Source organism: Callospermophilus lateralis, chromosome 3 (assembly GCF_048772815.1).
Source record: "Callospermophilus lateralis isolate mCalLat2 chromosome 3, mCalLat2.hap1, whole genome shotgun sequence".
Classification (NCBI taxonomy): Eukaryota; Metazoa; Chordata; class Mammalia; order Rodentia; family Sciuridae; genus Callospermophilus; species Callospermophilus lateralis.
The window spans coordinates 108,578,141-108,648,408 of record NC_135307.1 but is presented as its reverse complement, the minus strand read 5'-3'; the positions used below and the strand labels follow the sequence as shown (position 1 = coordinate 108,648,408).

Sequence of the window (70,268 nt, the reverse complement as noted above, 5' to 3'; positions counted from 1 at the left end):
TTGTAGATTTGGGAAGCAGGTAGGGAGGGAGCACAGCACACACTGACACGTGGGGAAGGCCAAGTAGCAGTGTAGGCAGAGAAGGTTCCAAGCTATTCTCACTTGGTGGCTATTGCATCTGGGCCTCCGTGTGAAAAGTGGCTTGACACGAGAGAAGATAGAAATACAGGCTAGCTATTTCATCCAAGGCAGCAGGCAAGTGGCTAGAAAATTGTACGTTGGAGGGCCATCTGATGACAGGGTAGCCAGTATTATCTACATCAGTGCCTTGTCCCAGGCCTGCAAACCTCTGGCCTATGTTCACTCCTCATTTCCAGCTTTCTCAGAAACACTTTGGGGTGGGATGTTGGTCAGCTCCTACTGGGGGAACAGACACAGAAAAGGCACTTACATGTGATCACAGCTAGCACCCCAATCCCATGCTCATTCTCCATATCTGGGGTCCAAGTCGAAAAAGGACAAACTGGCCAACCTGGGAGCCAGCATATCTGACCCTGGTACCCTTTTCCAGTCCTCAGACCTGACCTGTAGCCTGCTGCTCGGGCCATACTGCCCATGTTCCCCACCTCCTCTGGTGTAAGTGAGCTCTGCCTAATAGCCCAGCCCCCACAGGTGCTCTGATGAGGTGACCCGCCAGCTCAGGGCCACAGCTGCCCACAAGGTAGGGCGAGACGGAATTGTGGCCACAAGGCTCTGCACCCACCAGGATGACGTGGCCCTCACCAATGAGAAACGGCTGCAGGAGCTGCCAGGTAATTAGAGATCCAGGACTAGGTAAGACCAGCTGGGAGGGGTCATCAGGCAGGTGTGGCCCCCAGGCAGCCTGGGCTTTTAGGGTCATTTGGATATCCAGGGTCTCAACAACCTCTGTGACCATAAAGACCCTTACATTTGCAGATGTAACTGTGATCTTAAGAGGTTGGGCAAACTGATTCCAAAGCACCCACTAGGTCTGAGTGGCCTATCTCCCATACCATGGTCTAATATGTGGTTTTAGAAGCTGAGCCACTAGTCAATGATTCATAATCCTGTTTTTCCATCTCTCTTTTTCCAGGTGAGGTACATAGCTTTGAGGCTATGGATAGCAACCCTGAGTTAGCCAGGACCCTGGATGCCCAGTGTCCTGTTGGTCGGCTCCTTCAGCTAAAGCTGGGGGCCCAGGTAAGTAGGAAACTAGGTCTAGACCCTGGCAATCTGGACTGTCTTGTATGAGCCTCCCTAATCCCTCTGCCCAGGCCATTCTGTAGCCAGTGCACCAGCTGTGACCTCACAAAAACCTCCATCTGGTTTCCACCTACCTTTTTACCTTCAGTTTTCCACCGCCCTCCTTTTCTTACTCCTGGAGGTCCTCCAAGCAATGTCACTTTGGGCAAGTCCGTTCCCTTTGCTGAAGCTCAGTTGCCTTGTTTCTAAAATGGGGGTTGAAACACCTCCCTCCTGGCTGTCTTTAGTCATGTACCTTTTAGATGGCTGAGTCCTCATCCCTCCCATAACAGTGGGGTGAGCAGAATGGGAGACTTTCCTCTGGGCCCAGAGGGTACCCACAGGGAAAACAAAGGCACAGTGTGGCTGAGACCAGGGTGGCAGGACCCAAGGGCCATCCCTCAAGATTTGTGGCCCCATAAGAGATCTGATCATTTCTGTAGCCCAGTGATATAGGTGACCTTACAGGCTTTACCTCTTCCTCCTGAGGCAAACTGAGCAAATGTATTCCCCTTTGACACAGGGGAAACTGAGATCCTGGGAATTAAGGCTGACTGCCCCAGGGGTCAGAATTAGCTGGTGGCAGAGCTGAGGATTGGGACTGGGTACCCCTTGATGATAACCCCCTGCCCTTGGCCTCTGATAGTGACTGCTAGAGTTGATCCAGGTGTAAGGATGGGCCCTTTGCCACTTCTCTAGTCCTCCTCCCCCTCAGGTGATGCTGGTGAAGAATTTAGCTGTGTCCAGGGGCCTGGTGAACGGTGCCCGAGGTGTAGTAGTCGGGTTCGAGACTGAAGGGAGAGGTAAGTGATAGGGAAGGTCAGTTGTGCTGTGTGGGTTTGCAGTAGGGCCTGGGGAAAGTGTGGGAGGAAAAGGCCAGAGACCTCTCCTCTCAGCCATGAAGCAGGACTAAAAGGTGGGACTTCTCTGTGCCTTCCTCAGGGCTGCCCCGAGTGCGCTTCCTGTGTGGAGTCACTGAGGTCATCCATGCTGACCGTTGGACAGTTCAGGCCACTGGGGGCCAACTCCTCAGTCGCCAGCAGCTGCCCCTCCAGCTGGCCTGGGCAATATCCATCCACAAGAGCCAGGTGACCACTCAGCGAGGGAGTGGGGACAGAGCAGGGCAGAGAGTAGACAGCATATACCTGGGACATGTTAGGTTGTGTGCCTTGAAGGCCTTATAGCCTATGACCTAAATGGAAAGTTCCAGATCAAGAGTAAAATAAACCTTCTTCCTCGCTGTCCTCAGAATAGACCTTTCTTTAGTAGATTTCGCAGCCCTTCTCCAGGGAAGGATATAAGTCACTTCCTCTTTGCGTTTTCCATTTGCTGAGCCACTACCAGATACATTAATCCCTACAAAAACAGTAAGAAGCTGGGTGCTGTGGCTCATGCCTATAATCTCAGTGACTTGGGAGGCAGGAGGATCCCAGGTTCAAGGGCAGCCTCAGCAATTTAGCAAGGACCTAAGCAATTTAGCAAGACCCTATCTCAAAAAATAAAAAGGGCTGGGGATGGGACTCAGTGGTAAAGCACCCCTGGGTTAAAACCCTAGTACAAAAAAAAAAAAAAACTATATAAAGTACATGTAATTAATAATCATTCCCCTTTCTCAGAGAAGAACACTAAGGGACTAAGGAACTTGTCCAAGGTCACACAGCTAGGATTCAGTTTCACACCTGGGTGACCTAGAGCCTGAGCTCTTTCCTTTCACCGCCCCACTTCTTACCCTGAATCCATGCATGTCCCCCTGTATTCAGACCCCGTCTTCAGTTAGGCTTTCCCTCTGCTGGAGCCTCTCTGGACTGAGTGAGGAGATCTGGGGGCAGTCACTGGGCTGGTGAAGGATCAGCTCTTGGGTGCAGGGGACTCCAGACTAAACTGTCTCTCTCTGTCTCTCCATCCCCCAGGGCATGTCTCTAGATTGTGTGGAGATCTCTCTGGGACGCGTGTTTGCCAGCGGTCAAGCCTATGTGGCCCTTTCCCGGGCCCGCAGCCTACAGGGCCTGCGTGTACTAGACTTTGACCCCATGGTGGTTCACTGTGACCCCCGTGTGCTGCACTACTATGCCACCCTGCGGCAGGGCAGAGACCTCCATCTGGTAAGAGGGAATCAACCACAGGAGGCTGAGGCAGGAGAATGGCAAGTTTGAGGCCAGCCTGGACAACTTAGCCAGACCCTGTCTCAAATCTTTTTAAAAAGGGCTAGGGGTATATCTCAGGAGTGGAGCACTTGCCTAGCATGCCCTGGACCCTGGGTTCAATCCCCTACACTATTGGAAAAAAAAAAAAAAGAGTCACCTAGTGGTGGGCCTGTGACTTTGGCAGGCTGGGACAGAGGGAAGGCCCAATAGAACCCTGGGATGGCAGAGCCCTCTACTGGCTCTTTTGGGGATGGAGGTAGGAGGAAATAAATGCTGGCCCCCCAGGCTATGGCCTAGAGAACAGGAAAAGCTTGTGACTGGGCTTTTTGGCTCTGATTCAGGAATCTCCAAATGATGAAGATGCAGCCTTGGACCAGGAGAACATGGACCCAAACCTCTGAGCCTCTGCTGTAAAAAGAAGGCAAAGAATGATCTCCACAACTTGCAGCTCCCTAGTGGACCAAGGCCCCAAGGAATAACTGGTGGAAGAGACCAGTGTTCCTCTGTCCCTTCTTGGGGGTTCTCAGCCTCCTTGCAGGACTAAAGGAAGAGTCCTCCCACTCACTTACCAGCTGTGCCACAATTTCTCCTGTTTGTCCTGGGTAAGCTCCTTCCATGATCAGAAATAACCTTTTATGTGCCAGTTGGGAATGGGTCCAATGGTGTCAGAGGTCAAAGCTCTCAGCAAGGGATGGACATAGAGCCAAAGAGTCCTGAATGCTTCTCCCTCTAGGTAGCAGAAGAGAGAGGCAGGAAAGACAGAGGCTTAAGGGAGCAACATCAGGCCTCTCCAGCTGGGACTGCCTTAGTCCATTTTGTATTGTTATAACAAAATACCTAAGGGTGAGATACTTCATAAAGAAAAGAGGTTTGTTGGTGGACATGATAGTGCACACCTATAATCCCAGTGACTCTGGAAGCTGAAGTAAGAAGATTGCAAGTTCAAGGCCAGCCTCAGCAACTAAGCAAGACCCTAAGCAATTTAGCAAAACCCTGTCTCAAAATAAGAAAAATTTTAAAAGAGGGTAGGGATGTGGCTCAGTGGTTAAGCACCCCGGGTTCAATCTCTAGTAACAAAAAAAAAAAAAAAAAAAATGAAAGAAAGAAAGAAAGAAAGGAAGGAAGAAAAAGAGAGAGGGAGGTTTGTTTAACCCACAGTTCTGGGGGTTTAAGAGCATGTAGCCAGCATCCACTCAGCTCTGGTGTGTCCTCATGACAGATGGTATCAAATGGCAGAAGCACACATGATCATATGGCATGGGAAACAAGAAGCAAGAGATGGGCCAGGTGAGGTGGGCACCTATAATCTCAGCGACTCAGGAGGCTGACCTAGCACCCAGATTGTGTGGAGATCTCTCTGGGCCGTGTGTTTGCTAGTAGTCAAGCCTGTGTCACGTTTCCCAGGCCTACAGGATGATCGAAAATTCGAGGCCAGCTTCAGCAACTTAGCAACACCCTGTCTCAAAAGATTAAAAAAAAAAAGGACTGAAGGTATGGCTCAATGGTAAAGCACTCCTGGGTTCAACCCCAGTACCAAAAAATTAAAAAATGAAAAAAGAAGATGAAGCCAGAAATGGGGAAGGGTCTGGCTTGCTCTTTTCATAACAACTGCTCTGGACAGAACTAATCCCCTCCTTCCACACCTGATACTCCTGTAGGACAGTATTAATCTACTGTGTGAGGACAGCGCCCCCATGACTTAATTATCTTCTGTTGGACCTCACAACTTAAAGATTTAAAGGTTACATCACCTCAGTACCACCACACTGGAGACCAAACTTCCAGTATATAAATCTGGAGAGGACCTGGAGGAGACTCACACCAGGTCCAAGACCAAGAGAGAGAACAAACCTGAGTTATCCCACAGCTGGGGTCAGCCTAGCACAACCCAGAGCAAACAACCTTCTGAGCCTAACCTGAGAACATATGCTGCAAACGTGTACCCATGTTTTATATATTATATACATGGGCACACATGTTTATATGTATATATATGTGTATATACATATATTAATTTTAGTTATAGATGGATATTGTAGTTACAATTTTATTTATTTTTATTTTTATGTGGTGCTGAAAATTGAACCCAGTACCTCATGTGGTGAGCAAGCACTCTACCACTGAGCCACAACCCCAGCCTCCTGTGTGCCCATGTCTTAAGCTGCTTTTTTTTTGCAGGGGGGAAATAGTGTTCTGGGGCACTGAAATGATTGTTCCCAGGTTGTATTTATTTAGGACAAATAAACCTGTGATTGTGTAAGCTCTGCACCTCCTGTCTCATTTCCCACCACTGTGAACATGCACACAGAGGTGTTTGCTCACGTCACAAGGGCCATGATCACAGTATTTGTATGTGAGGTTTTGTTAATATCATTGGTCATTTTTTTTTTTAATTTTTTTTAATATTTATTTTTTAGTTATCGGCGGATACAACATCTTTGTTTTTGTATGTGGTGCTGAGGCTCGAACCCGGGCCGCATGCATGTCAAGCGAGCGCGCTACCACTTGAGCCACATCCTCAGCCCTCATTGGTCATTTTGGGAAGCTGAGTTATTTGAGGCTGGTGACTAACAATAAAATGACAAAATAAATCACCATCACCCAGTAGTCAGACAGGAACACACTACAGCATATCTGTTTGGGCCCTGCTAGAACTCTGGATTTATATCCTGATGGGGAAAAAGTCATCAGTGAACTCCTGCAGTTCATGAAGAAGCATGATGGAAGCTGCTCAGGGGTCCTCACAGGCTAGCTAGAACTGGTGCGGTTCTCTGCTTATGAAAGAAAAGTATCAATTCTGGGTGGAAAATATGGGCTATAATAGAAGCATGCATCAGCCACTAGAGGTGTCTTTCACTAATAAAAGAGAGAAATAGCTACTTAAATGTAAAATCATCACTAGGCATGGTGGTGCACACCTATAATCCCAGTGGCTCAGGAGGCTGAGGCAGATGGATCCAAGTTTAAAGCCAGCCTTAGCAACTTAGTGAGGTCCTATCTCTAAATAAAATATATAAAAGGGCTGGGAATGTGGCTCAGTGGTTAAGCGCCCCTGGGTTCAATCTCTGATACCAAAAAAAAGTAAATTTACCAATGATGGGAGAAGTAGAGAATAATAAAATCATGTTGGTTGCTGGAAGCCACAAAATCTAGGTGCTCAGAGGCTCTTATTGCTGTCTCCCAAAAGCCGGCAGGGGCCAGGTACAGTGGCACAACGCCTGTAATCCCAGCAGCTTCAGAGGCTAAGGCAGGAGGATAGAGAGTTCAAAGCCAGCCTCAGCAACTTAATGAGGCCCTAAGCAACTCAGTGAGACCCTGTCTCTAAATAAAATACAAAATGTGGCTGGGAATGTGGCTCAGTGATTAGATGCCCCTGAGTTTAATCCCTGGTACCAGCCCCCCACACACACACACAAAAGAGCCAGCAGAGGTCCTAGTACACAGAGGGTAGGTGCTGAGGAAGTGACTGGCTAAATGGTGGAGGCTACTGACATGGGGGCTCAGTGCTGTGGTGGTTCAGAGAGGTTATAGGGCTCCTACCTTACTGGAAGTTCTGTGGAAGGAGTAGGGCAAAGCCCATGGGAATGACCGATGGTTTTAGCTCAGGAGACAGACCTGGCTTTCCTTCCTGATTTTGCCAGTCACCAGCTACGTGAGTTTAGCTGCCTTTTTTTTTTTTTTTTTTTTGTACCAGGGATTGAATACAAAGTCATTATTAAACAATAAGCCACATCCCCAGCCCCTTTTTTATGTTTTATTTTGAGATAGGGTCTCACTAAATTCTGAATCTTCCCTAAATTGCTAAGGTTGGTCTCAAACTTGTAATCCTCCTGCCTCAGCCTCCCAAGTCCCTGGGATTACAGGCATGTACCACTACATCTGGCCCCAGGGGCACTTTATCATGGAGTTATGTCCCCAGTCCTTAATTATTAGTTTTTTTGCTACTGGGGATTGAACCTGGGAAAACTTCATCAATGAACTACATCTTCAGTCCTTTTCATTTATTTTGAGCCAGGGTCTCACTAAATTGCCAAGATTGGTCTCAAACTTTCAATCCTCCTGCCTCAGCCTTCCAAGTCCCTGGGATTACAGGCCTGCACCACCACATCTGGCTACATAGCCCCATTGGCAGAAAAGATATAGCACTCAGAAGAGTGCCAACCTGGCCATGGGAACCCATGGCCGTCTGGCTCTTGTCTCCAACCTTGAAGAGTTGAATGTTTTTCTGTGGCACGATCCCTTTTCTCTGCCCTGAGTGGAAGACACTGAAGAAATAGAAGCTACTGGGAACGGATGGTACACACCTGTAATCCTAGCCACCCAGGAGGCTGAGGCAGAAGGATTGAAAAATTGAGGACAGCCTCAGCAAATTAGTGAGGCTCTAAGCAACTTAGCAAGACCCTATCTCAGAATAAGAAATAAAAAGGGCTGGGGCTGGGACTGGGATTGTGGCTCAGTGGTAGAGTGCTCGCCTACCATGGGTGGGACCCGGGTTCAATCCTCAGCACCCCATAAAAAATTTTTAAAAAATGCATTGTGTTGTGTCCATCTACACCTAAATATTAAAAAAAAAAAAAAAAAAAAAGGCTGGGGATGTAGCTCATGGTTAAGCGCTCCTGAGTTCAATCCCCAGTACCTAAACAAATAAGTAAAAATAAAAGCTGGGTGTGGTGGCACACAATTGAAATCCCAGAAGCTAAGGAGGCTGAGGCAAGAGGATCACAAGTTCAAAGCCAGCAACTTAGTGAGGCCCTAAGAAACTTAGTGAGACCTGTCTCAAAAAATTTTTTTAAAAAGTTAGGGATGTGGCTTAGTAATTAATCACCCCTTGGTTCAATCCCTGGTACCAACAAATAAATAAATAAAGGCTGGCTGCTGGGGATGTAGCTCAGTGGTAAAGCATTCCTGAGTTCAATCCCCCATACCAAAAAAAAAAAAAAAAAAAAAAAGGAGCAGAAAAGCCAAGCTCATTAGGATGACCCCACCAACCACTGGGCAACCATAAGGGTAGATATTTATTTATTTGTTTATTTATTTATCTTTGCAGTTCTGGGGACTAAACCCATGGATGTTCTGCCACTGAGCTACATTACCAGCCCTTTTTACTTTTTATTTTGACAGGAGGCCTCCTAAATTGCTCAGACTGGCCTTGAACTTGTGATCCTCCTACCTGAACCTCCAGAGTAGCTGGAATTATAGGCATGTGCCATTTATGTGTCAGGATGTTCCTAATCTGCCCAAACAACATGGTGTTCCTTCTAGCTTGCTTTCTTCCTTTCTTTCTTTTCTTTAGAACTGGAGATTGACTCCAGGGGCACTTTGCCTCTGAACTACATCCCCAGTCCCTTTTATTCTTTGACATGGGATCTCACAAAGTTGCTGAGGGTGGCCTTGAACTTGTGATCCTCCTGCCTCCTTAGTTGCTGGGATTACAGGTGTGTTCCACCATGCCCAGCTCTGTCTCTTGTTTTTTTATCAGTTCTGTACCCGCTGGGGGTCATTGGATGGAAACAGGAGAAATTGACTCAAGATAACTGAAAGTAGAAAAGGAAGATAATAGAAGACTAGCTCACAGAACTGATAGGAAGCCCAGAAAATGAGGCTTGGAAACACACTGGAACCAGAAAGGCTAGAACCACTAGCAGGAATACAGCTGGGAGCACTCATGCCAGGAGGACCTCTGTGGCTGCCACTGGACACTAAGCACAGTCCAGGAAGGGAGTTCTGCATTCTGCCACCTCTTCCCCTCACTCAGTCCAGTGATAAGACTCCTAAGGGTCCTAACCTGGCATGTGGCTGGTTGACCTTGGTCCCCTGCACAAGTCCTACAGCTGCTAATAAGAGGCAGAATGTGCCATTGAGGTACAAGAGGGACCAGTGCTTCTGTTGCAGATGAATCTCCCATCATCTCCCAGAGCCAGGCTGTCCAAGGGACCTGGGAATGCAGTTATTTTTTTCAGCATGCTATCTGGGATTCCCCATTCTCAGACCCCACCCTCAACACAACCTGCTGAGGCAGCTCCACCCACTCAATCCTTTCCCCTTCCCTTGACTGAATTCAGCTTTCTCTGGTATCCTATGCACCTACCTGGCTCAAAGATGTCCTCCATTGGGTACTAAAAGGCCCTCTCTTAACAATTCCTTCTCTTTCCCCTCAGCATCATCCCTGAAGGAATTGGACACAGGAAGCCAATTTAGGAACAACTGTGTCCTCAGGAATCTCCTGGGTTTCAGGCAAAGAAATGCAAAGTCCTGATGACCCACTCAGAATAGGGGGGCAGAGGGGAGGGGTAAGTACTGATAGAACAAAGGCGAACATATCCCCAGTAATCTTAACACAAGGCAATAAAAAAGACTACCATGGGCTGGGGATATAGCTCAGTTGGTAGAGAGCTTGCAGCACACATGCACAAGTCCCTGGGTTCGATCCCTAGTACAAAAAAAAAAAAAAAAGATTACCAGTGGGCTGGGGGCTGGGGTTGTAGCTCAGTGGAAGAGTGCTTGCCTAACATGGGCAAAACTGCTTCAATCCCTAGCACCATGAAAAAAAGAAAGATAATCAGATCAACAGGCCTAAGAGATACTTCCAGTGAGCTGGGTATAATAAGTGAGCAAATAAAAAGATAATATCACTGGGCTGGGGATGTGGCTCAAGCAGTAGTGTGCTCGCCTGGCATGCATGCGGCCCGGGTTTGATCCTCAGCACCACATACAAACAAAGATGTTGTGTCCGCTGAAAACTAAAAAAAAATAAATAAATATTTTTTAAAAATTCTCTCTCTCTCTCTCTCTCTTTAAAAAAAAAAAAAAAAAGATAATATCACACTATGATGAAGACTATGTAATTAGAAGAAATGATAATAGAGCTTTTATTTTTTTATTAGTACTTTATGTTTATATATAGTAGTTGGGCTCATCCTGATAAACTCATATGTGCATGAAAATTAATTTCAGTTTAGGATTTCACTCTTTTCCCTCTCATCTTTCCCCATCTTTTTCTTTCTTTTTTTTTAAAAATTTTTTTAGTTGTTGATGGACCTTTATTCAATTAATTTATTTATATGTGGTACTGAGAATCAACCTGAGTGCCTCACACATGCTAGGCAAGTGCTCTTCCACTGAGCCACAACCCCAGCCCCTCCTTTTTCTTTCTTTTGTTGCTTTTTTTTTGGGGGGGGGGGTATCAGGGATTGAACCCAGGGGCGCTGAGCCACTGAGCCAGTCCCTAGCTCTTTTTCTTTCTTTCTTTCTTTAATTTTGAGACAGAGTCTTGCTGAGTTGCTGAGGCTGACTTGCACCTGCAATCCTCCTGCCTCAGCCTCCTAGCCACTGGGATCACAGGCATGTGCTCCCATGCTCATCAATAATAGAGCTTACTTACACTATGGTCAGAGAAAAGGACTCTGAGGGGACATTTGAACCAAGACCAGAAGGAGAAGCCAAACAAGTGCAGCAGATGGCAGGCCAGGAAGAGGAGCAAGTGCAGCATGCCTGGGTCCCTTCCCTCCTCCTACTTGGAATTTGCTACATGTTTTTAGTCTGAAATGTTCAGATTAGCCCTTCCAGACTCTGCTGAGACATCACTTTCTCTTTGTGCCCCAGGATCTAGCTCATCCCCTTTTTAGGCAGAATGGTCATTCCCTTTCTCTGAGTATATACATGGAGTTGTCCTTAGCTGTGGGTCTGTGTCCTTCACCAGAATAGGATCAAGGTCCCTGGCTCCCAGTAGCCCTAGTGCCAGCACCACATGTGGAACAGGGCAGGCACATGAATCAATCAATGAATGGAGGAAGGAGAGAGCTGGAGGTAGGGGCTCCTATCAGCCTGTCCTGTCTTGATGTAGGGAGGGGTCTGTGCTGCAGCTAGGGGGAGCCCCTGGACTTTGGCTGTCTTCCTTGTCACGGGATTCCCCACTCTCCTCCTGGCTGGCTCTCTTAACAGGCAGGATGGACAGTAGTTTGTCAAGTGGCTGAGTTGGAGAAAGGCATTGAGGTCAGAGCAACCCCTTGTAGGACAGAGCCAATGAGGGCCGCACCACCCCTTATGGAGCTTGTCAGCCATTTTAAAGCAAGAGATGGTGGGGGTTGGGGAGACAGGCCTGAACCTAGCCGGTGGACCCATGGTCAGGGCTCACCACAAGGAAGACCAGACCTCAGGAGGCAGGCAGGGGCCTGGGTAAGAGTAGGTGGGCACATAGTCTTAGAAAGATAATTCTGTGATCTGACTTGTCACAATCCTGCCACTTCTCAAAAATACTTCTCCCGGGCGAGAGTTCAACTCATCTGAGGGTAGTGAGCAATTTACAAGTCATCTCCTGCCCAGAATGAGATAGACTAGAGAGTCCCAAAAGACTTGGTTTGGATATCTTTGTGTCCCCACAGCACATGATAATGATTTTAGAAAGTAGAGCCAGGTGCTCGCCTGTAATCCCAGCAGCTTGGGAGGCTGAGGCAGGAGGATCGCAAGTTCAAAGCCAGCCTCAGCAATTTAGTGAGACCCTAGGTAACTCAGTGAGAATTTGTCTCAAAATAAATAAATAAATAAGGGCTGGAGATGTGTCTCAGTGATTAAACACCCCTACGTTCAGTCCTTGGTACCAAAAAAAAGAAGAAGAAGTAAAGAAAGTAGATGCTGTGGCCTGGGGTGTAACTCAGTGGTAGAGCACTTGCATAGCATGTGGGAAGCCCTGGATTCAACTTTCAGTACCAGGAAACAGATAGAGAGAAAGGCTTCATAAAACGTTTGATAAATGAAAGAAGGCACACTCTCACTGAGAACCAGGGAATGTGTAGTCTTGTTTTGTGGAAGACATGGCTGAGGTCTGGAGAGCTACTTATTCAGTGGCAGGGCTGGAACTAGAACTGTGGCCTCCTCCTGATCTTCAAAGAGCTGTCCCAGGGGAACAGGTATGGGGTGGGGTCCTTAAGAGGCTTGAGAGGCTGAGAGGCGGAGTGGGAAGGGTGCACCACTTCCCACTGCCTTCAGTACAATGGCCAACTAGGTACCACCACACCCTCTGATGTCAAGTGGTTGGAGTTGTAGTTCAGTGGCAGAGTACTTGCCTCACACGTGAGGGACTGGGTTTGATCCTCAACACCACATAAAAGTAAATAAATAAAATAAAGGTATTGGGTCCATCTACAGCTGAAAAAAAAAAAAAAAAATGGGAGGTGGGTGGGTACCGGGGATTTAACTCTGAGACACTCAATCACTGAGCCACATCCATAGTCCTTTTTTGTATTTTATTTAGAGACAGGGTCTCACTGAGTTGCTTAGTGCCTCGCTTTTGCTGAGGCTGGCTTTGAACTCATGATCCTTCTGCCTCAGCCTCCCGCTCAGGATTACAGGTGTAAACCACTGCATCAGGCTAAAATATATATAAATAGGACTGGGATAGAGTGTTTGCCTAGCACATGTGAAGCCCTGGGTTCGGTCTTCAGCACCACATAAAGATAAATAAATAAAATAAAGGTATTATATCCATCTACAACTAAAAAAAAATTTTGTTTTAATAAAAATAAAAAGGGCTGAAAATGTGGCTCAGTGGTAGAACATTCCTGGGTTCAATCCCTAGTATTTGGGTGGGAAGCAGCTTCCACTGGGTTTCTGTTGAGAACCACAGGGTTTGGGTTCATTAGCCCTCTCATTTCTTTTTCACAGAAAAAATGAGAGTAGAGTGGGACAGTTGTCCCTATTTTATGGACAGATTGAGTAACTTTGCTAAGGTCACATTAAAAGCTTGGTCTGGACCTGACTCCCAGATAGAATGTTCTGAAGCTTTGTAAAATTAGCCAAAGTCCTGAAGCCAGATTCCTGCATTTAAATACTAGCTCTGGGCTGGGGCTCAGGCTCAGTGGTGGAGCGCTCGCCCAGCACGCGTGAGGCCCTGGGTTCGATCCTCAGCACCACATTAAAAATAAACAAGTAAACAAATAAAATAAAGATATTGTGTCCAACTACAACTAAAAAAATAATTTTAAAGAAATTACTAGCTGCGTTGCTTCCCCAATATGCAACTTTGGAGGGTCTGCCTAAATTACTAGCTGCGTTGCTTCCCCAATATGCAACTTTGGAGGGTGGAGGTGGGCCAGGTGGGAGGAGAAGCCTCAAGGTTGGCTCTTATTGGTCTTTATCATAATCACCCGAAGGGGCTCCCCTCCCCCACCCATCATCCCCTCCTCTCTCCGGTGGCCTCTGGGGAATAACAAAAAGAATTAACAGCAGGCCTGCATAAAGGTTCCTCTCTGTTTTACAAAGCCTCCCTTCCCATCTGGCCTTATGGAGGACCAGGCCCTGCCCACCCACTCTGGGGAAAGGGACAATGAAGTGTTCCCGCTTTGCTTTCTAGCCCTGGTCAGTGTTCAGTCATAACCTCCCCTCCTCTTTCCTCTGCCCACCTTCCCATCAGATGGTCTTCAGCCACTCTGAGTGGGATCTTCCAATCCAGTTTATAGAGGAGGGGATGGAGGGCGGGTGGCCCAAGGTCCCGTGACTGTAAATGGCAGAGCCAGGCCAGGCACATGGTGCTATGCTTTATAGTGCTGGTGCTCAGGCCTTCACAAAAAAAAAAAAAAAAAAAAAAAAAAAAAAAAAAAAAACCCACCAACTGGCACCCTAGCTTTGTCCCTGAAGCCCCACACAGCAAGACTCCATTTCTTGGATTCCAAAAACATCACCTGCTGAGATTCAAATAGCCCCTTGAGTCCTGGGGGCTGGGCAGGTTGGCAACTCACAACAGGGGCTGAACCCCAGGTGGAGACAAGCCCTGAGCCGGAGGCGGCATCCTGAGACTCTTTCCCCTGGGCTCCAGCTTCCTGCTTCAGCCTTTCAGCCTTCAGGTGGATGACCGCCCCAGAGATGGCCCCTCACCTTTCCTCCCCCACTGGTGTTGGGTTCAGTAAGCAGAGCCCCAGCTCACCTGGGAAGGTGCCGAGTGAGAAGGGCGTCCTGTTACAAGCTGGGGCTGGGAGGACAGGTAGGGGCAACCCAAGGGCAGATCCAAAGTTCTGGGAACTGATGGTAGGGGCAGGTGGCAGGGGGAGGCCTCAAGACACCCCCACCTGGCAGGAGGGCCTGTTCTCTGGGTTCATGGCCTCCCTGAGCACCAGAGGTCAGACTAAGGCTGTGCCTGGTAAACTGTAAAGGACCGTGGCAGCCCTGGAGAGAGGTTGTTCTCTCAGCACCACTCCTTTCTCCTCCACTGGGAGCAGCCTCCTCCCCGCCCCTCTGCCTGGGCCCTGGCACAGCACTCCATGCCTATTTAAGGCAAATCTCCGGGTCTTCTTTTAAATAACATTGCTCTTTGCTGCAAAGGCAAGCTGGGCCTGAGCTGAGAAAAAGGGGAAAGGAGTCCCAAATACCCTCTCTGAGGGTGGGAGAGGAAGAGCAGTGTTGGTGGGGGAGCAGATGTAAACTTTCCTCTCCCAAAGTGAGCTTTGGAATGGTTCTTGCCTGCTCCCGTTTGGTCCCCTCACTCACTGACAGACCCTGGATTGGCTCAAGCCCCCCTGGTTGAGGCAGCACTCCCAGGATGCTACAGTGCAGTCCTTACAGAGATGGGAAGATGGGGAATAAGGTAACCCCGGCAGGAAGAAAGTGTGCTTAGGATCTAGAGTAAGACCTATACCTGACTTCATAGGATAGGGCATGCGAAGGATGAAACACAGCTGCTATTTGGTTGTAGAACTTGGAGACTCAGAGAAGCCAAGAGACCTGCCCAGGGCAACAGAGCTAGCGAATAGAAGGGTCTGATATACAGGGTGGCAGGCTCCAAATTTAATGCTTCCTCCCTTTCTCTGCCAAGTCAACTTTTCGTGGGGCAGGATGTGACATGACTCTTTTTGGGGGGTAGGGTTCTGGAGATTAAATCCAGGGGCGCTTAACCACCGAGCCACATCTCCAGCCTTTTTTACTTTTTGTTTTGAGACAGGGTCTTGCTAAGTTGCTTATGGCCTTGCTAAATTGCTGAGGCTGACTTTGAACTTGGATCCTCCTTCCTCACTGGGCTCACCCAACCTGATAGTGACTTTTATGTGGGTGGGCCAAGCCAGGCATCACTTAAGCCCCTGCATCTGGCCTTCCTGGGTCTGCATGGCTCTCAGCAGGGGACCCTGCCTCCCTCCCTTCTGCTTCCTTCCTCTTTCTGCAAGCCCACCAAGCCTGCCCCCACCTGCTTCCTTCCTTCTTTTCTCTTCCCAGCCTCCCCCCAGGTAGCCCCTCCCACCTCCCATCTTGGCATAGGCACCTCTAATCCCCACCCCCACCCCCGTGGTCCTCACATGACTGGGAAGCCCTCTCCAGGGTTCAAAAGGAGACCTCAGGGATCCTTTCCAGATCATGTTGCCTCCTCTGGCCAGCATTCCCTCCTCAGGCATGTGAGCCCCAGCAGGTTGACCCCATCCCTGGGTCAGGTTTGCACTGGGGCTGAGGGACAAAAGCCCTTCCTCTGTTCACTTAGAGCTGAAGGAGCTATAGAGGTCAATTGGTCCAATGGCTCATATCATCCCTGAGCAAACTGTGAGTCAAAGAATGAGAAGGCCCTGGGTTCCCACAGTGAGACAGAGGCTAAGCGGGTCTGAGGTCTGACTGGGAGCTGGAAAACCTCAGGCAGGCACTTGATCTCTGAGGGAGGAGAGTCCTTTATAGGAGGAAATCCAGCCATTCTGTGTTGGGTGTTTTTTGGTACCAGGGATTGGAAACGGGGTCAATTAACCACTGTGCCACATCCCCAACCCTTTTTATTTTTTAGTTTGAGACAGGGTCTCACTAAGTTGCTTAGGGCCTCTATTTTGTGGTCCTCCTGCCTCAGCCTCTGGAGTAGCTGGGATTACAGATGTGCACCACCACACCTAGAAAATGTGTTTAGTGTGGGTTTCTGCAAGCTTCTCAGGATCTTCCTTGCCCAGTTCTACCATTAACCTCTTGTGTGTCCTTGGGCAAGTCCCCTTCTGTTTTTAGGCCTGTTTCCTCATGTCAGATGGGTAGATTGGAGAGATAATCATTAAGATCCCACATCTCCCACCAGCCCAGACTCATCCTCCCAGACCTCTATTTCTATGCTCCTGCCCTGGCCAGGCCTGTCTCATAGTCCACTGAAATTCCTCCAATGTCTCCAGCTTCACTATCTTTTCCTCTTATAACTTGTACCCACATGTTGCCCAGGTAATCTCCAGAGGCCTGGGAAGCTTCCATGGTTCTCCATGGCCTCTCAGAAGGATCCACTTCATTACCTCATAGTTAGCACAACCTGCTTGCCCATCTGGACTCTGGGCTCAGTTTCCTCATCTGCCAAGTGGGGATAACAACTCTTTACAAGGAGGACTTCGGTATAGACACACAGTGAGACGCACTGGTCATCTTGGGAAATGCTGGACCAGTGCCTCCAGATTCTCTGCACAGTAAGCAAAGCCTGCCCATCCCCCCATCTCTCCTTCATATCAAGTGCCATCTCCTCCAAGGCTTGGTCCAAGTCCCAGCCCTTCTTGGAGACAGGCCAGTCACCCTCTATGGTCCTAAGAGAGATGACCTCCCAGAAGGCTTGCCTGCCTCTGCCTGAAGTTCCTGTCAAACTGTGGGAATGTCAAACTGAGGACTCCTGGGGAACCCACTGGCAGGACACTTGTGAGGGAATGCCTGGGTCTGTGGGTGCCTGCCCACTTCCCCTTCCTTCTCCCAGGGCTGTGGTTTTCACATGGGATTATCTTTGACCTCCAGTAACATCCTCACTGCCAACTCCAAAAAAGCTTAGAGTTGAGCCTCAAGGCCGACTCCTGTCTAGAAGTTTTAGACCCTGTCTTGCCTGGTTTCAGTGCCAGACCAAAGAACTCTCAGATATCTTCCCCAAGGGCAGAGGAAAGGAAATGTGTTATCAGAAGAAACTGCTAAAGGAAGAGAAGCCAGAACCTGAACATTTAAGAGACTTACCACTTTGGGGTCTGAACACTGCTTTTATCACTTACTAGTTATAGGACCCTCAGGAGGTTGCCTAATATCTTTGAGCCTCAGTTTTCTCATCAGTAAAATGGGAATAATGAAGCCCATTTCATCCTGTGGTGTGAAAACTAAATGATGTATGCAAAGTGCTTAGCTCAAAACCTGGCACTTCATAATTGCACACACATACATAATGGTAATGCCAGGCATAGTGGCACACGTCCGTAGTCCCAGCTACTTGGGAGGCTGAAGCAGGAGGATCACTTGACCTGAGGAGTACACGACTAGTCTAGGCAACATAGCAAGACTCCACCTGAAAACAACAAACAAAAAAGGTAGCTGAACTATGATTCGGGTTTTTTTGTGGTACTGGGGATCAAACCCAGGGAGAGTCTAGCACAGGCTAAGCATGCACTCTGCAAATGAATTATACCTCGACTCTTTTTATTTTTTATTTTTTTTAAGATAGTCTCACTAAATTGTTCAGGCTGACCTTGAATTTGTGATCCTCCAGGACTGCCTGGGCTTACAGGCCTGCATCACTGAGCCCATTTTGTAGGATGTCTTAAGTTTTCACTTTATAGAGTCAACCTCTGTTTAGTTGTGTCTTCAAGTAGTTATTGTGCTGGTGATCGAACCCAGGACCTTCCGTGTTCTAACAGCCATCAATGGTCATACAACCAAACTTGGGCTTAGAAATAAGAAAGAAGCTGTGTCTTTCCCCATAAGCCAGCGGTAGACAGCTCTGAGAGGGTTTGGCCTCAAGGCCCACCAAGTGGCTAGGAGCAGCATGTCCCTTAAGGCAAGGAAGTCAGGGAAACTTGGCTCTGGTTTCTGCTCAGCATTCGCTTCTGTTGGGCTGAATGGGGGCACGCGTCTGGAGCTCATCAACCCTGCCTGTCAGCCTAACCTGGCTGGCAGAGGCCTGTGGTTATCCCAAAGGAGAGTGGGGCTGAGGGTAAGCTGAATATAGTCTCAGTTCAGAGGCCTGATGTCCCATCCCTGCTGGGGACCTCAGACCTAAGCTTCCCATTTTCCTGCACTCTATTACATGACAAGCACTGGGAAGTACACAAAGACCTTGTTCTTTTAATCATTTATTTGTTCAATAAATATCTATCAAACACATATCCTGTGCCTGGCCCTGAGCTGCTTCCAGGGAACAAGACAAAAATTCCTGCCTGTATTCTAGTAAAAAAAAAAAAAAAAAAAAAAAAAAGCTGTAAGGAAAGCAGAACTAAAAAAGAGTGATTCTGTTTAAATACAATTGTCTGGGGCTGGGGATGTGGCTCAAGCAGTAGCGCGCTCGCTCGCCTGGCATGCGTGCGGCCTGGGTTCGAGCCTCAGCACCACATACAAACAAAGATGTTGTATCCGCCGATAACTAAAAAAAAAATAAAAAAAAAAATAAATAAATAAATAAATAAATACAATTGTCTGAAAAGGGTCTTTGAGTTGAGATAGGAAAAGCATGGCTGATGGAACATTCTAGACAGGAAAGAACTTGTGCAAAGATCCCGAAACAGAAAGATTTGAAATGTTTGCAGAGTTGCAAGGCTAGTATAAGGTAAGTACACAGCAAAGTCTCCTACAATAAATGCCAATTGAACAAATTAAAAAATGATCATAAACATTTTTTAAAATATTTATTTATTTATTTAGTTTTCAGGGACACAACATCTTTGTTTGTATGTGGTGCTGAGGATCGAACCTGGGCCGCACCATGCCAGGCGAGTGCGCCACCGCTTGAGCCACATCCCCAGCCCAATAAACATTTCTTTTTTTTCTTTTTTTTTTTTAATTTTTTAAGTTGTTAATGGACCTTTATTTTATTTATTTGTATGCGGTGCTGAGAATCGAACCCAGTGCCTCATGCATGTCAGGCAAGCGCTCTACCACTGAGCCACAACCCCAGCCCCGATAAACATTTCTAATATCTAGATTTTTTTTTTAAATGGGCTGGGGCTTGAACCCAGGTCCTTGCACATGCTAGACAAGTGTGCTACCACTGAGCTACAGCCCAAGTTCTTTCCTTTTTTAATTTTTTTTTTTTTTTTTTTTTTTTTTTTAATAGGGCTGGGACTGTGGCTCAGTGGTAGAGTGCTCACCTAATACGTGTGAGGTCCGGGGTTCGATCCTCAGCACCATATAAAAATAAATAAAATAAAGATATAGTATCCAACTACAACTAAAAGATAAATGTTTTTTGTTTTTTGTTTTTGTTTTTTTTCCTTAAAGAGAACTTTTTAATATTTTTTTTAGTTTTCGGCAGACACAACATCTTTGTTTCTTGTATGTGGTGCTGAGGATGGAACCTGGGGTGTATGCATGCCAGGCAAGTGCGCTACCGCTTGAGCCACATCCCCAGCCCCCAAAATAAATGTTTTTTAAAAATATTTTTTATAGTAGATGGATGTCAAGTTGGTGGTGGTGACTTAGGACAAAGCAGCCCTAGCGGGAAAGAAACATCAATCAGCCGCCCACGGAAACACCTGTCAATCAGCGGGATCTCCTGACTAACGCCTGTCAATCAGCAGGACCCCCTGGCCAATCCTGGAGTTCAGCCAAGTCCCCTGACCAACTCCAAGGGGGCAAGGGATCCTAGAGACACCTTTTCCTGTCCCAAGCTATTTCTGGCCAGTCAAGATGACTTAAATTCATGGTGGTAGATGCCTATAATCCCAGTGGCTCAGGATACTGAGTCAGGAGGATCTGGAGTTCAAAGCCAGAGTTAGCAATTTAGCAAGGCCCTAAGTAACTCAGAGAGGCCCTGAGCAACTCAGGCCTGGGGATGTGGCTCAGTGATAAAGCACCTCTGGGTTCAATCCCTGGTACCAAAAAGAAAAAAGAAAAAGGAGTGATTTAAATTCCCACCAAAACCAACTAAATATGCTCCTCCCTATACATGAAATGACAGTTCTCAATATACTGAAAGGCAGAAAACAAAAACTAGCAAACACAGAGAGTCAGAAAACAATAGAGAGGAACCCTATGAATGCCCACCTTGTTACCTAAATAGTTTTCAAACCAGAGCCCAGGAAGAAGCTTAAATGGAGTATAGCCATGTCCCTGCCTTAAAAAGAGGGAACTGGGACCCAGGAACACAAGATGGCTATAGTTTTCAGAGCAGAGAATTGAAAAGAAGAGAGCTACTCACAAAGAAGTCTAGAGCTCTATAGACAGTACCTCAGCAATTCAGATCCGTGAGTGAAGGGAGGAAACTGCCAGAAAGCAGGTAAGATAAAGAGAACAACCCTTATGTTGGGGTTGCCGCTCAGTAGCAGAGTGCCTGCCTCGTACATGTGAGGCACTGGGTTAAATAAATAAAATAAAGAGGGCTGGGGCTGGGGCTCAGTGGTAGAGTCTTGCCTAGCATGCTTGAGGCACTGAGTTCTATCCTCAGCATGACATAAGTGTAAAATAAAGATATTGTGTCCATGTATAACTTAAAACAACAAGAAAAAAAAAAAAAAAGGACCAAACCTCATAGCTCACACTGGCCTGGGAACAGTTGTTCCTATTAACTAGAATGAAAACCTTATAATTAATTAACACTGAGCACTCAGAAGGAGGCAAAAGTAGCCAGAAAAGCAAACTTGTAATCCCATTGGCTCTAGAGGCTGATGCAGGAGGATCACAAGTTTGAGGCCAGCCTGGACAACTTAGTGAGTCCCTAAGCAACATAGTGAGACCCTGTCTCAAAATTAAAAAAATTAAAAAGGCCTGGGGATGTGGCTCAGTGGTTAAGTACCCCTGGGCTCAATCCCCAGTACACACACACACACACACACACACACACACACACACGGCTGGGAATGAAGCATGTGTGGGTGCAGTTCCCAACATTGTAAAAAATTAAAAGATGAAAATTTGGCAAAGCATATGAACAGATATCTCTACAGAAGATATACAAATGGTCAATAAGTATATGAAAATATATTTGACAACATTAGTAAAATCTTTATGCCAAAAATTGTGACACTGTAGATGAAGTGAACATATTTTGCATAATTATTTGTTTTTCTGTGCTGGGGATGGAACCCAATGCCTTGAGCATGATAGGCAAGTGCTATACCATTGAGCTACACCCAGACCTAAAATGGACATATTAGTAAAAGTATGACGTTTTACCCAAGAAGAAATATCCACAAGTTCAAGGCCAACCTGAGCAACCTAGTGAGATCTTATTTCAAAAAAAAAAAAAGGAGAGGTCTGGGGCTGTAATCAGTAGCAGAGTGTTGCTGGGTTCAATCCCCAGGATTGGGGAAAAAGAAGAAGAAATAATCTAAATATCCATGTATCTAAAGTGAATTTATTTTAAAAAGGACAATTTTTTTCAACAAGTGATGGTGAAATAATTTAAACTTTACACACATAAAATATGAAGTTAGCTGGGGTTGTGGCTCAGTGGTAGAGTACTTGCCTAGCATGTGTGATGCACTGGGTATGATCCTCAGCACCACATTAAGATAAAAAAATATTGTGTCCATCTACAACTTGAAAAAATATTTAAAAAATTAAAAATTAAAAAAAAAAAAATTGGAGCTAGGTGTGGTGTGGGTGTGGTGGTGGTGGTGGTAAAACATGCCTGTAATCCCAGTGACTCAGGAAGCTGAGTCAGGAGGATGGCAAATTCAAGACCAGCAAGATCTAGGAATGTGGTTCAGTGATTAAGTTCCTCTGGGTTCAATTCCTTGTACCAAACTAAATAAATATAAAAAATAAATATAAAGAGTTGGGGATACAGCTCAGTGGCAGGGAATTTGCCTAGCATGTGTGAGGTCCTACATTCTATCCTTAGTACTTAAAGGGAAAAAAAAGTAACTTAGTGTCAGAAAAGCTTACCAGAGCAAGTCAGCAGCAAAGGTCACATGCATGTACTTCCTTTTATGTAGTACTAGGTTCAATTCTTAGTACTGCATAAATAAATAATAACAAAATACATGAATGTTCATAGCAGCCTTATTTGTAGTAGCCAAAACCTAATAACAATTCAATAGGCGAATACCCATGTAATTGATTATTACTCAGCAGCAACAACAAAAGAATGGTCTATTGGTGAGGTGGTGCACATCTGTAATCCCAGCAATTTGGGAGGCTGAGGCAGAAGGACCACAAATTTGACGCCAGCCTCAGCATTTTAGCAAAGGCCTACGCAATTTAGCAAGACCCTGTCTCAAAAAGTAAAAAGGGCTGGGGATATACCTCAGTGGTTAAGCACCCCTGATTTCAATCCATAGTACCATAAAAAATTATTGTTATTATTATTATTATTTTTTTTTTTTTTTGGCGAAGGGTACCAGGGATTGAACTCATGGGCACTCAACCACTGAGCCACATCCCGGGCCCTATTTTGTATTTTATTTAGATACAGGGTCTCACAGAGTTGCTTTAGCACCTCGCTGTTGCTGAGGCTGGCTTTAAACTTGCAATCCTCCTGCCTCAGCCTCCCGAGCTGCTGGGATCACAGGCGTGTGCCACCGCGCCCGATAAACACACACACACACACACACACATATATTTGTTAATTTTGAGACAGGGTCTAGGTTACCCAGCCTAGCCTGCAACTTGTGATCTTCCTGCCTCAGTCACCTGAACAGCTGGTATTACAGGTATGTGTCACAGTGCCCTGTAGTATTAGGTATGTGTGTTTGTGTGTGTGTGTGTGTGTGTGTGTGTGTGTGTATGAGTGTGTGCGGTATTTAAGCCAGGGATGCTCCACCACTTAGATTCAAACCTGACCCTTTTTATTTTTTATTTTGAGACAGGGTCTCTGTCATAAACATCCTATGTCATTAACATGGACCAAACACTTTTGTGTCTTTCCATAATGTCAGAATTTATAGAATAACCATAAATTCACAGCCTACACCACCTTCATCAGTGGCAGTCACTGAATACTTGTAGGTCATCTGGTAGTCATAAACTGGGCAATCACAGATTCTTTCATTCCAATCTTAATTGCTAATATTGAAGCACTCAAAACACACATCACACTTTATACAACTACACATATAGGTCACAGAATGGCTAAGGAAGGGTTAGGCAAGGCAGACACAGGGTTCAGAAGGCTGGACTGAGAGCAAAGGCAGGGAGCGTGGTGGATGCAAAGAGCCACTGTAGGTGGTCAGAGAAGATCACAACCTGGAACCAGCAGAACTTGTTCAGGGGCAAAGCTGTCAAAATGTAGGAACTGATTATAGGCCAAGGTCCTGACAGTGGCAGCTCCACAGTGTCAGCATGGAGTGTTGGTTTGGAGTAGGACTTGTGTCATTGACACAGGCAGGAGAAACCACCCTTTGCTAAAGCCCAAGGACAGAGATTTGGAGGTTTGTAGCCCTGGCGATTTTCCTGGGCAAGGCTCATAACAAGTGACCAGAGGATGAGGTCAAGAGGCCACCATGTCCAATTCTGAGGTGCTCTTCTTCTTATAGGTCTTAAGTGAGGTGGCTGCATCATTTGGTGGTCTGCTGTGTTCAATAAACTCATGAGCTTATTTTTTTCCATATCAGTTTGATATGCACATGTTGAGAGCCACAGCCGAGTCAGGATGGCGCCTGGCATTTTGCCAGAAGGAGTGGTTGAGAGGTGACGCCAGTGAGCCATTAAGTTTTCAGCAGACACAACATCTTTGTTTGTATGTGGTGCTGAGGATCGAACCTGGGGCCGCTCGCATGCCAGGAATGCGCTACCGCTTGAGCCACATCCCCAGCCCAGCCATTGAACCATTAAGATGATGATAATTGAGCTGGGGTTGTGGCTCAAGCGGTAGCGCGCTCACCTGGCATGTGTGCGGCCCGGGTTCGATCCTCAGCATCACATACAAACAAAGATGTTGTGTCCCCCGAAAACTAAAAAATAAATATTAAAAAAAAAAGATGATGATAATTAAGTTAAGCTGTGTATAATTGCTGTGACTGGATGATGCTGGATTGAAACAGGCTGTGTATTCAGTTGTATATAGACCCCTGCTTCTGGCAATAGGGTGGCTCCTGCTGCCTCCAGTGCCCGCTACTTTTGAGTTCTCCTGGAGCCCCGGTTGAGGGCTGGGAGAGTTCCTGGGGAGTGCGCGTGGAGTGCAGGTGAGAATTCGGGCAATAAAGTAGTTCCTGTTTGAACCTACAAGTGCCTCGTGGCAGCTTGGTTATTTGTGCCCAGTCAGACTGCAGCATGCACACATAACCATGTGCTTCTGATTAATTTGATAAGTTCATGGGTGGTCACATTTTTTTTTTCCAGTATTGGGGATTGAACCCAGGGGTGCTTAACCACTGAGCCATATCCCCAGCCCTTTTCATTTTTTACTTTGAGACAGGGTCTCACTAAGTTGCTTAGGGCCTTGCTGAGTTGCTGAGGCTGGCTTTGAATTTGCAACTCTCCTGCCTCAGCCTCCTAAGTAAGCTGCTGGGATTACAGGTGTGTACCACCATGCCCAACCATGGGTGATCATTCTTATTAGCATGATTAATTTTTTTATAAGTTTATGCATTATGGTTGTACCAGGCAGTTGGTGGTTGTTTGCTTGTACAAACAAGGGTGGAGTGACTCCAACTCAGTCCTTAAACTCAAAATGGAGTAGCCTATGACAACGACTGCTTTACAAAACCAAGGTTCAAGTACAGCCAGAAAACTGCTCTTCTATACATTGTGGAGTAATTTGGAAAGAACAGCTGCTCTCTACAGTCTCACTAAATTGCTGAGGCTGATCTTAAACTTAAAATCCTCATGCCTCAGCATCCCAAATTGCTGGGATTACAGGCATGCACCACAGCATTGGCTCCTATGTCATTTTTTACAAGGAATTTGAGCAGGTGAAGATTTTTATGTCCTTGGGGGTCCTGGAACCAACTCTTTTTTTTTAATGAATTGATTTATTTATTCTAATTAGGTATATATGACAGCAGAATGCATTTTGATTCATTGTACACAATTGCAGCGCAACTTTTCATTTCTCCGGTTGTACATGATGTAGCGTTGCACCATATGTGCAGTCATACATGTACCTAGGGTAATGGTGTCCACCTCATTCCACCATTTTTCCTGCCCCCATGTTCCCTCCCTACCTCTCCCTCCCCTTTTCCCAAAGTTCCTCCATTTTTCCCATGCCTGTACCCCCCATTATGGATCAGCATCCACTTATCAGAGAGAACATTTATTTAGCCTTTGATTTTTGGGGATTGGCTAACTTCACTTAGCATGACATTCTCCAACTCCATCCATTTACCTGCAAAAGCCATAATTTTGTTCACCTTTAATGGAATCAATTCTTCATGGATACCAAGGACAGATTGTTGTGTGGTCTTCACCCCCACTTCCTGGCATATAACTTCTAAAATCCTTGGAATCTCTAAAGTGGTCAAGGCCATTTTGTATGCTAATTTATGGCTAATTTCCCCAGGGTGGCCTCAGGACAAGAAGTAGTCCGGTGAAAGACCAAGGCTGGAATAGAGGGTTGAGACTTTCAGTTCATTCCCTCAACCTCCTGGAGGAAAAGGGGCAGGATGGTCAATGATTTATTTGGCCATTACAATTGGTTATGTAAAGAAATCTCCTTTAGGACTGGGGATATTGCTCAAGGTTGCTCCAGCATTTGTTTTTGGTTTTTAATATTTTTTTTAGTTGTTAATGGGCCTTTATTTTAATCATTTATTTATATGTGGTGCTAAGAATTCAACCCAGTGCTTCACACATGAGAGGCAAGCACTCCACCACTGAGCCACACGCCCTGCTCCAGGCATTTATAAGGTCCTGGGTTCAATCCCTAGCACAGAAAAAAAAAAAAAAAAATCCTCCATTAAAACCCAAAAGTTGGGGGCTAGGGGTGTTGTTCATGGTAGAGACATACAAGGCCCTGCGTTTAATCCCCAGTACCAAAACAACAACAACAACAATAAATCCAAAAGGACACTGTTCGGTAAACTTCCAGCTGGCAGTGTTTCCTGGAGCCACGTTAGATTCATCCAATAAATTTCCCTTTTGGCTTAAATTAGCACTGGTTAGTTCTATTACTTTTTCACCATTAGAGAAAAAAATAATTCACAGCCAGGCATGGTGGCACATGACTGTAAATCCCAGCAACTTGGAAAGTTGAGACAGGAGGATAACATCGGAGACCAGCCCCAATAACTTACCAAGACCCTATCTCAAAATAAAAATAAAAGAGAGCTGGGAATGTAGCTCAGATATAGGACACTTGCCTAGCATATGCATGGCCCTGGATTAAATCCCCAGTAGTAGGAAAGAACAAAATAAGATAGTGTGGTGGCACACGCCTGTAATCCCAGGAGCTCTGGAGGCTGAGACAGGAGGATCGTGAGTTCAAAACCAGCCTCAGCAAAAGTAAGGTGCTAAGCAACTCAGTGAGAACCTGTCTCTAAATAAAATACATACAAAATAGGGCTGGGGATGTGGCTCAGTGGTTGAGGGCTCCTGAGTTCTATCCCCAGTACCCCTCTCTAAAAAAAACAGAACAAGGTAACTATCTCAGAAAAGCTTGCCAACATGCCTGGGGTTGCATAATACAGTAACAGCAAAGACACAAACTACATATACCTCCCCCTTTGTGGGGGCAGGGGTGGGGGGGGGGCGGTACAAAAACTCTCTGCCACTGAGCTACTTCCCAGCCTTTTTAATTTTTTGAGACAGGTTTTTGCTAAATTTCCCAGGCTGGCCTTGAATTTGGGATCCTCTAGCCTCAGCCTCCCAAGTTGCTGGGATCACAGGTATGTGCCACCACATCCAGTGGCATATGCTTCCTTATGATGGAAGAAGGAATGGAAGCTCCAGGCCCCTTCCCCCCTTGCCCTGTGCATCTCTTCATTGGTAGCCTTTACAGTTGCCTTTAGAGTGAACTGATAAATGTTAAGTGAAGATCCATGGAGCACCGAAGCAAATTAATTGAGGCTGAAGAGGCTAGCTGGTGAGAAGCACTGGTAAAACAACAGGAGACTGTGACTGGCAAGGGAAATGGGGGCTGTCTTGTGACAACAAGCCTTCAACCTGTGGGATCTGACCCTATCTCCACGTAAAGGTAAAGGGTGTCAGAATTGAATTGAATTGGAAGACACCAGTTTGTGTCCAACTCAGAACTGACTCCTTGTTAGAGGGAGAAATCCTCACATATTTATTGGTGACCAGAAGTCAGAGGAGTCTTCTGTGTTGCTTGATGAGTGAAAGAGCAGAAAGAACACGTTAGCTTTTTCCTTTCTATCCTCAGAGCACTTCATTGTATGCCACTTACCCCTTAATAAATTTGCTTAAAACATGATATAAGGGAGTATATGATGGAATGTTTTGCTGCTAACCTGCCACGTGAACCCAGGTGAAATGCTAAGCCTTTCTGAGTCTGAGTTTCTTTCCTATAAAGGTCAGGAAATAATGGTACCAGGTTGTGGTGGCACACACCTGGAATCCCAGCAATTTGGGAGGCTGAGATAGAATGATTAGAAGTTCAAGGCCAGCCTGGGAAATTTAGGAAGACCCTGCCTCAGAATAAGAAAATAAAAAGGGGATGTAGCTCAGGGTACAGTGCCCAGGGTTCAATTACCAGAACCAAAATTAAAAAAAAAACAACAAAGTAATGGAAGCAGTAAGTGCTAATTTAAACCACAAGGGGGGAATTTAACAAGAAGCAAAGGCAGCAAGCTTTGTGAGGGAAGAAAGAAAATGCCTCAGAAAGTGATAAAGATTGTTTAATCCCCTTTCTTTGCTTTTTTTCCCCTCCATATATATGGCAGAAAAAAAAAAGTTATTACTTTTGAGCTTTGAGTGTTCCAGGCTTACTTACTCTGAATGATGCTGAAATGGCTTCCTGCCATCCTCAGGCTCAAGCATACATTCTCAGGGAAAGACCTCGTTGGTCCACTTGGATTAAGGATCCCACTGTACACCAAGGTATTGGAGTCAGGACCAGAGGTGCATTACTACTGAGCTACATCCTCAGCCCTTTATAATTTTTTATTTTCAGACAGGGTCTCACTAAGTTGCTGAGGCTGGCCTCAAATTTGCGATTCTCCTGCCTCAGCCTCCAGAGTAGCTGAAATTACAGATGGATACCAATGTGCTCAGCTTTTGTTCTTCTCTCTGAATATAATGTGAGCTCCAGGAAGATAGGGATTTATGTTTTATTTGTTGCTGAAACCCATTGACTAGCATGGTGTCTGGTGTACAGAGCATTCATAGCATCCTATAACCATTTATTGTTTTTTTTTTTTTTTTTTTTTTTGTGTGTGTGTGTGTGTGTGTGTGGTGCTGGGGATTGAACCCAGGGCCTCATGCACGAGAGGCAAGCATTTTACCAACTGAGCTATGTCTCCAGCCCCCAATAACCATTAATTAAATGAGTGAAATGACCCAGACAGGGTACCAGATGATGGGGCTTCCGTTTCTGGCTCTAAACCCTCTTGCTGAGCCACATTTTTCATCTCTGGGCCTCAATTGCCTTCTATGTAGAATGGAACGTGAGAGTCAGAAGTGAAACCCCTAACATTTTGGCTTTGCATCTTCTGTCTTGAAATCTCTTGCTGGGGACCTGCCATTGTTAGGTCTGATGGATAGAGGTTAGATTTGACTGTGAGCCTTACTCCCAGCCCAGGTTTTGGGGATGGGTGGCAATGGCTCTACTGAGAGATGAGAAAAGGAATGGGTGGGGAAGGAGGGAGATCCAGAAATCAGGCTGCAGGCCTGGGCAGGCAGGGCTGCCTCTGGGAGATGTGAGAGCTGCAGGCCAGTGGCCAGGGGGTATGTGCCCAGAGATGGGATCAAGGCTGGCACAGTGGTACACACCTGTGATCCCAGCAATGCACCTAGAGGATTGCAAGTTCGAGGCCAGCCTGGGCAACTTTGTGACACTCTGTTTCAAATTAAATAAAAAGTGTTGGAGGAAATAGCTCAGTGGTAAAGTACCTATGGGCTCAATCCCCAGTAGTGTGTGAAATGTACAACACAGCAGCCTTGTTTAAAATAGCGAAAAGACTGGAAATAAGCTATCTGTCAACAGAAACAGGCTAGATAAACTAGGACATATCCACCAAATGGAACAGTGCAGGATTGTTAAAAAGGGTCTAGCAAGTCTGTAAGATGCAGACTAATGTCCAAGTTCTAAGGAAAAGAAACAAGGTACAGAACAATGTACACAGGATGTTACTGTTTACTTTTTTGTGTGTATGATTCTAGGGATTGAACACAGGGCCTTGTGCATGCAAGGCAAGCACTCTACCAACTGAGCTATATCCCCAGCTCTGGGATGCTACCAGTTATAAAAACTATACACACAAATGTTTACAAATGCTTAGAACATCTCTGGGACTTGTACTGGTTTCTGGGGGACAGGGCTGGTTGTGGGGGATGATGTTCAATATTAATGTTCAATGTTCTTTTTTCCAAATTGAGGTGTAATTCAAATAACATGAAATTAACCATTTCATGTTAATTTCAAATAACATGAAATTAACCAAGTATATAATTTAGTACATTCATGGTGTTGTTTATTCATCATCTCTGCCTAGTTGCAGAATATTTTTATTTCCTCAAAAAGAAACTCCTATATCTATTAGCAGTTACTGTATATCTCCCCAGTCCCTAATGACCATTAATCTGCTTTCTGTCCATAGATTTGCCCATTTTGGATATTTTATATAAACAGAATCATACAACAAGTGAGCTTTTGAATTTGGCTTTTTAAAAACTTTGCAGGGTGTTTTGATGTTCATTCACGTTAATCCTTCTTTATTTTGGGGCAATGCTTGGGATTGAACTCAGGGCCTCAAGTGTGCTTCATAAATTCTACCATAGAGCTATAGAAAAAGGGAAAAAAATAAAGGTGTATATTTATGGAAATAAAATAATAAAGAGTACTAAAAACACAGAGGGTTGTTTTTAGTACTAGTGTTGTTAGATAATAAATTAGCAAATACTTATTCACACGATTCCTGGAAGTACATTTCACTTTTGACCCTAGACCTCATTTTTTTTTTTTTTTTTTTAACAATACTGGGGATTGAACCCAGGGGCACTCTACCACTGAGCTACATCCCCAGCCCTTTCTCTTCTTCTTTTTTTTAATGTTTTTCTAGTTGTGGATAGACCTTTATTTTATTTCTTTATATGTGGTGCTGAGAATCAAACCCAGTGCCTCACTTTTGCCAGGCAAGTGGGCTACCACTGAGCCATAGCTCCAGCCCCCGCCCTTCCCCCCTCTTCTTTTGAGACAGGGTCTTGCTAATTAGCCCAGGCTGGCCCTTTTTTTTTTTTTTTTTTTTTTTTTTTTTAAGTTATGGATGGACACAATGCCTTTATTTAATTTTTTTTTTTTTTTTAAATGTGGTGCTGAGGATAGAACCCAGTGCCTCATGAGTGCTAGTCAAGTGCTCTACCACTGAGCTACAACCCCAACCCTGGCCTCAGCCTCCCAAGTCACTGGGATTACAAGTATGTACCACCATATCCAGCTTCTAGACCTCAATTTAAACTCTTTCCTTCCATTATAGTTCCAAGAGTGGGGTACAGCAAACTGTAGGTTAAATCCCAGTTCTATCATTTATAGCTATGTGTCATCATGCAGATTACCAACCTCTGTATTTCAAATGTAAAATACAGGAAAACCATCTCATGATGTTGCTATAAAGGTTGAATGAGCTCAGAGAAGAGATATGCCTAGCTCTGTGCTGGCATACAGCTAGCGGCCTGTGTTGGTGGCCTTATATTAGCAGGCCAAAAGCCATTCTCTTTTCCCCTGGGATCCCTGTTTTCTACAGTTTTGTCTACAGAACTGCTCTGATTTCCCTCATATTCAAGGAACTCCAGCGGCCTGGCCCTACTGGGCATAAGCCCCTTCACAAATTATTTCACCACCTCTAGTGCCAAACAGTACAGAAGAGAGGGTTTATTTATTTATTGGTACCAGGAACTGAACCCAGAGGCACTCAACTATTGAGCCACATCCCCAGCCCTTTTTATTTATTTTTAATTTATTTTTAATGTTTATTTTTTAGTTTTTGGTGGACACAGCATCTTTGTTTGTATGTGGTGCTGAGGATCGAACCTGGGCCGCATGCATGCCAGGCGAGTACGCTACCGCTTGAGCCACATCCCCAGCCCCCAAAATAAATGTTTTTTTAAAAATATTTTTTATAGTAGATGGATGTCGAGTTGGTGGTGGTGACTTAGGACAAAGCAGTCCTAGCGGGAAAGAAACTTCAATCAGCCGCTTGGGCCACACCCCCAGCCGGAGCCTTTTTTATTTTTGATACAAGGTCTCAGTTGCTTAGGGTCTTGCTAGGTTGCTGAGGCTGACCTTGAACTTGGGATCCTCCTATCTCAGCCTCCTGAGCTGCTGGAATTACAGGTGTGTGCCATTGTACCTGGCAGAAGAGAGGGTTTGAGGCAACAGGAAATAGGGTCAGGTACTAGGAAAGGGGTCTGTCAAGAGCTGCCTAGTGACAGGGAACATGGGTTTGCTCTATGGAGCTGTGCAGCCCACAGACATCATGTATGGAGGAGTTAGAAAAAGGCACAGGGACAGATTTAAAAGACAACTTGCACTTCCTACAACATTACATCTTTTGATTCCACATAAACCTTGTAATACAGGCACTACCCAATTTTACAGATGAAAAAACTGAGGCTGAGTTCTTACTCCCTTGCCCAAAGACACAGAATAAATAGAAAGTGAAGCAAGGTTTGCCCCTAGGCCCTTTTCAGTCCAGAACTTGAAAGCTTAATTACTGTGTTAAGAGGTCAATCACCAAGTTCCCAAAAATGTTACTTAGCACTAATCACTATCTGTAATAATACTTACGTAATAAGAGCCATAGGCGTGACAGTAGAAAAATGGGTGGGAGCTACCAGTTACTTATCCCCAAGTTCAGGCAAAGGCTGGATTAGTGTTTGGTAGAGATTCAAGTGTTTGGTGCAAACAGTTGGATTCAGATCTCAGGGTTCCAGTTGCTGGGGTACAAGATTGCCAAGGTCTGTTCCCAGAGATTTGGATGTAGCTGCACTCAGATGGGCACCAGGAATCAGTCTTTTTCAAAAAGCAATTCTGGTCTGCAGCCAAGAGTGGAGTCTCTGGCTTGGATGACCTGTTGGGCTCCACTGAACACAGATTCTGTGATCATTAACGTCCTAACTCCACCACTGGTGAAGCATTTGAGTTAGGTTAATGCCCTCTCCCCCTTATTGCCTGGTTAAATCCCTAATATATTAGAGATAAGGAGTGTACCTGCTCCCTTCCTGTGTTGGAAGATAGGCTCTTCTGGAAGCCAAAGAACATGGTAAAGATAGAGGGCATAGGAGCTGAACTGCCACATTCAGCGCTGAGGGTAGAGCCAGCTTACCCTCTTCCTGTCCTCACTCCCTTCAGGCAGAGTCCCAGTTCCCAAGACTCACCTGTCCCATCAAATGCTGGTCAAGTACAACTATTCCTACTTTAAGCCCCTGGGTTTTTCTTGGAAAACGCTTACTAGTGATGGTCTCCCAGACATGCTGGGCAATTCTGCAGTTCATCTGGCCTAGAGAGTCCGCGCCCAGGTTCAGGGAGACCCGTCCGTGTCTCAGGTAGGGAAGCAGGAGGAAGAGGTGCTTTCAGTGACCTTTGGTTCACTGGGAAGGCTCAAATCCAGTAAAACTTTAGCAAGTACTATTTAATCGATGCCAGATGCCAGATTTTAAAACTGTTAAAACACACACACAAACACTCACTTACTGGAAGATAAAAAAGATTATTGAGGGTTCCATATGAAAAGATCTTTTTTTTTTTTTTTTTTTAATATTTTATTTACATTTTAGTTTTCGGCAGACACAACATCTTTGTATGTGGTGCTGAGGATCGAACCCAGGCCGCAACCAAGCTAGAAGAGCGCGCTACCGCTTGCGCCACATCCCCAGCCCCTGAAAAGATCTTTTTAAAATCTTTTTTATTAGTTGTTGATAAACCTTTATTTTATTTACTTATTTATATGTAGTGCTGAAAATCAGACCCGGTGCCTTACACGAGGGAGTAAAGTGGAGTAAAGCCCTCTGCTGCTGGGCTACAACTCCAGCCCCTGAAAAGATCTTTAATTAGTTTTTTCCTAGAAAGAAAATTGCTAAGGTATCTTTCTGTCCACTTTCTGATGCTGTAACAAAGTATCCGAGACCAGGTAATTCCCTCCCTCCCCCTTTTTGGTAGCAGGGATTGAACCTAGGGGCACTTAACCACTGACCCACATCCCCAGCCCTTTAAAAAAAAATTGTTTTTTAGTTATGCATGGGCACAGTATCTTTATTTTGTTTATTTATTTTTATGAGGTACTGAGGATCGAACCCAGGGTCTCACATGTGCAAGGCGAGCTCTCTACCGCTGAGCTGCAACCCCAGCCACTGCCTCCAGCCCTTTTTTTAATTTATTTTTTTCTTTTGAGATAGGGTCTTGCTAAGTTGCTGAGTCTGGCTTTGAACTTGTGATCCTCCTGCCTGTTTACCGAACTGCTGCAGGGATTACAGGCGTGTGCCACTGCATCCAGTGAGATCAGGCATTTATAGAGGTTTATGTTGGGTGTGCTGTTTCATGCCTATAATCCCAGAGACTCTGAGGTGGAGGCAGGAGGATCTCCAGTTCAAGGGTTCCCAACCTGGGCAATTTAGGGAGACCCTGTCTCAAAAAATAAAAAGGGTTGGGAATGTAGCTCAGTGGTAGAGTGCCCCTAGGTTCAACTCCTAGGAACTCCACCCCCCAAAAAAGATAATAGTTTATTTAGTTCATAATTCTGGATTCTGGGAAGTTCAAGAGAACGGCATTACGTCTGCCTTTTTGCTGAACCATCAACAAATACCATTAACATATTAATTTGGGGATAAAGATTCTAATACATGAAGTTTTGGGGGACATATTCAAAATGTAGCACTACCTGCTTTTTATTTATTTACTTATCTTTTGATATATGGTCTTGCTAAGTTGCTTGGGGCCTCCTTAAATTGCTTAGCCATTTTTTTTTTTTTTTTTTTAGTTGTAGATGGACACATTTACACATTTATTTATTTATTTTTATGTGGTGTTGAGGATGGAGCCCAGTGCCTCACACAGGCCAGACAAGTGTTCTACCACTGAGCAACAACTGCAGCCTCTGAGGCTAGTCTTGAATTCTCGATTCTCCTACCTCAGCCCCCCCTGAGTTGCTGGGATTACAGGAGTGTGCAACCACACCTGGCTAGTACCTGCTTTTTAAAATTAAACAGAAAGTATGAAAGGTACTCAGTACCTTGCTGTGTATACTCAGGTGAGCTTTTCAGCTACTAACTCTCAGTTTCCAAATCAGCAAAGGCTACTGGCCCTGTTGTGGTAGCAAAATGAAGGAGTGGGCTGCTGAGAGGAAGGTCCAAGTAGGGAGCTCAGACCAAAAATCTTTGGCCTGCTCATGCACCACATTTGGGCTTCTCTTTGTTGTTTCTTTTATTCTTTTTTTTTTTTTTTTTGTGATGCTAGGGATCAAACCCAGGGTCTTGACATGCAAGGCAAGCACTCTACCAACTGAGCTATATCCCCAACCCCTCTTTGTTGTTTCTTAATCCTCTATACTTTTCCCATGTAGGTTCCACTATTCCACTCTCCTGTCTTGGGAGAGGCGGGAAGCAGTTATTAACATGTGAGTATAAAAAATAATCTCACGGATTTTCCTATGGAAACCTTAGCCTTTCAAACACTTGTTATTCACTTTTTTTTTAATAGTTTTATTTATTTATATGTGGTGCTAAGGATCAAACCCAGTGCCTCCTACACTCATACATGCTAGGCAAGCGCTCTGCCACTGAGCCAAAACCCCAGCCCACTTTTTTTTTTTTTTTTTTTAAATCAGGATTGAACACAGTGGTGCTTAACCAGTGAGCCACATCCCCAGCTAAATTGTTTAGGGCCTTGCTAAATTGCTGAGGCTAGCTTTGAACTTGCAATCTTCCTGCCTCAATCTCCCGCAGGTGGGATTATAGGCTTGCACCACCTAGCCTGGTTTTGTTACTTCTGAAATTCTTTTGCCAGGACCTGGGATCTTCAGTGTCTACACTGAAGATTCAAATATGAAAAAGAGATACCTTCCCCTCTTCTCAGGCAGTACCCGACTAATTTTTAGCCATGTGATAGAGCAGGAATTTTTTTTTTTTTTTTTTTTTTAGAGAGAGAGAGAGAGAGAGAATTTTAATATTTATTTTTTAGTTTTCGGCGGACACAACATCTTTGTATGTGGTGCTGAGGATCGAACCCGGGCCGCACGCATGCCAGGCCAGCGCTACCGCATGAGCCACATCCCCAGCCCCAAGGCTGGATCTTAAGTGAAGTTTATATTCTATTCTTTTGTTGATGTCATAATCATCTCTTCTGTTGCCCTGGAGCTCTGTGGCCATCAAAGAACTTTCAAAGTTAGAGTCTCATCTAATATTCAGGAAAACCTGAGTGAGACTCATAAGAGCCTGAAAGGTATCTCTAGTACAAACTTTGAGAAAACAAAGCCTCAGGAAGATTTTAAACTACCTGCCTATAGTCACACAGGTTGCTATGGTCACCTGGATGCAGACTCAGATCTTTTGGCACAGATACCTGGATACAGTGTTTGTCTTGGATTGGAACCTGAGATTCAGGTTCAGAATGTGACCCAGAGTGGCAAGAAGAGATCTCAGGGACTTCGATCGAAATGACCCATTCTCTGACCTTCACCTATACACTAGGAGTAGGACCACGGGTAATAACCACAACCACTAAGACCTTATCATGAAGCTCTTGTCTGACAACACATCTATGCAGTTGTGCACTATTGTCCCATTTTACAGATGAACTGACCAGTATTTAGTTGGTAATTTGTCCAAGGTTACAGAATCAGAATCCTGTCGCAAAGCTGTCTCCTGCTTTCCCCACCACCCAAGCCATCCACTAGTGGCTAGGAGAATTCCTCTAATATTTCTGAACCTCAAATTTCTAAAAATAACTAAGGATTGCAGGAACAATGGGAGGGTTATGGGAGATGACACATTAATGGCATGGAACAGCATCTTGTCCCCTTCCCCTCCTGAGCTTCTTGTACTCAAGAGAGTGGAGACTAAACCTATAAGTATCAAGAAAATAAGCCTCAAAAATACCCACCCTTTGAGCTTCAAGGTTACCCTGCCTATCTGTCATCTTACTGCCCTGATGGCGGGGAAGCTGGAGTCAGAAGTGGGGGCCTGGGGCCTGGGGTTGTGGCTCTATGGTAGAGCACTTGCCTCGCACGTATGAGGCCCTGCGTTCGATTCTCAGCACTGCATATGAAAAAATGAATAAAATAAAGGTCCATCAACAACTAAAAAATTTTTAAAATAATTTTATATATATAGTGGGGACCTGACCTGAAGTAACAAAGCATACCTGGGGTGGCATTTCTTGGGAGTGAACCATCCAATTCTTCCCTACCCTGAGAATGAAATTCCAAAGAATAATGTAAGTATAGCAAATCAAAGAAAAAGGCCATAAACATTAGAATTCTGAGGCCTTAGTAACATCCCAGTATATAATTTCAACAAAGGTTGACTAGATACCATTTCTATGAGAGGAAATGGCCACCACTCATCAAGCTCTACTGTTCCGCAGGGTTTATGGAAAACCTTGGAGACAGAGTTTCCCATGTGGTATGTGAGACTCCAAGACAAGATGTGCCCGAGCTCAACAGGATACCAAAAAGAAACTGAGAACATGGGTGTTTGTGAGGGGGGGCTGCTGGCGAAGGTCAGGAAACTGGGGGTGGGGGGCCTCTAAGCAAAGGGGATAGAAATGTGAGAAGCTCAGAGGTGACATGTAGTTTAATGCTGGGGGCTGTTTGGGGGTACGGAAGATTGCTGGAGGCTGGACTACTTGAGGCTGTAACTGGGGGAAACAGAGATAAAAGTTTGTACCTTTTTTTTTTTGGGTACTGGGAATTGAACTCAGGGGCACTTGACCACTGAGCCACATCCCCAGCCCTAGCAGCTGGGATTACAGGCATGAGCATAACACCCCGCAAAAGTTTCTACCTTTCAAACAGTCAGAATTGAACACCCTGAACTCCCCTCTCAACTCCATCTACATCAACCCCACTGTCAGAAGGGAAGGTATAAGACAACTCAGGAAGCGTGGGCTGGTGAAAGCTTTGCATTTTCATGATCTTTATATCCTTGTGGGGTTGGAGATTCTCCCATTCAGGGTTGTGTGGGACCCAGGGTGGAATCAGACATTGATGCCTCCAAAATGCTTAAGGGCTGGTCACACAAAGGGGAATCTTTTGGAGGCATCAATAATTCTCATATAACGCCTATGAAGGCAAAAAGGAAAAAAAAATAGAAAAAATGTCAATGTCTAACAGAAGATAGGATAAATAATGAAGGCAATATACTGGGGAATAAACAATCATTACATTTGGGGGGATGGTTCTGGGATTGAACCCAGGGCCTTGTGCATGCAAGGTAAACATTCTACCACTGAGCTAAACTCTAGCCTCAATCATTAAAAACTGAGCAAATAATTAAAAAAAAAAATGCTCATGATAAGTAAATAAGTATACTGCTGGGTGCAGTGGTGCACACCCGTAATCCCAGTGACTCAGGGGGCTGAGACAGCAGGATTGCAAGTTCAAAGCCAGCCTTAGCAATTTAGAAGGCCCCAAGCAACTGTGTGAGACCCTGTCTCAAAATAAAAAGTAAAAAAGGCTGGGGAGGTGGCTCAGTGGTTAAGCACCCCTGAGTTCAATCCCGTGTGCCAAAAAACAAAACAAAATAAACCAAAGCTTCACTTCTAGTATTCAATAATGGGCATGTAATGCTATTATCAACATAAAATTAATAAAGATTTTTATTAAAAATTATCAACATCTTATCATGGAAATCAGTGATTGGGGCCCCATAGTGAGCCCTGTGTCATTGTCACCTCTTAGGGCCTCAGCTTGACCCTCTATAAAATGGAGACCAAAACCACAAGATGAAAGCCCCTTCAACTTTATTGGGGATGTAGCTCAGTGGTAGAGTGCTTGTCTAGCATGTGCAAAGTCTTGGGTTTAATTTCCAATACTACAAACAACAAAATTAAATAAAAAGGAAAAAATTTAAATTAACCATAAAGGGGCTACAGGAGCTTAGAAAACTGACCAGGTCAGGCTCCTATTCCTGGAAAAAGCAGGGCTACAGCAGGATCTCCAGGGAAGGGAGGATTTGGATTGGGGATTGGGAGAGAAAGGGAAACTTCTTTTAAATATTACTGTTTCATAATCATCTGAGACATGCCTGATGGGAAGATCTGTTCTAGGACAGAAGGCTGGTGACAAAGCCAGACTGGACGGAGGATCGAAAATTCTGTGTACCTCGAAAATTCTGTGTAAAAGGTGATAAGCACATCATGGATTGACAGTGCCTGATTCTTCTCAGGTGTTTCCCCTTTTGCCACAGCAAAGTGGTCCCCTGTCCCAAAGTAGGTGCTCAGTAATTTTTACCAAATAAATGAATGTCACTGGGAAACATATCACCCATCTTTAGTGTTCAATTTACTTACCTGTGAGGTGGTAGGTTGAGGTGATTTAAATTATCTGGGAGAATAAGTCACAGCACAACACTCCAGTATGGTGGTGCTGCCCCTATTTACCAAGCCGGTACACTGAGATTCTCAGGGGCCAAGTTACTCGTCCAAGGTCTGGGGTGCCTCCTGGTTGCGCCCGCAAACCTTTTAAGTCTACCGCCGCTGCGCGTCGCTCCCAGACCCGAACCCAAGATCTAGCTTGGCTAGTTCTAGTTTAGTCAGCACAGAGAGTAGGCGCGGGCCGTGGATCACACCCGATGACGCCTGACCCCTCCGCGTCCCCTCGCCTCTCCGCAGTGGCTATTCAAGGCCGGATGGTGCTGCAGACCCGGATCCCTCAGGACGCAACAGGAATTCTGGGGTGGGGACGCGGGAAGGGAGCCCAGCCCTCAGGTTGCTCCGCCGGACAATCGGGATTCGGGCGCTCCCAGCGGGACCCGAAGCGGGCGCGGGTTTTAACCAACTGGCGGCAGGGGCCAGCCCTGGTCTGCGCGGGTTTTCAAATTCTAGAGGCTCGAGACTCGTCGGGTGGGAGTCATCGCGACTCCACCCGAGCGGCCAGGTTGCTCTCCCCTCCCCCCGTGCTCGTCTTTGAATTGGAGGGGAAACGGCATGGACGGGGTACTTAGTTCAGGCGTGGAGTGAGAAGACCCAAAAGCCGGGTAGTGGTAGTGGGGAACCTTCTAGGTCATTCGAGGTATCCCCTCATAGGGTTAATAGCCTTTAGGGCCACGAGACGTATTTTCCAGCCTTGAGCGCCATTCAGAGATTGAGAGCGGAAAAGGAGTTTGCCTCCTAAGTCCCACCCTCTAGGATAGGAGCCTGATGCCAGAGAGGGGAAGTGATTTCCTCAAGGTCACTCAGCAAAACAACGCCCAAGGCAGACCAAAGCCCAGGTGTCTGCCATTCTCCCCCTCCCCCGCCTATCATCCTCAGAACCCGGACCCCGCAGCTCTGACGGTTCGAACTGCGACCCGGCGAGTAGATCTGGGGGCAAAGGCAACGCGTCGAACACCCCGTTTTCCTACACTAGGTTAAAGGGGAGACCACAATCCCGGGGCCTCGCGGAGGGCGCACCTCGCGTGGGGCCGACAGGGCGGGGATGCGGCGTGCCTGGCACTCGGCTCCACCTCCGGCGGCGCGCGGCTCCTTTAAGAAAGTTCGCTGGGCCAGTTCATCAAAGTTTAAAAACTTGTCGTGGAGAAGGGAATGGGGGAAGCAGAGAGGGAGAGGGTGACCAAGAGGAGAAGGGAAAGGCCGCGCCGAAGGCCGGCGCGTCGCTGCCGGGACCGGGGCGAGACCGCAGTGGGCGGCCGGGATTGGCTGTGCGTTCCCCCGGAGACGGCGGGAGGGCGGGGGAGGGGCTGGCCGGGCCCCAGCTGAGGCCGGTTCCGGCCCCCGCCCCCCGGCGCCCGCCCCCTCCCCCGGCGCCCGCCCCCCGCCGCCGCCGCCGCCGCCGCCGCGGGCGCACTCGCCGGTCGCAGTGAAAAGGCGGAGGCGGCGGCCGCTCGGGCTCGGCTCTGGTTCCCGGTGCCTCCCCCGCCGCACCCTCTCCCCACCTCCCGCACCCGCCAAACTTGATGTGACCCCGGCCTGAAGCGGCGGCTGCCCCTCTCACTGCCCCGCGGGCCCCCACCGCCACCCCGCCCCGCACCCCCGGAGCGCACCGCTCACCGCGCCCCTTCCCACATCCCGGCCGGGGCCGGGCGCCGCGCTCGCCCTCGGCGTTCCCTTCCCTCGCCACCCCTTCCCCCTTCACCATGAGCAACCTGAAGCCGGACGGCGAGCACAGCACCGGCACCGGCACCGGCACGGGCTCCGGCACAACCCTGGAGGAGGAGGTGGGTCTGTGGCCCCGGGACTTGGGTGAAGTGCACGCGGAGGTGGGCGCGGGAGAGGACGTGCGGGGCCTTCTGCGCCGCGCGGGGTCGGTCGGGCCATCGCTCCTGGCGCCTTCCCGCTGCTGCCCTTCGCCCGGGGAGGAGCAGCTCGTGTCCTGCGGGCGGGGGCGTGCGGCCTGGACTGCCTCGCGGGGCAGGCATTGTCTCCCCGCCCTCCCGGGCTCGAGGAGGGCCGCGCGTCGTCCGTGCGTCTAGCGGTGGGTTGGCTGCACCGCGTCGGTCCCACGCCTGCTGCCCGCACGTCCCTCGCACCCCACCCCCAGCCTGACTTGCTGCCGTAGTCTGGGGAGCACCTTCCAGGTGGCCGGGACCCTCGTCTCAACTACCAGCGGAGCGGCGGGCGGGCGGCACCCTCACTTTCGTACCCTTTCCACCCTGATCCCTTCCCATGACCTTGGAGGCCTGCGCCGGCCGCCCCCACCTGGGTTCACTAGAGTTGTAGTCATGGGACCGGGCAGGCTTTCTTCTCAACCCCTGAACCTGGGTTTTGGCATAGGTGAGCCGGCAATTAACTGGAGTTGGGAAAGAGATGACTAAATACATTCAGTTCCCGGTTTTCCGATTTTGCACTGGTAGCCAAGCCAGGACCCTAAAACTGGCCTGGGTGGGATCCTGCGAGAAGCGATGACATCATCTTGTCCACTGGCCATGTGCTAATAGGGAGTATGAGATGGCTTCATGGAATCCCCAGCAGCTTGTCGGTTGATGGGATGGTGAAGTGGATGTGTGGGGGTGAGGCGGTGGATAAAAATCTTAAAGCTTTCAGTAAATGTGAGGGTGGCCAGCAGAGAGGAGAACTGGTGTGGAAAGGGGACAGCCTTCTTAGCTCCTACGAAGGGCCTCTGCTGTGTCACCCAGGGCTGAAAGACCCTTCCTGCCTGGTCCTGGAATGTTCTTGCCCAGGAAACCAGGGGCCAGTTATCCATCTTGAGGGCTCTTCCTTTTGGTGTGGGGGAGAAACCGCAGAGTGTGGGGCGGGGTGGCTCAGGGTAGCTTTCACCTCCCATTGGACTATGGGGTTGGTTCAGAATAGCTCTGAGATGCACTGCTGGGCCAAACTCCCGCACTGCCAGCTCCTTGTCTTAGCAATTCAGAGGCCTCCTGACAGCCTCAGTCCACCAATGGTGTGACATCTTGAGAATGTCTGTCTGGATTCCACCTTTTGCTGGGAGGAGCAAGGGAAGAATATACAACTCTTTACTAAGAATGTGAAGAGGGAAGGCCTGATGGCTGTTCAGTAATGGCTCTTGGATGGTGGGTTGTTTTGACTCCATTGGACTTTGTCATCCTTTGACATTGATGCCCACAGACCCTTCACTTTGGGCACCTTCATCCCATCATGGTATGTGATTGTTCAGAACCTTCCCTGAGATTAGGGGAAGAGTGACAGGGTTGCTGGTGTGTTTGCTTGCCTTCATACCCTTGCAGGCTAAAATTGGAAGGGCAGTATCTACTGTGAAGCTGAGCTGGAACCCTGAACCCCATTACTGCTCTAAAGTGTTGACTTCAGCAGGGATTTCACACTGCTTGAAAGTTGGGCTAGGCTAACCCAATCCTCAGACCCACTGCTCTGGGTGGGAAGAATAAACAGTGTAAATCTTGAAAAAAGCATTTGAGACTTCACTTTTTTTTTTTTTTTTCCCCCCTCCTAATTGCCTTTCTGGGAGAGAGGGCAGGCTCCTTAAAAAGTGGGGTCCCTACATTCCTCTTTGGGGGCTGAGGTAGATTCAGTAAGAGGGTACTTGCTAAGGAACATGGGCTTGATGTATTTAGCTGAGGTCTAAATCTAAGGGCTTCCATTAGCTCTCCTGGAAACCACCTCCTCTGTTAGCCTTCCTCTTGGAAGCCCAATGTGTATTCTGGTCTGGTAAGAACAAGAGTCAGTCTGCTCCTCTCATCAGCTTCTGAACAGTGGGCCAAGAGCTTTGCTGGGGGCTTCATCTTTTTTGTGCACTTGGGCTTGGAACTGATCTCTTTCTTTTAGCTTAGACACTGCCTAGCAGTCAGTTCTGCAATCCCTAAGATCCATCATCCAGAAGATGTTGTTAGCAATGGTGGTAACTGCTATAGCTGACCTAAGCTGGCTCTTTCCAGTCAACTATTAGAGATTAGCTAGAGCAAGCATAGAAAACCAAAGAACCCTAATACTGTCCACCATAAGACTTTAATTCCTAAAGGTGCTGGATCACTGGAGAAGGGGTGTGTTTCCATGGTTCTGAGGCTGCTTGTCTTAAAGTGCTTTTTATGGCTTTGGCTTTTCTTCCTTGCCCATCTTACCAGTAGTCTTCATCGGTATCACATGTATTAGGTTCTTTTTCTGGACTGTGGGTTAGGAATACAGGTGAAAAAGGTTGCAGGCTAGGAGGTGAGGAGGACTTGCCAGGAGGAAATGATGGTATGTTAGAATAAAGGAATGTCAGCACATGGTGACATGGTACCATGGTGTCATTGAGAGGTTAGAGATCAGCCCTCTCTGAGTTAGGGGTGAGTAGATTGTTTATGCCATAGTGGGGTGGAAAGGGCATTCTAAGAGGAGGGCCTGGCATGTATAAAGGTAGGGTAAGTGCATCGTAGAACCTCATGACTTTTTTAGGTAACTACCAGGAATTTGCGGTGTTGCAGCAATAATGTGGTCCATATTATGAAGAGCCTGATACCATGTGGGGTTAGGAAGAAATGCATTTTCCTTACACTTGGGAAGGAGATGTGTTTTGTGTTAAAAGCTTTGATACCCTTTGAAAGCTAAAGGGGACAACAGGGAACTAAGGAGAGGAGATGAGTTTCCTTTTCTTTTTCTTTTTAAATATATTTTTAGTTATAGATGGACCTTTACTTTTTGTATTTATGTGTGGTGCTGAGGATAGAACCCAGGACCTCACACATGCTAGATAAGCACTCCACCACTGAGCCACAACCCCAGCTGTGTGAGTTTCCTTTTCAATCTGAGCCTATACCATCCCTCAGGTGGGTCTTGCTGGACACAGAACCTGAATCCTGCTTGAGGCAGGCTTTATGTCCCTGCTGCTGAATCCCATATCCAAGCCTGTCCTGTCCCAAGTGATTTTTCCATGGACAGTTAGGTAGTTACTATGTCTCTGGAGAGGAGTAAATGGAGATCTTTTACAATACAAAGTAATAAGTTATAATAATTTTTAAAAACAATGTTATTGAGGGCTGGGGGTGTAGCTCAGTGGCTGAGTGTGTGCCTAGCATGTGCAAGCACCAGGTTCATACCCAGCACCACAATACAAAAAAACTACCAGGACTGGGGATGTAGATAACTGGTAAAGTACTTGGCATGTGAGGGCTTGGGTTCTATACCCAGTGCCATGAACAACAAGCCTTTATTGAGGTATGATTGATGAACCAAAAAAGCTATAATATATATTTATTATATTTATTGCATTTAACTTGGTGAGCTTGGATTGGTTACTCCCCCCACCACCTTTTTTTGGTGCTGGGGATTCAACTCGGCCTTACAAATGTGCTCTACCACTGAGCTATATCCCTAACCCCTATGGCAATATTTATTTGGGGTGGGGCATCCCTGGGTAGTGGGTATTTGGAAGTGAATTAAAAAGTTGGGGGCTGGGTCGTAGCTCAGTGGCAGAAGGCTTGCCTAGCATGTGTGAGGCACTGGGTTCGATCCTCAGCACCACATAAAAATAAAAAATAAAATAAAGGCATTCTGTCCATCTACAACTACCAAAAAAAAAAAAAATAGCAGCCTAATGGTAAGCTATATATAGAAAGGCAGGGGTTAATGACAGCTAAAGGGTGTATAATTTGACTTAAGTTTGCTACCTTCTTACCCTAGTGTAACTGGATCAAGACTGTTCCTTCTGTAACTGTTACCTAGGGTTCATCATATGTCCTCAGAGGGATGTCAGGAGACAGCCAGATTCCTGGCAATGCTGAGAGGTTAGAAGTCAGTGAGGTATGGGTGAGTAGGAGGTTGTTAGACCTGTGGGGGTGGAAAAGGTCAGAGTTTGTCTAGAGGAGTGTGAAGGAAGTCCAGGGTCCAGTGTGTGTGACTTGGGTACCTTTTCTTTTCTGACGTTGAAAGCATTTGAAAGAACCTGGAACATCTTTGTGCTCTGTCTGCAGTTTTTTTTTTTTTTTTTTTTTTGAGTATGAAGAAAGGGAGACTTCCATGCTTACGTGAGCACTTACCCTAACTAGAAACAGGACTCAGGCAGGTGAATCCAGGAGGATTCTGGTAGGAAGGCAAGTTCCCTTCCTCTCTGGAAGGTGTTGTAGGTGCCTCTCCTCTGCTCAAATGACCTAACGGAGAGGCTGTACTAATAATAGTAAGCCTGTATGTAGTGTTTGCTGCAGACATGGTGCTAAACTCTTTACTATTTTATCTCATTAAACCTTCACAACAGCACTGTGAAATACTAACGTGTGTGGTACTGGAGATTGAACCCAGGGGTACTCTACCACTGAGCTATATATCACCATCCCATTTTATTTTAAATTTTAAGACCTGTCTCACTAAGTTGCAGAGCCTGGACTCAAACTTGTAACCCCCCTGCCTTAGCCTCCTGAATAGCTAGGATTGAAAAGTGTGCCACTGTGCCTGGCTGAGTGCTTACATTACTATCATCTCATATAAATGTGTCAAGAGAGGTTAAAACTTTCATGGAGCTATGAAGTGGGGAGGGGGATTTGAGTTCAAAATTACCTCTTAACCACATACTAGATTTTGCTGAGATTTAAGGTGGCAGAGAGGTGTCTGCAACCCAAGTTTTTAAGGGCTGACCTCTGGGTACTTCTTGAGTCCCAAGTAGAAGACCAGAGACTGACTTTAGGCTATTTCCTTTGGACTGTGGTGTCCCTAGGACTGGGTGATGAGAACTGTTCACCCCTGCCAGGAGGAGCATTCTATCACAGATATTCTTTAGAACCACTGTCCCACAGGATAATAAAAACAGACCAAGTCAATTTTATTTTGAATTCTCTACAGATGGCCTACCCCTCCTTCTCTGTACCTGAGACTGACTGCTTTCACACCTCACTGCCACAGGCTGCTTTAGGCTTCTAAAGAAATGTTACTCACTTTCAAGTGATTGTCATTCTGGAGGCCATACTGTTGGATCATTGTCTCCTCCTTTCCCATATGTGGGTAGCCTGGCTAGTTTCTTTTTTTTTTTTTTTTTGTCCTGGGGGTTGAACCCAGGGGTGCTTTACCACTGAGCTACATCCCCAGCTCATTTTATGTTTTATTTTGAGACAGGGTCTCATTAGGTCGTTGAGGTTGACCTTGAACTTGTACTCCTCCTGCCTCAGCCTCCTGAGTTGCTGGGATTACACACGTGCACCACCTTACCCAGCAAGAGAACCAGCTTCTAAATCCCATTTCAACTTTTGGACATGGTGGCTTTCTTTGCCTCCCTCTCGAGGGTGGTGCTGGTGAAACCCACAAGTAGGGGCAGAACATGGACTGAGATGCTGAATCTTGCCTTTGCTCTCAGGCTCTCAAACCATTTATCCAATTGGGCCTTAGACAGTCCTGAGAGGTAGATGAGTTCCTCCTGCCTGCCCTGAGGGCTGAGCTGCTGGTCCAAGGCTACCCACCTCTGGTCACTCAGTTCAGAGTCCTGGGACTGGCACTGCTTGGTTGCTACTTGCCTCTATTCTGCCATTGGTTATGGGCAGCAGCCACTTGACTCAGTTCCACATTGTCCCCTAACCATGGCAAAGCTATGAGACAGACAGTGGGGCAAAGCCTGTCACTTACATTTCAGAAACCATGCTGCCATAAGGTGGGTGGGACCTGGACAGCCCTTCAGGCTTTGTATGCCAGAACCCTTTCCACTGCCTTCCAGGGATCTGCACAGCCTCCTTGTTTTCTGCTTCTTCCTTGGTTGGAAGAAATGTCACCTCTGAGATGTGTTGAGACTCAGACTTTTCTGAGGCAGAAGAATCCACTTGTGGGTCCATTGGTGCCAGAGTCCTGGACTGCAGCAGGGCCTGGGGGATGGGAACGTTTGCCTAGGCCCACCTGCAAGGGCTAGCCACTCACGGTCAGCTGCGTAGAAGCACTTGACTGTTGCAAGCTATCGAGGCTGCCTTAGTCCCCCCAGGGAGAAGGAGCAGGGCTTGACCTTGACCAGACCATGGTAGCAGTATCTGGAGCATTTAACCCTTCTTTGTGGTTGGCTAACCTTCCCCCATATGGACCTTGCTTTAATTTGGGGGTCGGGGGAGAAGAGGAGTCAGGAGAGAATACTGGAGCAACCCCGAGACTGTGAGTATGTATTTGGTTCTGGAGATAACCCAGGGGCATGCTACCACTGAACTTTATCTCCAGACCTTTTTGTTCTTTGTTTTGAGACAGTTGCCCAGGCTGGCCATAAACCTGACATCCTTCTGCCTCGGTCTCCCATTCCACCCAGCAACCTGAGACTATTTTTGAGAACTTTTGTTGCTATGAAGATTCTATGTGCCCTCCACCTTCTGCCCAGATTGTTCTGGTTTAGATGTGTAGTCATGGCACAGCTTGGAATGGAGGGATCTCTGATGTGTTTGCTAGGGGACCTTCTGACCAGAAAGCAGGTCCAGAAGCAGCTTTGGTCCCTGAGCAGAAGCCTTCTCTCAACAGGAGCACCAGGTTGGGGATCATCACTCTTGTCAGATTTAGTCAAGTGATGGGGCACGGGTGGTGGTGCTGGTGCTGGTGCTCACGCTGGTGTGGCATCTTATGGTTTAAGAGCTGGTGGTATTAATTTTGGACCACAGTAAGCCTGTATGTAGTCCCTTCTGTGCAGTGGTGTGTGGCAGTGGTGGCAAGTATAACTCTCACCAGGCACTCAGGCAGGTGATAATAGATCTGTGTTGGCAGACCTTACCGCCCAGAGGGATGGGGAGGTGAATGGATCTGGGAGGTCTCCCTGCTGGGGGTCCAGCAAGTCTTGCTTCTAAGTCCTGGCCTCCTGCTCTGACTTAAAGAGATACACTTAAAGCAGGCCTAGTACCACCTCTGAGCAGCCTCTTATGGTACCAAGTCTGCATAGCTTAGTTCTTGCTGTGTCTTTGCTGTAGATCTCTAAATGAGGTGTAGTTCAGTGCACCTGGCGGGCTTTGACCTAGTGTGTTTCTACTATGAAGCCTATTGTTTCTGGGGCAAGGAGCAGCTTAGATAATGAGGTCTGAGGCTCCCTTACTTAGTATTAGTTGGTTGATTGATTTGCGGGACTGAATCTAGGGGCACTTTACCACTGAGCCCTTTTTATTTTTGAGACAAGGTCTTGCTAAGTTGCTGATGCTGGACTCAAAGTTGGATCCTCCTGACTCAGCTTTCTGAGTCACTGGTACTGCACATGGTTTACTTAGTACTTTATATGTGACCAGTCTGTCCCTCCTCTTAGAGAATTTATCACCCCAGTTTGGTTACCCCAATCTCTGCTCCCCTCAACCCTACACATCCTGTAAGAACTCTAGGATATATTGTAGGCTATAAGCAAAGAGCCTTAAACTTTCCAAGCAAACTGGACTTGACCTCTAGCTCTGTCACCAACTGGCCAGGCATTTAATTCCTAGGCTGTTTTTTCTGCCTGTAAAATGGGCCACATACCTGTTTTACCTGTTACATCAAAGAGACCATCATGCTTACATGCCTTTGATTCAGGTGAAAGAATGAAACTATAAAGTGTGGCCCAGATTGGCCTTGAAGCCAAGCTCTGGTGGCATGTGCTCTGGGGCTGGAATCAGTAGAGCAGGCAGAACACTAGAACTGACCTTGAGCCTGGGAATTTCACACCAGATTGGGTTGTGATGCTGATGGTAAGCTCTGGGGCAAGGTGTCATCCAGGTGGAGGCTTCCTGGAAGAGATCAGGAAGCAAGGAGCCTGGGCATTGGGGGAGCGTGTGTCTAGGTTCATATGCACCCTCTGGCTGTACGCTGCTTGCCGTCTTTCCCGGTGCCCTTGTTCAGCACCTTATAAGTCCTGGGTCTGCTGGCCATGTCGCCACATTCCATCCACCTCGCGTCAAGTGGCCCCACTCAGAGGGCTGGCTTTCCCCCTGGGAGAGAGCAACCTGCTATGCCAAGCCTAAGCGTGGGACCCAGGCACACACCCCCACCCCCCAAAACAAAAACAAAGCCCCCCCCCTGGCTACCAAGGTCACACCCAGTATGTGATTACCCTGAGATTTCTGCCTGGCAACCTTGGCATTGGGCCAACAGTGACCCACATACATACTTCAGGCCCAAGCTGGTGTAAGGGTCCAGGCCCTGGCTTCTGTCTTCTTATTCCCTCCCAGTTTTATTCTCTGTCCCCTTCTTCACCATATCCTTTGCCTTCTTGTGGGCAGAAGAAAGCACTGGGGCTCTAAGCAGATGAGGACACTGTCCGAGTCTTGTCCTAAGACCTCATCACTTTCTCCTTTTTCCCTTAAAATTCTGATATCTTATCACATCAATGGATCTCTCTTCCCTGGAGGAGCCAGATCAGATCTGGGCATGAAGATGATTGCTACCCATCTTAAAAGGATGTCTGGGCTGGGGCTAGGGGTGCATAGCTCAGTAGTAGAGCCCTGGGTTTGATTCCAAGCACTACAGAAGAAGAACAGAAATCAACTAATTAAAAAAAACATTCAGTATCTTTATATCAGGAAAACCATAAGCTTCCTATATAACGTAGGCTGCAGCTCATAAATACCTGTGGTCTAGGCTGGTAGAGTGTCTGTCTCCCTCCCCCCAGTGGGGCGCGAGGCTGCTCACACTCAGCATTGGAGTTGGCAATCTTGAGTATTTCCTTTGACCTTTTTATAACTGAATCAGCTTTGTTTAGGACTAACCACAGCATCATCACCCCTGCCACCCCATCTTTTTGCAATTTGCTATGAAGATACCTGTTCCTGGGTGCCTCAGAGTTATTCTGCTGGGGTCTAAGCTGCTGGCAAGCAATCAAGGCTTACAAAAGAGCACTGACTCAGTAGCCAGGCACTTGAGGACCCTGGGGCTGCTTCTGGTAAGCACAGTGACCATGAACAGCTCATTGGACCTCTGGGCCCTGGTTTCCATCTAAAAATAAGGTTTCTTCAGCTCAAATATTCTGTATTTGGGTTGCTGCTAAGGACTGGGAGCAGGGGAAGGATGTGGGAAGGGCTTATAAGAGGCTTGTTTTTCCCTGTTTGGATTTCCCTCCTCTCCCCACCCCCTTCTCTTAAGTAGTGTTTTCCATCCAGCTGACACTAGGAAAGCTCACTCCCAGCAGCGAGGAGGAGGGGCCTGGAGCAAGTCTGCTACTCTAACGGTTGATGAAGTGGACTGTGGAGGCAGTTTTTCTTTTCTTTTTCTTTTTTTTTTTTTTTAAGAGAGAGTGAGAGGAGAGAGAGAGAGAGAGAGAGAATTTTTTTGATATTTAATTTTTAGTTATCGACGGACACAGCATCTTTGTTTGTATGTGGTGCTGAGAATCGAACCCGGGCCGCACGCATGCCAGGCGAGCGCGCTACCACTTGAGCCACATCCCCAGCCCGGCAGTTTTTCTTTTCCAAATAAAATTCTAACTTTCAGATATCCTAAAGGATCAGTACCAGAAATCAGTATTCAGAAATCATTTTTTTCTCCTTTGTACAATGATTTTTTGGGGGATAGGGGTACCGGGGATTGAACTTGGGCACTTGACCACTGAGGCACATCCCCAACCCTATTTTGTATTTTATTTAGAGACAGGGTCTCACTGAGTTGCTTAGCACCTCGCTATTTTTTTTTTTAAGTATTTATTTTTCAGTTGTAGTTGGACACAATACCTTTATTTTATTTATTTATTTTTATGTGGTGCTGAGGATGGAACCCAGGGCCTCACACATGCAAGGTGAGGGCTCTGCTGCTGAGCCACAACCCCAGCTCTAGCGCCTTGGTTTTGCTGAGACTGGTTTTGAACTCATCCTCCTGCCTCAGCCTTACGAGCCCTGGGATTACAGAAGTGTGCACCACTGCACACCGCTGTATGATGTTTTAATTGCCCAGAAACGATTTTTCTGGTTGGGTTCTCTCCCCAAGTTCAGTTCTCATGGGGTGGGGATTTATGAGAGGCTGGAGTTGGCCTTGAGGGGAGACTGTTCCCTGGGGGTTGATGGGATTTTTGTGAGTGGGGATTGGCCTTGGTGTTCTCCTGCTTCAGGATCCTTGTTGGAGAAAGGACTGTCTTCTGCATGATGGTCCCTTGAGTCCAGAGTCCTGTCTTGGTGATTCTAAGACGGGGGTTTGAAGAAGACTGTAGTTGTCCTTCACAGTTAAATGGTAAGAGGACTTAATGACTATGGGTGTCTTTGAAAGCAGTGTTTACCCTTTCCATCACTAATAAAAACTGGCATTTATGGAGCCCATCCTCTTAGCCACAGTAACTGAGAAGTCGAGTGTTTAATGCTCAGTATGAAGGATGTCTTTTGGCGTGAAAGGTTGGGGAAAGTTAGTGCCTTCTGCATCTGGTCTGTTCCTCCCTTGCAGAAAAGGACACAGGTCTTGTGAGCAGAGGGGCCTCTGCCACATCTCTGACCAAGTGTGTGTCCTTTTCACTGGGCCTAGTGTCCTGCAGCTAACCCTGTATCCTGGTCCTTCCTCTTGGGGCTTTGCTTAGCTGCTTTCGTCTAGGTATTTCATCCACCGCTCCAACTCCCTGCCAGCCCTTCCTCTATTCCTACTGGGCTCTGTGTGCCCCTGTGAGGAGGGAGACTTGAACAGCTACTCCTCAGGCGGGCAGAATGAGAGATCTGCCCTAGGGGTATCCAGGGCCTAGAGAGGTTTCTGCCTGGAAGCCTGTTCCACACAAACCTGGATTTGTGCATTGGGCTGGTTCCTTGGGGATCACTAGCACTTTGTTCCTGAAAGCTTGTTTTAATTTAATCTTTTCTGAAGGTCTTTAAACAAGTGTCAGTTTTTCTGAAGGAAGACCTTCACTGGCACATGGATGGGTTGTCTGAGCCCTTTCTTCCTACCACTTTTCTCTTTAGAAAGTCATCCCTTGCCTCCAGGCTGCAGAGGCTATGGAGGAAGAAGGGAAACCCGGACGGTGGCCTGCAACCAACACCTCCCTGAAGGAAAAGGCTGGATAGCTTGTAAGGCTGTAATGGAATTAGACAGTGTGGTGAAGAAGCTCCTTTTAAGCCTGTTCTTTGGGCTGGAGATGTAGCAAGCATGCATGAGTCCCTGGGTTCAATCCCCAACATCAAAATATTAGTAAGTAAACAGGCTTGTTCTTACTGAGAGGGGTTCAAGAACAGAGTTGAAGGTCGGGAGCTGATACTACCTTTGCCACTCAGGTGCTGCCCTTCTTCGCTCCTGGAGACCCTAGCACTGGGAATGAGATTGAGATGCCTCCCAGAGGAGGTGAGAAGAGGTCAGGGGGTTGTTGGTCCAGCACTAGCTGGAGGAAAGTAGCCCTTAGACCTTTTTCCCTGAAGGACAGGAAAGACCTGGATGACTGTAGGAAGTCTGCTAACAAGTGGTAGCCAGTGGTGTAGACTTAACAGGCAGGTGCTAGACATCTCCCACCACCTGACTCCCAAGCATTTTAGAGGAAAGACAGGCAACAGAGCTTGAGTGAGAGGAGAGAAGCCTTGGGAACCCCATAGCCTGGGAGCAGGGACATAGTTGTGATAAAAGCTGGTCTTTTTTTTTTTAAAGAGAGAGTGAGAGAGGAGAGAGAGAGAGAATTTTAATATTTATTTTTTAGTTCTTGGCGGATACAACATCTTTGTTTGTATGTGGTGCTGAGGATCGAACCCGGGCCGCACGCATGCCAGGCGAGCGCGCTACCGCTTGAGCCACATCCCCAGCCCCAAAGCTGGTCTTTTCTACTCAACAGGCCAGGAACTGGCTGGGACCTGCAGCAAGGCTGGTCTATTCCCAGCTGTCATGGGGGGTACACAGCTATCTATGTCTGTGATGTCCTGTATGGGGTACAACCCTGGTAAGTTTCCCTGTTTGTGTTAAAGTTTGGTGCTTCCAGTAGGTTCTACCAGAAGTGTTCTTCCTCAGCATGTATCATTTTTTAGTGAGTTCTCAAGATTCTGTATCTACTTCCCAGTATCCACTCCACTGACTATACACTTCCCTTCACCTCTGCTAAAGGACAGGATTGTGGGCCTAGCAAGCACGGTCTGTCTGCTTTTTCTTGCTCTGAAGGTGATCATTCTTTTTTTTTTTTTTTTTTGTCTTTTTGGTACTAGGGATTGATCCCAGTGACGCTTAGTCACTGAGCCCCAGTTCCAGCTCTTTTTTATATTTTTTATTTTGAGACAGAGTCTCACTAAGTTGTGAAACTGGCTTTGAACTTTCCATTCTCCTACCTCAGCCTACCGAGCTGCTGGGATTATAGGCATGTGCCACCTAAAGGTATCTATTCTTAGGGGACCATTCTTAAAGGTCCGTGGTTGCTCTTCACCTTTTAGAATGTAAAAGAGACAATCCCTTGGATTGTGTGGAGGCTTCTGCAGAAGGGGATAGTCTGGGGTTGGGGAATGTGGCTCAAGTGGTAGCGCGCTGGCCTGCGGCCCAGGTTCGATCCTCAGCACCACATAGGTTGTGCCCGCCAAAACCTAAAAATAAATATTAAAAAATTCTCTCTCCCTCTCTCTCTCAAAAAAAAAAAAAGAAGAAGAAGAAGAAGAAGGGGCTAGTCTATGCAAGGAGAAGGGCCCAAGAAACAAGTTTGTTTGTTTGTTTGTTTTGGTGACAATGAGGATCTAAACCAGGGCCTCATGCGTGGTAGGCCAGTGCTCTACCATTGACTTAACCCCCAGCCATGTGTTGAATTATTGTCATCAACCTGTGGAATCGGCGGGACACCTGAGTTCTTTGGGTTTGTTGGTTGATCTTTCCATCATGGCATCAGTAGCTATAGAAGTCTGATTCCAGTCTGCATCCAGCTTCCCTCATGAATCCAGGTCCTGAGGCTGGCACCAGAAAGTGCCATGGGAGGAGTGGGCTCCGGTAGTGACTTGAGACATGAAGACTACTTGGTCAGGCCTTGAAGACGTGACTGCATGTCTCAAAGGATCCTGACTGTGCAATCATTTATGCTGTCACTGTCCCTAGCCTCAGTTTCCCCTCATTTGTAAATTGATGGGGTTAAACTGAATACTCTCTATGATACCTTTGACCTCAAACATTGCTCCCCCACTCCCCAGGGAAGAGGAAAAATAAGAATCCAGCGACCACCTAAGGTTGTCGTACCCACATTCCCAACTATAGACTGACCTGGGCCTGATCCAGCCTCACTAGACAACCATGGAAAAAATGGTGCCCGATAGGTGAGGGCCTGTAGGGCAGTGATGACAGGAGCCCTAAGTGAAACAGCACTTGGTTGATCCCTGCACGTGTGCCAGGCATGGAGTAAGGTGAGCTTTCTCTTGGAGGTGGGTGGTGGTGGTGGTGACAGATAGAGAAATATATTCAGAAAGATAAGGAACTTCTCCAGACCAAGCATAAAGCTGGGATGCAGACTCTGGTCTAAGGAAAGCCTGCTCTTTCTCATTTATAGTGCCATTCTATAGTCCTCGGCCACATCTGGTCTCTGGCCATTTTTTCTTTGGAAGGACTTAGTGTGTAGAGATGCGGAGGTCTTAAACGTCAAGGCCTGACTCGAGGCACTTTGGAAGATTGAAAAGTCTTGTGTCTTACTTAGCTCCTGTCTCTCGGACTTGATGCAATCAGGATGAGAGGGTCCGCTTAGGCTGGTGGGAACATAAGGCAAGGGTGCCAAGGACCGCTGCAGGACTCGGGATGGAAAGGGGAGCCAGGAAATCAGGACCTGAAGCATTAGTGCTCTTTAGCTAAAGAGTGAGGAAAGGGTGGGCCAGAGGACAACAGCACAAGCAACTGCTGTGAGATGGGACACTGCTGGTGTTTGTCAGGGTCCTTGGGAAGGGTGTGGGGTCAGATGGGGTCAGAAGCAGGAAGGTGGGTGTGCAGTAGAGACTTGTCTTCTCCACGTGTGGCTGAGATTGTTGAGCTCATGCTTACCCCACCGCTGGTTTGCCAGTTTCTGACTTTTTCTACCTTCATCGCTCTGAAACAAGTGCCAGAAGAAGGGACTGGCTATTGAATACATGTGTGACAATTCTTTATTCAGCTGTGGGGCTAATTAGGTTGCCCAGGTGGATGGTGTCAGACAGCAGTCAAGGCCTTTTACAACCTGGGTCTCGCCTATCTCTGCTCCTTGGTGAACTAAGCCGCATGCCCTGGACAAGTTACTGAGCTTTGCTGGGCCCTGTTTCACTGTGTGGACAAGGGAGATAGGAGGGCAGTGTCATTGGCTGGGATTGCTAGAATTAGAAAGAACCAAGGAGTATATTCAAGTCAGGTTGCAAAGGGTCTGTGACCTGGCAAATAGGGACACATCATCTAATCCATAGGTGCCTCTTTTCCTGAGAGATGACAAGGACAGATTGGGGGCTAGAGTGTAGCCTTTGGGAGTATTTTACAACCTAAAAGATGGAAACCAGTGGGAAAGGGCCTGGTGGCCCAGAGGGAAGAAGAAACAAGAAACAAGATTCTGAGCTGGAAATAAGGAAAAGAGTCCCTGTTACACACCCGCTCCCTGACCCTAAGCAGGAAACTTTGTGCTGAGAACTTGCTATTTAAGGGGCCTCTGGGGAGGTCTGGCCAGAAAGGAACCATTTGAGGGAGGGTTTAAAATTAGTCTGAGCAAAATAGGTGGCCTCTGGGGAGAACTGAGGCAGAGGCTTCTGTGGGGCTACTCTGGCAGCCCACCCTAATGCCCACCCTTGACCCACCCTAATGCACCCTCCTGGTGAGGACAGGAAGGAGGAGAGGACTGATTAGGTCCACTCTGCACAGCAGCTCCAGGGCATAGTGTGGCATAGGACTTAGTTCCATGTACCTCTTTGCCTCTCCTCAGACCATACAGAATCTCTCAACCACGGTATCTTTAGGAAAAATATATACATATTTTTTTCTGTGGCTTTTTTGGGGAGGGGTGAGGCAATATAGTTTTCTTCAGATTCTTAGAAGGGTGGGACCTTTATCTGCAAAGAGCATGTACGCTTGTCAACAGAACACGTTCTCCTTGCCTCTTTTGGCCACAGTCTATGCACAGAGGTTCAACAAGTGCTTGCTGAATGACACCTACAGGATAAATCTAAAGAAGAAAGGTGCATAGAAAGGGCTTTGAAAAAATTAAAACTGTGAGACTAAATGTAAATATGCCTCTGTGTCCAAAGGAGGCCCAGGAAATACTGAATTCCTCCTTAAGCTCTAGAAGGACTCTAGTTTCCTGCCTGAAGGAACAGCCCCCATTCCTGTCCTTCCTGTCCAATCTGGCCCTGACCACTGTGGTCTCTGTCCTTAGGTTCGGACATTGTTTGTCAGTGGCCTCCCCGTGGACATTAAACCCAGAGAACTCTACCTGCTCTTCCGGCCGTTCAAGGTGAGTCAGGACCCAGCCACCCCCAAGATAGAGCCCTGGACCAGGGAGAAGTAACAGGAATGAATCTCTAAATTGAGTTGTGTGCTGGCAGTTGAATCAGCAGCTGTGGTCACAGACCTGGTTCTGTCTGGTTCTGCTAGTGTACTTCTTTCACTTGGTTAGCTCTTTGGAGCCTCTGTTTCCTCATCTGTAAAATGGAGACATAAAGGATCTTAGTAGTTTTGCTATATAAGGAATCTTAAGATTTGGTGTAGGCTTTTCCATTTGCAGATGAGAGAGCTTAAAAGGTAAGATCTGTGCTTTCAAATTACAAGTTAGTGGAGCGCACAACAGTTTACGCATGAAGTGATGAATGCCACCGCATGATGCCACCCCATGTGCTAGACCATGTGATTCAGAACACAAGGGCAGTTGGAACTCCACAGTGGTGGAGGTTAGAGTGGGTTGGCTTTGTGGGGGGGGGGAGAAGGGTGTGAGAATGATTCAGGGGTCACTGGGGAAAGGTGGGGCTGAGGGGACAGTGCTGGATTAGCATAATAGAGGCTTCTTACCTTCCCCAGTAATGGCCACCTCTCTCTACAGGGATATGAAGGGTCCCTGATCAAGCTCACATCGAGACAGGTAATTTCCCCCGCCCCCAGGTTTTTCTTCCTCCCAGCCATACTGACTGCTGAGTTTATAACTGAGGTCTGGTTCCTTTCCCCTAACATGACGGTGAAACACACTCTGCCATCCATATCTGTCTTCAGCTGACAAAAGGATGGCCTCCACAGGTCCCTCCCCACTTCACCAGCTGTTGGGGTCCAGTAAGCTCCTGGCCTTCTGTGATTGACTCTGGGGATTTGGGAACCACTGTCTGGGCCCATGACTGAGGATAGTAGAGAAGGTAGCTGAGCTCTGACCTACTATCTTTATGCATTTAAACAGGCTTTTACAAAAGAGTGATTTTTTAAAAAAAAAAATTTTTAGTTGTTGATGGACTTTATTGTCTTTATTTTTATGTGGTGCTGAAGATCAAACCCAGTGCCTCATGCATGCTAGGCGAGCACGCTACCACTGAGCCAAAACCCCAGCCCCCAAAAGGGTGATTTTTTTAATGCAGTGAAATAAAGCTTGGTTGACATCATTTCCCATGGTGTGGTACAATGGAGAGAGACTTCACTTTGGGTGCATGTGGATCTTCCAGCTGTACCTTAGGGGAGGATATGGGCAAGGAGTTTTTTTCTTCTCTGTTCTCTGTTCTCTTATCAGCAGAACAAATACTGTTTCTAGTTCGGTGATAATCCTTTATTGGTGGTACTGAGGATTGAACCCAAGGACCTAGTATATACTATAGAGCTCTACCACTGAGCTCCACCCCCAGCCCAGCAATCTTTGTTTGGTTGTTTTAGATGGGGCAAATGGCATACTGGGAGAGATGTGAGAATGTTTTCTCTTTTTTCCTACTAGCCTGTTGGTTTTGTCATCTTTGACAGCCGGGCAGGAGCAGAAGCCGCCAAGAATGCACTGAACGTGAGTAGGTGGAAAGTAGGCCTTCTCTGGTAGGCAGTGAGTGCCCCTGTTCTTTCTTTTGCAAACCTTCCCCCATTTCATGGCCAAGAAAAGGGTCCATAGGTGAACTTCATTTCCCACTCATCTCAGGGCAGAGTCCTTGGTTCCCTGTTTGTGATAAATATCATTACTCACAGGTCTAAGCCACATTCTTCTACCATGGCCCCATGTGCATGAGTCTTGAAGGCAAGCTTGGTTCCGGGGCCCTCTATATCCACTGCAGTTGACAGTGTGGATCCTACAGAGTAAGTCTTTCTCTTCCTTCCCTTCCTGTGTAGGGTATTCGCTTTGATCCTGAGAACCCGCAAACCCTGAGGCTAGAATTTGCCAAAGCCAACACCAAGATGGCCAAGAGCAAGTTAATGGCAACACCAAATCCCACCAGTGTTCACCCTGCCCTAGGAGCACATTTCATTGCCCGGGATCCCTGTGAGTGGTACTCTGAGCTGCCTTCTTTTGCCCCTTTGCCTGGTCAGAGCCGGCAGGCCCTACTGGAGTTGCATGCAGAGCAGACGCTCAGATTCTTGTTGAGGGAATCAGTCCTGTCTGTCTTCCCCTCTTCAGGGGGCTTCTTGCATCTAGAGCTACCTCTGAGACTTCCTTCCCTGTGGCCTTTGTTGACTCTCAGAGGGACTGTGCCTGAGCTGTTGGGGTTTTCAGCTTCTTGAAGCCAGTTCTTGAAGCCACCTCTGATTTTTCTTATTTGAGATGGATTAAGGCCTGTTTGAGAACTTATTGCTGCAATCAGGGTGCCCATCATGCCAGGCCAAATTCACGTGACTTCTTTGTCTGGTCTTGGTCTTCAGTAGAGGCTGGGGGTGGGGGTTATGGCTCAATTGTAGTGCTGGGTCCCCTTCTCTGTTTGGAAGGGGGTGGTAGGAGGAAAGACCAGTGTTCTGACGATGGAGGCTGTTGTCTCCTGTTATAGATGACCTGATGGGGGCTGCTCTGATCCCTGCGTCCCCAGAGGCCTGGGCCCCTTATCCTCTGTACACCACAGAGCTGACCCCAGCCATCTCACATGCTGCGTTCACCTACCCAGCTGCCACTGCCGCTGCTGCTGCTGCTGCCCTCCATGCTCAGGTAAGCCCCTCTGGGTGGAGGAGTAGAAGGGCTCTGAGTTGGCTCTTCCAACTTAGACTTTGTACCTTCCTGGCCATGGGGCCACTCCTATCCCTAGAGCTCCAGTGGAACTGTTGTTCTTCAGGATGATCTAAAAGGCTAGGCTTCAGGGATCTATAAGGATTGGGATCTGACTGAGGGGAGGGAGACTGTGAGTGGTGAGCTCCTATAGAGGCTGTAAGGCAGAGTGCCGGGAGTACTGAGAAGACTGGCTGTGGCATCGCCTCCCGGAGCCCACGGAGCCCACCGTGCTCTGCCCTGCTCCCCTGTGGTGACAGGATCACAATTCCATTCCCAGTTCAAGCATGATCTCTGGAACCAGACGTGCCTCTGCCTGTCTTTATGAACTTCATCAAGCTTTTAAAGATTTCTCTGCCTCAATTTTTAGTCACCTGGAAAATGAGAATAATAGACTTTGCCTTGGTTGTTGTGACAGGATGATGTTAACACAATGAAGTTCTAGAACTGGGCCTGGTTGTCCTAAGAGGTCTTGAGTGTTTGCTCCTGTTTTTATGAAACTTGGCTATTTCCGGTCTTAGGGCAGGAAAGTGGGAGCAGACATGTCTTGGGGGGAGTTGGGGAGGGTGAGTACTGGGCTCAGGGGGCTCTGTGTCAAGTGCTATGTCAGATCCCAGCCTCTGGCCACCCAGGTTTACTCTGGTCTGACTTTTTTTTAATTGCTTTTATTTTTTAAATACATGACAGCAGAATGCATCACAATTCTTATTACATATTTTGAACACAATTTTTCATATCTCTGTACTCTGGCCTTGGGATATACTACCAGTGATGTCTCACCACACTGTGTGTGTGTATGGAGAGTGGTCTGCACAGTGGCAATGACAAGAAGCTACCTGGTGTGTGGACAGGATGCTGCCAGACAGTCACAGGAGGAAGGCCAAGGAGCAGTCTTGATCAGCCTCTGATCTTAGCCTCTGATCGGTCAGATGACCAACAGCTGAGCCTCAGAGGAGCAAGCTGGCCCTAGCGGGGTGGCGGTGGGGTGTGCTGTGCTGTTGAGGGAGTATATAAAGGTAGGTGGCTTGGACCTGACCTGGGAAGTAGGGAAGGGGACAAGGCGAAAGGACATGAGAAGCCAGAAAGGGAGAGTTAGAGTTCACTGGAAGCAGAAGCTGCTGGTGGGGGGAGCTAGGTGCTTTGCTAAAAGCTGAATGCACATCCTTCTTTAGGCCCTTTGAGGGACTTAATGACATTGAGGTTCACCAGTTCCAAGGTGGAAAGTTCAGATTCATGGACTACTACCTGAGCCAACTTTCCCCTGGCAGGGAATTCCTTGGCTACAGCATCTTTTGATTGTACCAGGGGCAGAAGAATTGTGGTTATAGACTCGCCACTGTTCCCAGCTGATTACCAGAGACAGCGCTAAAAAATTGATTAAAGCATAGAAAGAGGGCAAAGGTCTTTCCTTGGAGGAAGACCTTTGAAGGTTAGTGTATACCACAAACTAGTTTCTGTGGCAGGGATAGAGTGGGGAGCAAGAAAGCCCATCCTGTGTGTCTGCCCAGGGCAGACCTGTAGTGCTCCAGCGAGCTGAGCTGTTTTAACTGTAGGGCCCCCAGGAGGCACTGATGGGACACAGAACTGGCCTTGCTGGGCTCCTCACCTCTGGTCCTGTGTCTTCATCTGTAAAATGAGAGGGTTGGACTGGATCAGGTGGAGAGATTCTGCTTTGTCCTGAGATGCTAGGCCATGACAGATAGGGAGGCAGGAAGGGGGTTGATCAAATGAATCAGGGGAGGCTTGGAGTGCCCAACTGGCTTGGAGTGGCATGCTGCTACCTGTCATTGAGCTTCATGCCACAGGGTTGCGTGCCTGCCATTTTTCTTTTTTCCAGTTTCCTCCCATAATCTGCACAAAGGATAGTGGCAGTTTTCGGGAAGAAAAGACTCATGTCCAGAGGTTAACCAGGTGGTCATTAGCCAGCTATTCATTCCTCAGCAGTAAAAGAGGCTGTTAGGACCAAACATGTTAGTCCTTAGATTTGGGAATAGGTGTGTAGGTAAATTCACAGATGTGAATCTTTTTTTTTTTTTTTTAATATTTTATTTACATTTTAGTTTTCGGCAGACACAACATCTTTGTGGTGCTGAGGATCGAACCCGAGCCACACGCATGCCAGGCGAGCGAGCTACCGCTTGAGCCACATCCCCAGCCCCAGATGTGAGTCTTTTATGGAAAAAAAAAAAAAAAAAATAGGCTTGAGAACATTTTCCAAGTAGAGACTTATTTTTTCTTTCCAAGAGCCCCTTGACAAAAATGGAGGCTGAAAGCATCTAAATAAAGATAATGGATTCTTCTCAACCAATAGAAAAACTCAGGGCAAGAAGGTGACTGTAAGAGAACTGCCAATGGTCGGAGTTGTGGCTCAGTGGTAGAGTGCTTGCCTAGCATGTGTAACCACTGGGTTCGATACCCAGCACCCCATAAAAAAAATAAATAAGATAAAGGTACTGTTTTCATCTACAACTAAAAAAATATTTTTAAAAGAGAGGGAGGGAGAGAGAACTCTCGAAAGACAAGCAGGGATGAGGACTGGACCCCTTTCTCTGCCCCATCATGCACAGCTCCACTGCAGGCCAGGCCTTGGAGGTTATTCTGTCCTGCTCTGTCTTGGCACAAGGCCATCTTGCTCAGTCTTACAATCCTCATAAAAGAATCTTCTCTTTTGAAGGGTTGAGGCGTGGAATGCAGGGGTACAGTTTGGCTTGGCACATAAAAATGGTGGCTTGAAAGCAGGGATTCTCCATCTCCTGTGGCATCCCAGTGTCCTCCTGAATGGAATTTCATTTTCCATTTCAATCTGAGAAATGCAGGTCATTTACCATGGCTCGATTCCCCTTAAACTGCTTCAACCACTTAGGTGGAAGTCACATTAACCCCCCTTTGCCTCCATTTTCTGTTAGTATACTGATGTGTCTGGAGATGGGGCATTAGCTTAACAAGTTGTTTGTTTAATGAAAATTACTCAGAACAGCATTTGGCACATGGTGAGCTTCTCCTAAGCATTGGCTACTACAGGTCTGCATTTAGGGAAAGCAGGTTTTTGGGTTTTGCCCACCCCGTCCCTCCCTTTGACTAATTTTACTTCCAGGAAAACCACTCGTGTTAGTCCTTAGATTTGGGAACAGGTGTGTAGGTAAATTCACAGATGTGAATCTTTTATGAAAATTATAATACATAGTTAATCTTTTCTGAGTTTGAATCTTAAGACAGTTTTCCTAGTAAGTAAGTATTGACTTGCATTTGGAATGCCTAGCTGGCACAGCGGTGTGGAAATGGACCTGGTGCCTGGTGGATAGTAAGTTAGTTGTTTGCATACTTGTTTTCTACTGTAGTGCCCTTGTTTTGCTCATATGTATAGGCACCTGTCACAGACCTATTGCAGGGTCCAAGTGTAGGCTGTCACCTGGGTCAAGTATTGTTAAATGACCTTCAGATGAGAGAGGTTCCCATTTTTCTTGACTACTCATATTTCTAATTCCTTTACCCTCTTCTTGGTGTCATCTTCTCCATTAGCCAGTCCTAAGATCTGAGAGTGAGCTGAGGCATGTCCTCCCCTCCTTGTTGGAAGCAGCCCCCCATAGGCTCATCCATAGCCTCATCATTGTGCCCTGTGGGATAGTCTCTCAGGAGCACATTGGGATAGCTAGAGGCCCCGACTCTAGTTGGGTCCCTAACATTGGTCCTGCCCCCAGGCCTGAGGGTCTCAGGCAGGAGGAAGAAATCTAGGAAAAGTCATGCTGCTTCTGGAGAGCCACTGGCCTATACCAGGCCCCCGAGGGAAGCAGCCCCTCTAAGTGCATTCCATCCACTTCAGTGACAAGGCTGTCCTGAGCCCACAATGGGAGCTTTCTCCTTCTTTTCCCCCAATTAGTCACCTGACTCACCCAAGTTGGAGGGAAAGTTGCTGCTTGAGATGCAGGGGTCACAGTACCTTGTGGAGGAAGTGTAAGACAGGATCTAGCAGCTGCTCAGATTCTCCAGTGTAAAAAAAGGTAAGCTAGAGGCTTCCTAGTCCCTTCTAGTCTCATCCCGCGCTCTCCCCTCTTTGGCCCTGCAGGGCACCCAGATGGGTAAGGGATCTGGGCAGGGCCCACTGATGGGTTCCCTGAGCTGGACTGAGCCAAGGTTTCTCTGGTGGCACCACTGCCAGTTTCTCATGTGTCACTCTTATGTGGAATGATTTGTAGTGTCCAGCCACATGGCCAGCTGAGAGGGCATCCCCTGGGCCACATCTAGGAAGGGACATGCTGTTGGGGGCAAGAGAAGCTTTTCACACAGCCTAGAAGGGAAGGATCTGATTCCCGACACTTAGGAGGCAGGATAGGAAATACCATGGCTTCTGAGGTGGGGCAGGCAGCTCCAAGGCAAGGAGAGGCCTTTTCTGTGGGCTACAGGCTCTATTAAGGTGGTTCCTGTGACCCAGGGCCATTGTATTCTGGTGACAGCAGTGCCACATCCTTTAGAGCCCAAAGGAATCCTAGTGTTAATTGGGTGGCCAGATACTCACTTCCCACTGCAGTCCAGGGTGGGTGTGTGGCCAGAAATCTGCATTGCACAAAATAACATCGAGAATTTGCATAGAGCAAATTCTTAGGAAACCTCCCCTCCGCCCCCAGAGGGCCTGGCATCCTTGGACATCCTCTGTCTACCCAAGAGGCAGGAATCATGGCTGCTAAGTGGGTAATTGGTATCGCCTGCTCTGCTTCAGGGTGTCTGACTATGTACTTGGCTTCAATCTCATTCTCTATAGTCCCTCGCTTTTGTATGTCTTTCCTTCCTTTTTTAAGGGGACCCTGGGCTCCCCTTCTGAGTTCTCATCCCTATACCACATTTGCATGGTGCCCCTTCCCTCTCCCAGACAGCCATGGCAGGCTAGGGCAGACATGCTCTGCCATGTGTAACAGGCAGGTGCCTTCCCTGCAGCCTTGGCCTCGCAGCCAGTGTAGCCCTCCTTCTAGATGACTGGCCCATGGGACAGGGTGCATGTTATTCATTCTCTTTCTCTCTCTGTCTGTCTCTCTCTCTCTTTCTCTCTCTCTGGTGCTAGGGATTGAACACACTCAACAAGGCAAGTGCTCCACCACTGAGCTTCACCCCTAGCCTTACATGTCATTTACTTGATCAGACTCTGGGAATCCAGCTTTGGAACCATTGCTCTGTGGGGCCTTCTGGCAAGTGCTAGAGTTTAGGTGACTGCTGGGCATCCCTCTAGATGCTTTGAAGAATCGTATAAGGACAGGAGTTTTATCTCTTAGATGACCCTGTTTTGTTTGTCTTGTTTTGTTTTGAGTACTAGAGATTGAACTCAGAGGGGCTTTTCCACTGAGCTTCATCCCCAGACCTTTTTATTTTTTGAGTCAGGATCTTACTGAGTTGCTGATGCTAGCCTTGACCCGAACTTGTGATCCTTCTGCCTCAGCCTCACCAGTCTCTGGGATTGCAGGAGTGCACACTCCTGGTGTGGACCCTGGTTTTTTTGGGGGCGGGGGGTGGGTGGGTACTGGGAGTGAACTCAGGGGCACTCGACCATTGAGCCATATCCCCAGCCTTGTTTTGTATTTTAGTTAGAGGCAAGGTCTCACTGAGTTGCTTAGCGCCTCGCTGTTGCTGAGGCTGGCTTGGAACTCACGATCCTCCTGCCTCAGCCTCCCGAGCCTCTGGGATTACAGGCCACCGCACTTGAATTGATCCTGGTTTTTAATGTACCTTATGTTCTGTCTTACCTGATTTTCACATCCATCTTTGTTCTATGACTGGATGAGGATACTGAGACCCAAAGAAACACAACAGAAATTTACTAGGTTTGTTTTTCTACTAATGTTAGGAATGTCTTGCTCTCCTAGTAAGCAGGGGGGGCAGATTGCTGACTGCCGAGATGTCCCTCTGGCAGGCCTAACCTGGCACATGGCTCAGGCTTAGTGAAGTCTAAAGGCATCTGCATGATCTGCTCTCACGGAGCCTCAATCCTGCAAAGGAGGTGGGGCAGGCAGTCTTCCCGTTTCTGGATGAAGAAACTCATATTTAAGGTGAGTAACTGGCCCAGCCTTTGCCAGCCAGTCAGTGGCACAACTAGGACTGCAGCAGGGACACCGAAGGCTGAGCTCATCAAGTTCCCTCCTGAGGGAAAGGACTGCACGGTGGGCTCCTGATGGTGGGTTCTCTTGCAGGTCCGCTGGTATCCCTCCTCTGACGGCACCCAGCAAGGATGGAAGTATCGCCAGTTCTGTTGATTCTTCAGTAAGTGCTGGCCCCAGAAGCCTGGGACAGAAAATGTTCTAGACTCTGGCTTCCTGCAGGGCTGTGGTCCTCTCTCTGCTCAAGTCTCCAGAGCTTGCTATTGCGAGGTGGTACCTGGAGCCTGGTCACTGGGGCATGTGGCTGGTTTTCCCTTCTCCCACCCCTGTGAGCCTGCCATCTCCGCAAAGGGAGGCCTGGGCCAGCTCTACTCCCTTACCTCTGCTTATGGCCACCCCTCTCCCCTCCAGGTCTGGTCGCCAGGAAGTTGGTTCTGGGACTATGTGGTGGGGCCAGAATAGGGCCCTGAGCTTCCACCGACCCCTGCGTGCGGCCTGTGCAGAGCTGCTGCTTCTCCGGAGACTGTGAATCTTAAGCCTGACTCAGTGAACTGCTTCCTGTTCCTTTCCCTCTTCCTCAGGCTTGTTCTACCCCAAACCCTTCTCCAAGGCCTCCCTGGAGGATTTGAGGGCCTTCTTGCTGGGACACCCAGACCCAGCTAGGAGGCCTCACTGTGACCCAGCAAGACCTGACCTGACCTCCCACTCAAACATGCTTCTTAAGCTCCCCCTCAAGAAAATGAGGCATTTAATTTTGCATGTTTTCTGGCATGAATTAAGACACTTAAACTTGTGTATATGTGAGTGTACAGTTTGTTCTCACACTGTCTCCATAGCAACAGGTCCTAGCTTATGGTGCCTGGTCCCTCTCTCCACACCCCGCCCCTACACCCACTGTGCTTCAGAGAGGCCTGAGCCCTGTGGCCACTTCTTCCCTGAGGACCCATGCACCACACACACTTCCAGGCTCAGCAACCACCACACGACATTTGCCTTGTCATTTCGAATCAGTCCTCGGCTTCCTTCTCAGATGGGCCAATAATTATAAGAAAGCCCTCTCCTCTGCCCATCTTGCTGACCTCTCCGCAGGGCGCCCTGCCCCCACCACTGCTCCTTGTTCTTTCCAAACCTTAAAGTCAACCAAAACGTGAAAAGTATTTTTGTACCCTGTGTAACAAAATATTTATGCATCATAAAGGATTTTCATGTGTGTACCATTAATTATTAAAGAGACCTTGTTCGCCTTGTCAGATAAGTTTAATGTTTAGTTTGAGGCACGAAGAAGAAACGGGTTTCCATTCTTCAGCAGCGAGCCTTTGTGTCAGGCGTTGGTTTAAGAAAAATAAAGAAAAAAATTGTGCAATTTTATTTTGTTTTGTGAGCATATCAGTGCTTTACCTTTAGTCACAGCTGTGACTGTCTTGCCATTTCAGATGTGGGAGACTAGGTGGCTGTTGTAATTGTTGATCCTGTGAGAATGTGAAACTGGATAATATATGAAATGTAAAATAAAAAAATCCAAAGTGACTGCTCTCTGACCTTTGCTTCCACCTTCCATGAGACACCACTGCAGGGTGAGGGTGTGACCAGAGAGGTGCTGAGTTAAGGGGAAGGAGCGGAGTGCCCCTGCCTGGAGCTCTGGCCTGGTGACTGTCATGGTGGGAGGGCAGCGGAGCTCCTGTTGACTTTCTCTCCACCCCCCCCCCTCTTTGGAGAGCTCAGGAAACAAAGTCCTGGAGGGAAAGCAGCTTGCCAGGGGCTGCACAGCTGGGAGCTGTGTCTGACAGCCCACCTTATTTTTAATGAATTCAGCTCCTCATTCTTGGTTCTGAGGGTAGGGACGGGCTTCCCTGCACCCAGAATAGACACTCTGATATTTGGTCAGGATCTGAGAAGGGACCTTTGTTTTCTCAGCATCCCTGTGTCTGTTTGGCTTCACCCTTTATGGCTTGTGGTCTTTCAAGCCCTCCAGGAGAAAAGGACTGAGGTGTGGGGCGTCAGGCTGCCCCATGAGGTGTCCCACCTTTGTGTGCATCTTGTGCTGTGCTGGAGGGAAGGAGAAGGCCCAGGAGCCTTGTCAGAAAAGGTTAAACTAAGCCACCGTGTAGGCTGTGGACTAAATTCTGATTGCTAGGAGGGGAACAGATGGGTGTGAAGGTCCCCAGTGTTGTGCGGTGCTAAAGAGCCTTCTGGGTTGGCCTGGGTCAGGGTCAGGATGCTGTAGCCACCCAGCCCTTCTGTGATTTGGGCTCTCGGTTTTCTCAAATACTTTCTAGCTACTACTAGAGGGATGACCCAGTATTTCTAACTGGCCAACTGGTGAGGCTGAGGCAGGAGGATCACAAGTTCCATCCACATCCACCCAGGAGAGCTGCCCCTGCACCCTACCTTCACCCCATACCTGAACCTGTACCTAGAATGAGAGGGCAGGGTAGACCCCCAGAGCCTTCCTCCCCTGGGGTTCATTCCAGCCTTCCTCTGAGCAAAAGCTAGAGGGGATGGTATGCTACCCTGGTCACTTCCTCTCCTGCACCTGGGGCGACCCTGGTGACATTCCAGGTCCTGCACTAGGGGGCTTGAGTCTCAGGTGTTCCCTGTTGGTGCATGTGCCAGCTGTTAAAAACTCAGAGGTGACAGGTTCATTCAGGTGCTCTGAGGGAGGGGGAAGAGCCTGGGCAGGCACAGGCCCTGTGGGTTACTGGGTGGCAGGTGGATGGTTGTCTGGATCCCAGAGGGAGGCTCTGGGAAGAGGGGCGTTGATGCCTTTCTTGCCTCAGACCCCTTACCTCACTTGTCAAGCAAGCAAGGTCATTCCAGCCTGCAACCTGTCCCAGTGCTGGTAGGAGAGCTGCTGCTAGCCTTACAGGGCCCAGCCGGTGCCTGACCTACTTCAGCTGTGTCAGGAACCACTGGGTCTTCCCAAGGTGGTGAATTATTTAGCTGGGGCGCCTGGGCCTTTCTGAGAGGGGCTAAGAAAGCTGCTCCATAATTTAAAGGCCCCTGCGCCTGTGGCTTCCCTGGGGGGCCTCCTTCATGCTTTACTGAGCAGGGGCTAGGCCTGGGTCTGAGAGGAGGAGCCAGGAAGGGGCAGGAAGTCCTGTAGCCATTCCAGAGGAGGCTCTCCAGCTGGACGAGGGCTTTTCTCAGACAGGGCATTTAATGGACAGTCATGCTTGGCTTGAGCTTGACTTGATGAGCCTCCCATAGTTTAATAAGGGCTTCCTGGCAAGGGTGCAGTAAGGCTGGGATCAGAAACACTGGGTTCTGACTCTGTCCCATGCTCTTTCCAGAAGTTACTTGATGATACACCTCCTTTCTGAGGTGTATCATCCTGATCTCTGGTGGCAGGTGTAAAGCTTCTTTCCTTCCTGAAAGGGACCTGAGCATCTGGGAATACCAGGGTTCTTTGAATTGGGGTCTCTTCCCAGTAGCACTAAAGTCTCCCCTGAGGCAGAAGAGGCCATCTGTACATGTCTCCTTCACACATTGATGAGGTCAGTGCTAAAGAGACGCTTGGGAGACTGTACAGCCCTGCAGCCCCTGTGCCCTGGCCAGAACCAGCTCTCCTTGCAACAGAGATGGTGCTCATGGCTCCAGCTGTACCTTTCTGGGGAGCTACTGCCTGGCTCTTTTAGGAGATACACCTTTTTTCTTTTCTTTTTTTTTTTTTTTTTTTTTTTAATGGGTAGGAATATGACTTTTATCTCAGGACCTTACCTAGAGTAGGTTCCCAGGCTACGGGGTCTGAATCATTCCTAGAAATCAGTGCAGGATAAAAGTTCAGGCTGCTTGAGGATCTAGAAGAGTGGAGGGATCAGGACTCCTATCCCCTGTGTGTGCCTTGCAGAACTCCATTTCCTGAAGTTTTGAATAAAACCATTTTGATGTTGAGTTCTCTGTCGGAATGCAAATACCCTTCAGAAACAGGACTAGTTGGGTTTTATGGTGCACACCTGTAATCTCTGCAACTGGCCAACTGGCGAGGCTGAGGCAGGAGGATCACAAGTTACAAACCATCCTCAGCAATTTAGCAAGGCCCTAAGCAATTTTAATGACACCTTGTCTCTAAATAAAATACAAAAAAGGGCTGGGGATGTGGCCCAGTGTTAAGAGCCTCTGGGTACAATCCCTCATACAGAAAAAAAACCCAAAACAACCCCAGGGCTAAGCCCTTGAGTAGAGAAGGCGATCCTGAAGAGAAAGGTGAAAAATGGGGAAGAAAGACTTCCTGTAAAGCAAAAACTCCCAGTTACAGGCCCACCCTGACTCCCACTTCAAAAGAGCAGGACTCTCCCTGACATGTTCTCTAAGATAGAGCTGAGGGCCACCCTTGTGAGAGGAGAGAGAAGCTGGACAGATCACTGTCATGACCATACCTCAGGGTTGACCAGAAGGGACTGAGCCCTGATGCTTTTCCCTGGCTGGATAGCCCATCACCCAGTCCACCCGAACACTCTGAGAGGCAGTGTGGACAACATCCATGGGCTCCCCTGCTCTCTGGTCTCTGGGTAGAGTCAGTAATGGGAGTCCCTACAATAGTGTGGAGGGGATTCAGTGAGATCAGATGCCTCTTAGTCATTGCACTCATGACCTTAGAGCGAACCCCTCCACCTGTTTTCTGAAGAATGCTTCAGATGACCCTGAAAAACCAAAATCAGAATGTCATCACTGAGTATTGAGTCCATTTCCCTCATCTTACAGTTGAGCAAATTGAAACAGGACAAGAGGTCGGCTCTAATGGCACAAAGACATGTTTCCTGGCTTCTACTTCTACCACTGCACATGGCCATTCCAGAACCACACGCTGAGGGAGGCAGCAGACCCCTCCCTATTATGCTACACTATGCTTTCTGCTTGAGGTATCTTGGTCTAAATATGACCTGATCTTTCCCTGGGATACTGGGTCCTGCTATTTGATTAAGGGACAAAGAGAAGCATTCAGTGGCCCATATAGCTTCAGTCCAGCCTATGCAGTCTCTGGCTTTCTTACACAGAAGTTAGGATTGTTGAGTTTATAAAACCCATCTAGCCCCTGTTTATGCAAGAACCCAAATAGTCTTTCTGCGTTTCTGTCTGTAATAGAGAAAATGTAATACAGGAGGGCTCTCAAACAAGGACGACACTCTCATTCCATAAGAGCCAACCATTTCTCTCTGAATGTGAATGTATTTCTCTGACTCCTTTTCCTTCTCTCACAAGGTTTTGAGAATTAATGACAACACAAAAACATGTTCACAGTAGGTACTCAACTGTTTTCCATGATTATCTTAAAAACATTTTTCGGGCTGGGGTTGTGGCTCAGTGGTAGAGCGCTCGCCTAGCATGTGTGAGGCACTGGGTTCGATCCTCAGCACCACATAAAAAAATAAATAAAC

At 47.3% G+C, this 70,268-nt stretch overlaps 2 protein-coding genes across 3 annotated transcripts in view; both read left to right on the top strand.

Annotated features, from left to right (window-relative positions):
- Pif1 (PIF1 5'-to-3' DNA helicase) overlaps positions 1 to 3,748 on the top strand; it is a 7,337-nt gene extending 3,589 nt beyond the window's left edge. Inside the window, exons 7-12 of the mRNA XM_076848625.2 lie at positions 613 to 752; positions 1,055 to 1,161; positions 1,919 to 2,006; positions 2,146 to 2,291; positions 3,114 to 3,305; positions 3,689 to 3,748. Coding sequence (XP_076704740.2) covers positions 613 to 752; positions 1,055 to 1,161; positions 1,919 to 2,006; positions 2,146 to 2,291; positions 3,114 to 3,305; positions 3,689 to 3,748 — 733 coding nt within the window. The remainder of the gene's footprint in view (positions 1 to 612; positions 753 to 1,054; positions 1,162 to 1,918; positions 2,007 to 2,145; positions 2,292 to 3,113; positions 3,306 to 3,688) is intronic.
- A 36,512-nt stretch (positions 3,749 to 40,260) lies between these two features.
- On the top strand, positions 40,261 to 66,385 carry Rbpms2 (RNA binding protein, mRNA processing factor 2). 2 transcript variants are annotated; one of them, XM_076850945.1, is made up of 8 exons: positions 40,261 to 40,658; positions 56,045 to 56,122; positions 56,705 to 56,743; positions 57,572 to 57,634; positions 57,952 to 58,102; positions 58,602 to 58,756; positions 64,987 to 65,056; positions 65,305 to 66,385. In XM_076850945.1, the coding sequence occupies exons 1-7, from the start codon at positions 40,578 to 40,580 to the stop codon at positions 65,047 to 65,049; spliced, it is 630 nt and encodes a 209-aa protein (XP_076707060.1). In that variant the 5' UTR covers positions 40,261 to 40,577; the 3' UTR covers positions 65,050 to 65,056; positions 65,305 to 66,385. The 2 variants fall into 2 exon arrangements, with proteins under 2 accessions (XP_076707060.1, XP_076707059.1); XM_076850944.1 differs by lacking the exons at positions 64,987 to 65,056; positions 65,305 to 66,385 and adding an exon at positions 62,691 to 64,261.
- Positions 66,386 to 70,268: the final 3,883 nt, after the last annotated feature.

Coding starts and splice junctions, on each gene's coding strand:
- Rbpms2 (XM_076850944.1), top strand. CDS start 40,578: ATGAGCAACCTGAAGCCGGACGGCGAGCACAGCACCGGCACCGGCACC. Junction 40,659..56,044: donor GCACAACCCTGGAGGAGGAG/GTGGGTCTGTGG, acceptor CTCTGTCCTTAG/GTTCGGACATTGTTTGTCAG. Junction 58,757..62,690: donor CTGCTGCCCTCCATGCTCAG/GTAAGCCCCTCT, acceptor TCCCCCAATTAG/TCACCTGACTCACCCAAGTT.